We start from the raw sequence: 70,825 nt of genomic DNA, 5'->3' as shown, positions 1-70,825 counted from the left end.
ATCCTTTTCTTTCCCCGCCATGGGAGCTCAGGTCCAGTAAACTGCAAAAAGTCATATTGAAAGGAGAGGCAGCGGCATCAGATGTGCTGCAGGGCTCTGGGGATGGGCTCCCTCAGCTCTGCAGGGACATGTTAGAAAGCAAAAGTCTCTCTTGGTGTGTGAGTCACGGCTTGGTCTGGCTGCACAGGGACTCCTCCTGCCCTTCCTCCTCCTCCTCCTCCTCCTCCTGGCTGCCCAGATTGCAGGCTGAGGGGTGGTGGTGGAGTGGCTGAAGAAGAGGTGGGTTTTCTGTTAATTAACCTCTCTCATCTGGAGCAGTTTGGACATTAGAAGGCTAATGAGGACATGTCCTCACCCAGCTGCCTCTCCAGGCTGGAAGGACAGATTGATGTGGTTACTTTTCAGATGTCTCTGACACGTCCCTGGCTCCAGGGTGGGACTGGAGGGATCACAGCATCCCTTGGGACATGTCAGGGCTTCTGTGCTGGTGGCCACTGCCTCTTCATTGGCCTTGCCTGGAGCCCTGGGGGTTCAGCAGAGCAAAACCACAGGGTGGATCCCATGGCAGTTTTGAGTTGGTTTGTGTCCCCTGGATGGGGCTTGGCCCAAGGTCAGGGGTTCTTGCAGCATCCCTGGTTTTGGGTGATAAGCACAATTTCTGGGGTCTGGCCCCCATGGCTGCTTGGGGTGGCTGTCAGGCCACTGTCCTTCCCTGTGCCATTGCTTGCACTGACTCAGAGTCTGGATAAAATGCATTTCAGCTTCAGATCCCTTCACCTATTTGACACTTTCCATTCTTAAAATGCCACTGTCTGGTCCTTTCCAAGGCAGCCCTTTCCCCCTCGTGGTTTTGGCTCAGCTGGGTTAAGCACCCTTTTAATACTCAATCTTCACGTTGAAAAATCTCTTTTGGTCACACTCCTTGATTTCCTTGTCTCACACAAGCCAGCTACTGTAGGCAAACCTCTGAGCCTTAATTATATATCCCAGTAATACATAGCCAGGCCTGGCTAATGTCAAGAAACCCAGTCACTAGCATCAGAGGTTTCCAAGAGCTCTGGCTGCAGGACCAGGCTCCCTGCAGGGAAGTGAGTGGCACGTGCCCAGCACTCTGAGGCACTGGCATAGGTTTCCCAGAAAATTTGTGGCTGCCCCATCCCTGGAAGTGTTCAAGGCCAGGTGGGATGGGGCTCTGAACAGCTGGATTGGTGGGTGGCATCTCTGCCCATGGCAGGGGGGTGAAACGAGGTGACCTTTAAGGTCCCTTCCAACCCAAACCATTCTGGGATTCTGTGATCTCAGATGCCACCATCCTCCTCACTGCCTTCCTCCTCATGTGGGATGAGTGTGGAGCTCCTCTCCATAGTTAAGTCACAGCAGAGAGGGCAGGATCCAAGCCCAGGACTCTCCTGTACCCCACGTATCAGGGGCTGGCTGGCCCAAGAGGGGCTGATGCTTTTGGCAGCCCATGAGAAAAGGCGAAAATTAATAATTCCTGATTTTTTTAATAAGTCCATGACTTGTCCATTGTATTTCCCCCGGTTTCTTTCTCCCCAAAGGAGGGGAGAGATTTTCTTTTTTTGCTACAGCAAATTAGACACACCAAAAAACAAACAAACAAACAAACAAACAAAAAACCCACAAAACAACCAAAAACAAAACCCCACACCTCTAAAACATAGGTCATGCCTTATTCTTGGTCTGTGTGCATTTTTCTCTCCAGCACACCATCTCCTGCTTAGTTTTCTCCTGATGACTCTGGAGGTTTATTTTTCAGCAAGGAGCTTATGTGGGCAATGAATGCTCAGCCAGCATTTCTGCCTGTAATTAATTGGCTGGGTAGCCCACCAGAAGTGGGATGTTTATTGGCACAGGGCTCTTATAACGTTCACTTCTGAGCCTTCATTCCTCTAGTTTGGATCGTAAACTTCACTTATCACCAGGCTTTTATATGTTAATTATTCTGTGTCGCTGGGAGAAGGGAGGACACGTAGGAGTGCATGAAATAATGAGTGATTTAGGCACGGGGGATCAGATGCTCCAGTTTGGGCTGACTGATTGTAAGAGAGAAAAGTGGTGCATGGCAAAGTTGGGGAGATTTAAATCCAGGTAAGTGTGTGTTTGTTGGTTTGAGCCTCACGCCACGCACTCACTGCCAGGAGATGCCTCGTCCGGGGACCACGAGGAGGAAAACCTGTAGGATCAGATTTGGCACCACTGCCCCCTGAGACACTTAAAACGTTGAGGTGCTTTGAAAAAAAAATCCCAGTCAGCACAAATCTGCGAGTTTAAGAGCCTAAATGCCTTTGAAAACCTGGGCCATGCAGCACCAGGTTTTGATGGAAGTCGGGGGGACTTAACACCTGAGGGACTGGGACCACTGGGAAACTGCAGCCTGGCTTTGGGTGAGAGTGCCTGGAAAGGCATTGCTAGGGGGGAAAACGCCAAAGAGAAAAATTCTTCAGGGTCCCACAATCCCTTCCCATTCCAGGGATGCTGGAAATATCCTGCAAAGCCCCACCAGCTCCAAGGGCATTTGGTACTTGGCTTTGTGTCCTGACCTGAAGGGATGACAAGTGCCCTGAGCCACTTGGCATCCCCAGAGACAACACCTCTCTGCCTAAAATTTGTTTAAAATGTGATAGAACCATCTAAATGCATTTTGCTGATGGTGTGGGAGGCTGTTTATGCCTCTGTGTGTATTGTTATTTAGTAATTTAAGCCTAAATTAGCCCTCAACAGGTTAGCAGCATTTAATGCAGAGAGCTCAAACATGCAACGCATTCTTGGCACGTTTCCCTTTATTAATTAAAAACCTCTTTAAAACACTCTGCCTTCCACCTTGGAGCAATAAATTTCCACCTTGAGGAAATAATTTCCTTGTTGTATTCCATACAGAGACGTTCTGTTAGCTGCAATCCCCGTTTCAGTGTAGGCCCCATTCAGCCTTATTTCAGTTGCAAAATAAACTTTCAAAATGCAAAGTTTTTCTATTAAAAAAAAAAAAAACTAAAAAAAAAAATCAACTTGTCTGCTTTTTAAAAAATATATTTGGGATTAATTCTGATGTAGTTAACTGCTTGTGCAGACTGTGAGCCACAAAGCTCCTCAATAAGAGCTCACAGGACTCTGCAGTGGTTCCTGAAGCAGGAGAAGAAGCCTTGGTGATCCAAAACGAGCTGAGGGTCCTGCATGGGAGGCACTGGCCTGCCTGAAGTTGCTGGGAGTGTTTTACAGCCCCCCTGCCACCCCCAGCTCTGGGTGGCTGGTTTTCTTTATGGCCACGTGCCCCAGCCCAAACCTGCCCGACCCCATGACATAACTTGGCAAAAATGTCACCTGATTTGGGGGGTTGAATGGCTTTTGTTCCTCTGCTGGTCCCAGGCTGTGCCTGCCAGAGAGACCTTCATGTGCAGGGAGGCAGGAAAACCCTCTGCTGTTTCCTCCAGGAATTGAGACCAAACTCATTGGGTTTGGAGATGAAGGATGGTTGTGGTCTCTTGTCACAAAAGCAGATACCCTTTTGAGATACTGAATTATTTTCTTGGGATGAATGGATGTTTTGTGGCTGTTTTCCCTGGGGGAAGAGCTCTCATCATGAGCCGTGCTGAGAGTCCAGGAAGGCACCATCCTATGGTGCATCCTAGAAATGGACTGGATTCATCCCCATCAGGAGGACTAATACTGTTTCCCAGGAGCATGTAGTGTCGGTGTGGGATCAGGATCACAAATGGGATCAATAACCTGCTGGAAAATTCACTGTTGTTCATTGTGGCCAGCCCTGGCATGTCCTGGGGTTAGCAGGGTGCTGGGTCTCCTCTGGGTGCACAGCCCCAAGCTCCATCCTCATGGCCTGGCTCACATGTCCATCCCTCAGCACACCTGGGAGAGAGGAGAGGGCACATTCCATGTTTATAGGGACAGTGGGGTTGGAGAACATGTTTGCATTAAAGGTTGGGAATAAGAAGAACTTGCCTTCTTACAGCACCAGTACAGCCTGACCTGGGCTTTCCCTCAGCAAGGGTCTTCTCTGGATCTTATCTGGGGAACAACCAACCCCAGGCAGCAAGTCTAAACCATGTAACCAGCAAAACCTCCCACAAATCCCCCAAATGGAGACTGCTGAGTTTTACATATCTTGGGTTAACCTTAATGTGGTACAAGCCTGTGATCACAGCGTGATACCTATTGTTTAAAAACCCACAGTCTGGCCTGAAGTCCAGAAAAAAATCCCTGGATATCAAAAATTCCCTTTACCCTGCACTCCAGGTGACTGTGGTTACTGTCAGGAATCTCTGTGTTATCCCCTCCCTACCACTGATCAGGACTAGGGCTTCTGAAAATGGTTTTGTGTGCACATGGCACACGTTGGGAAGCCACTCCTGGGTTGCCCTTCTGCCATTGTCCTCTGATCTTTTGGGAGAAAATTATTTTCAAGGATATGAAAGAAAATTTGCAGAGTCAGGAGGCTCAATGTGATTCAAAATACTTGGGATCTCTCCACTGCTCCTTGCCCTGCTGGGTGGCTGGAGGGGTGCTTGCCAAGGGCACAGTTCTCCATGTGCCCTTGATATGGCCCTTCCCATTTTGCATGGCGTTTTGGGATCCTTTTGCCATGCTTTTCTCTCACTGCAGGTTGCAGCATCACTGCTGGGAACACACTGGCACACTGGGAGAGATTGTGGAAGTCACGAAAACAGAATCTTCGCCAGATCACGAGGAGATGAAAAGTTAAAAACTCTTTAGGCAGAACAGGACCCTTGGTGTCTGTCAGAGCCCTGCCTGCGACCTGTGCTTCCAGCTTTCATTAAAATAAGGCAGAAACCTTTGTGGCTGAAGATAATTGGGGAAGTGTCTGCTGTCCCTTCCGTGCTCGGAGCGGGTGGAGGTGCAGCCGCCGCTCTGGCCCCGCGCGGAGGCAGCTGCTGATGGAGGAACGCTGAGCACTGGAACGACTGCGGGCTGGGAACACATCACAGCCTGGGTCCTTTTCCTGGAAACCTTGTGGCAAGGCTGGGACCAGAGCCCAGGCCTGCAGTGCTCTCCCTGCCAGCTCCCTCTTTCTAAGATCGAGCGGCTTTGGCGCAGCGAGAGGGCTGCTCGGAGCCGTGGGGAACCAACCGGCACTCAGGCTGCGATGCCTCGGAACAGAGCAGCTCCTTCCTGTGCCCTGGTGCTCATCAGCACCATGGAACAACCTGCCTGGCTTGGTCTGGCAGTGTGAGTGTGAACACACCCACACAGCCCTGGGTGATCGAGGGCAGAGCTGCGAGCAGCACGAGCTGCACCGGCACAGAGCGCACCCCAAGGGCTGGGTGATGGCGATGGCACAGCCTGCTGTGCTAGGGGTGGTGAGCACTGAGGCACCCTGACCCAGATTAGCAGAGCAGGGCTGGCTGCACAGCCTTGCTTTGCCCCCGACACCCATTCCCTGTTCTTGTTCCTGCTGTGGCAGGAACCCAGAAACGAGTGTTGGTGGTGACAAAAGTGCCTGGAGGGGACCTGGCATCTCTCCTGGCTGGTTGATGGGGGTTAGATGAGCTCCTGTGCTCATGCCTTCGATGACCTGGACATGGGGCAGCCACAAGCTGTGCCTTTGATGGCACTGCTGGTGTATCATCAGGTGACATTTTTTTGGTCTTGACAATTTTGTATTCCTTGTGATCCTGCACAGTCAGTTGGAGTTCAGTGTTGCCAGAGGAACACAGGATCCCTGAATCTTTGGGTTAGGAAAGGACCTTGAAGAACAACCGTGGCAGGGACACCTTCCACCAGACCAGGTTGCTCCAAGATGGTGGGCATGGCTGGGGGAAGGTCAGATCCCCCCCATTCCCCACTGATTTTCCATCTCACTGGACTATATGCCATGGAGCTAGTGGAGAAAAGCAGGTTTTCATCTCATCTCTCCCCCAGATTTGTCACATCATGTATTAGAGCACCACATGTGTTTCCATCATGTTGGCAAAGTTTTAGGAAGTATCCCTCATAAAACACAAAATGATTACAAATGAGAACACGAAGAACAAATCCAGCAGGAGCTGAATTGTCCCTGGTTCCTCCTCCACCCTTTTACGAGGAGCTCCTGTGAGCAGCTCTCAGCCAGCTTGGGTGAAGGCCTTGGAGCACAAACACCCTGCAGATGGCAACACCAGGGCTGGCATTGGAAAGGCAGATTTAGGAGAGTGGTGGAGATTAACTCTCTGGGGTTGGTGAGAGGCAGGCAGGGCCTCAACAGTTGCAGGGAGAGCTCTACAAGATCAACCCACTCATCTCTGTAGGGATGCACCAATAATTTGGCTTAGATACTGCTTGTGCCAGGCTCTCATTTATTTCACTGCTGGAAGCCACAGAGTGGTGATGAAGAGGTGCCCAACACACAATGTGATGCTGACCCTCAACTTTGTCCTGGGGAGACTCACAGAGCAGCCAAATATCAAATGGGGTTCTCAGCAAAGATGCTCCTGCTTATTAATGAGGGATGTTAATGTACTTTGTGAGTTGGATTCTGCAAATTGGGCTGGTGTAAATCAGGACCAGGCCAAAAAATCAGGAGGGTTGCAATAGTGTGAACTGGGCTTCACAAAATAGAAAGGAGAGGCCCTTTTTGTCAGGCCATGGCTTTTCCTCAGAAGCTAAATGATACATAATGTTTATATAGTGTTTTGCCTCTCCTAAATGCAGGCTAGACATTAATTGATTCCAGGTTTGCTCTGTGAAGTAGGTCAGCTCTCTCCAAGTGGCAGATAAAGGAGAGGAGGGGATGGCTGGGAGGTGCACGGGGGGTCAGCGCCGGCGCCGGGGCACCCACACTGGTGCCTGCCCTCCCTGCTGGACCACGCTGCCACCCCAAGTATACACCACTCCTGATGGATGTGGAAATCAGCTGGGCCTCTGTAAACCCAGCTACATTAAGCCCAGTTCAAATGAAATCTGTTTATGTCTCCATCGCTCGCCACTGGTCAAAGCAGGACTTAACTAACCCAGCGCTGTTTGTGTTCAAAGCCTCTTAAACCCCTGCTCTGACCGTCCTGAAGTGAGATATAAAGTACTCTCTGGGCCCTGGCTGGAGGCCAGGGAACTGTTTCAGACCCCCCTCTCTCTCTTTTGCTCGTGGGGCCGTTTAGAAAAAGCATCACACATTTCAAACAGTGATGGAAAAAAATAATTTTAATTCACTTCTGTTTACATAGTGTTGGAAGATTGGGAGGGTTTGTGAGAGACAACTATTAATGGCTTGAACTGGCACGGTTCAAATGTCGCCTTGGCATGGGAACATGAGCTGCATCCCAAGCCCCTGGTGCTGGGTCAGCCAAGCACTGGCTGAGGGTTCTGGGGAGCGAGGACCCGATGGCTTGGTGGGTCCCACTGTTGTGTTCCCTTTTGCCATCTTGGAATCAGCCTCCTGCCCGTTCTGCTGGGGCTGAACTGCTGAAACCCAAAGCCTGGGTCTGTGCAAACACCCAGCTCTTCCTGGTTGCCTCCATTTCTGGCTGCCCAGCCTGGAGGTGCTGGGTGATCAGATGGTAGGGCAGTGGAGGTGTCTCCAACCTCTCAGCACTGGCTCCTCCACTGCTGTCTCAAAGCCCAACTTCATCAAGCTTTTTGGTCCAGCCTTTTGGGATCACAGCCCTTGAGTTTTGGTTCATACACTGCTTCAATCAGCTCCCAGGCAGGTGGAGCCATTCCTCAGTGTGCAGTGGGTGGACTGGATCCCATCTGAAGTGCCCCAAGCTCCCTCAGCCCACCAGGGAGGTGGGATGAGCAGGCACTGGCACACCTGCAGGCTGAGCCTGGCCTGTGTGGTACACACATCCCTCCACGTGTCCATCAGAAGACTCAGACACGGTTTTACTGGCACAGCGGGATCTTGCACCTATAAAACTGCTCTTAATTACTTCCCAAGTTACTCACCAGGGTGATGCTGATTTTGTCTTATAATCCAGTAGGACTTTGTTTAGTATAAACCTCTGCCCACCGTGACTTCCTAGTCTGTGTGTGATCATGCACTGCATGCACGTGTCTGTGGCTGGATTTTGGACACCCCTGGTCTGCTCAAGGAGGCTGCCCGTGACATTTTTGTTTTCCAGCCTGTGCCTTCCACACTGCAGCATTTCCACACAGAGCTGTGATGCTGCTGTGGGGCTCTGGCAGGTTGGTAGGTGCCTGCACGAGGGGTAACAGCCTGGGAAGTGCCTGTGAGCCTGGGTTGGAGGGTGACAAACTCCAGGTCCTCCCTCCCAGTGCATCCAGCTTCCACATGCACAAGGAGTTTTTGCTCTGCTTTGCCAGCTGAGTCTGAAACAAGCTCTGTAGTAGCAAAGAAAATAGTAGAGAAAATTATGGTTGGGAACTAAATCCACGCCAGCATCAGTTCCTGCAGCACCTAGACACCTGCTTTGAAGCTCTCCACTCCAAATATTAGCTCTGTGATCCCCGGGATTACCGTGTCCCATGGCATCAGAGTGCCAGTGTTGCAAAATGCATGAGCACACACTTTATCTGCCTGCTTTGCAAGTCAGCCTTGCCCAGCAGACGATGGGGATGCTTAAAGGCATGTTGGTGTTAGAGGCTGGATCACCTCCTGCTGCCACTCTGGCTCTGGCTGAAACCAGGGTGGGACTAACCTGACCTCATTACCCAAGTCTGATGTATTCTGCACCCAAATCTGCACAGTGTGAAACATGGTGTTTAAAAGAGAAAAATTAATGTATGAGGATAATGATTTATATGCAGAGCAGAGACTGATCTTTGCCTTGAGGTGTTGGGACGTATTTCTCCCAGGCTGCAGACACTGAGCAATGTGGTTGCATGACAGGGAGAAGTGGATAGGGAAGGGTTTTCCTGCTGCAATCACTGGGCTGCAGTACATTATTCTCCTGTGCTGGGAGAAAGTGTTGGATGGAAGATCTGTGAGTAAAACACAGGCTGAGGAATGCTTTGTGAGCTTAGTCATCACCTGGGTGAATCAGACAGGGAGAACAGCCTTTATTTCTGCAAGATATCCCCATCCTACAGGGATTCTCCTTTAAAAAAAGAGCTCAAAGTTCGTTCCAAAATTACGCTACTGGGTGGAGCTGAGCTTCACCCTGCACAAGAGGTGATCTTTAGGTGGATGCTGTGTTTGATGAGGCACTCAGAGGTAGCAGCATGCTCTGATACACAAAAGTCACGTCACCCAGAGCCATCCGCTCTGCCTGTGCCAGCAGCAGGGAACGTTGTAGGGGAGGGTTTGAACTCAGTGGGAACTTCCCTGAGTTCCAGGAGTGCAGAGTCCAGGTAGAAGGAGATTAAGAAAAGTCCTGAAAATGGGTTTTTTGTTATAATAGGGATCCTTACCTGGATCCTTGAGTTCATGCTCCTCTTGCACACCAGTGCACCAGGGAGAGTTCCAGGTGAGGAAGTTGTTCTGAAGTTGTTCTGGACTGAAGTTGTTCTGGACTGAAGTTGTTCTGGACTGAAGTTGTTCTGGGCTGATGCTGATGTGGGAATCGGTCCCAGAGCTTTCAGACCTGTCATTAATGCTCACAGGTGTGAGACACCACGAGGGGAAAATGCGACTGGGGGACAACTGTGAGAGGCAGCAGCACAACACCTCAAACCAGCACAGGAGCCATTTCAGTGAATGTTTCATTGCTTACCACCCTCAGCATGGGATGCACTCCAGGGCCTGCTTTTCTGTCCAATTTTCCACTTTGCACTGGAATTGGGCACTTCTGAATAGACTTGTGCGCAGCTTCCCTGTCTTGATGAGCTGCTGCTTCACATGGAATGCTCCCCTCCAGGATACTCCCCTGCCAGGCTGAGTCCACGCTGGGTGCCAGCCTTTGGGTGCAGGACAGAGACTTTCTGGAGTCAGGTCCTCAGCCCCTGGGCTTAGATGCTACAAAGAGAAAAAAAAAATGGTAAATCAAAACATTTGGAAATCTGTTTCTTATTTACTGTACTGCCAAGCTGCTGTAAGGCTTGCTGGAATCACAGTCCCAGAAAAACAGAGTGGAAAGGATTTTCCTACTGATTTTCCTACTGGTGGTGGGGGAGACCTCACTGCCTGCTGTGGGCTGAGACAGGTGGAGATAGGGACAGGGATGGACCTTCTGCTTGCTTGTGAAGAGGAGGTGAATGTTCCTTATTTCTCTTCTGCCCTTTTCAAGAGGGGAGTTTACCAAATATTGTGAAGAACTGAAGGCAGACTGGAATCCCTGGGGAAGGAATACCTGGAGAGATACTTCACAGGTGAGGTTTTGGTGGTGATGAAGGATAAACATGACGTGAGATCCCAGTGGCAGGTCAAAAAATGTCAGATGCTCAGGCCACAGCAGGTTTTGTTGGACGTTTCCAGGCTCGTGGCCTCGCCTGAAAGGATCTCCCAGCATGACATCACTGTGGGCACAGAGAGAGATGCCAAGGCAGCCTCTGCTCCAGGGGACTGTGAGCAGAAGATGGTTTATGGTACCAGGGAGCTCTTCCCAAGGCATCAAGGACTTGCATCTTCCATTTCCCACCCCAAGTGCTGTGCCTGCATCTCTGCTGGGAGCGTCACACATCATCACACACACTGCCAGTGGGGTAAGAGGAGCAGGGGAAGTTTCCCAGAGGCTTTTGGGCCGAGATGCCAGGAGTCATAATTGCCTTGGCAGAGGCAGCCACAGTTGTTCAAACCTGCCCTCTGCCCGTGAGTCAGAATGGAAGTGCTGGAGTCATGGGATGGCTCGGAGCAAAGATGCAAAGCTGGGAGTTGCTTTCAGAGATTTTTATTTCCTTGAGGGAAAACCTGAAAAATATCAGTGAGGCAGCAGAGAGACTCCAGCAGCCTCAGAGCCTGCCTGCAACCCATGAGGGCAGTGCTGGGCTCTTCTGGCCCTGGGATGGCAGGGAACAACCCCACTGCCCACAGAGGATGGGACCATCCCTGTAGCCCCCAGGAACAGCAGTGCCACGTCAGGGAAACCAGCTGTGCAGTTTGTGGTGCCCGTGGGTGAGCCCTGGCACCAGTGATGTGCCCCATGGGCTGTTTAGGGCATGCTTTGCAGGGGCAGCATTCACCTGGCAGCCACCATCCTGCTGGGGGCACAGAGCCAGCTCCAGCAGAGGGACAGAGCCCCAGCTCGTGTGGGAAGGTCTCGTGGAGAACCAACGCCCCATCTGTGGGGTTACAGATGGGAGTGTGTCCTGTTCAGGCCAGAAAGCACGAGGAGATGGCTCAGCAGGGCTTCCTGAGGACTACTGGATTTGGCCACCCTGGAGCATGGGGAGAGGCAGCAAAAGGACTGGGCATGGAGGAAGAGTGAGTGGGATGGGTGCTTGTGGAGCTGGAGCTCTGCAAAGCCTCTGTGGGGAGGACTTCACGTATGAACTGCTTCCAACACATGGAAACCGTGATGGGATAGAGTCACCCTGGCTCCACAGGATGGCTGAAGTGCTCAGAACCTGGGATGTCCCGAGGTGGGCGTTGGACCAGGCTGGAGGCAGATGGGAATGGAAACCCCAGTACCAAGCTCTGCCCAACCTTGGGGAGGTCCTGTCGCCTCCAGACTCCGAGTTCATGGCTCAGAGCCATCTCTCGTTTAGTCCCAGTGAATTACTGAGCCCCAGGAAGCCAACCTTACTGAGGCTTTTGTAGAAGTCAAGGGCTCAAATTGAGCGGGAGCTTGGGGAAACCATTTCCCTTGTTAAAATAAATGTATTAGTTTAATACGTACCAGGAGAGGATAGGGAGTTCTCCTTGTTAAATGTTTACCAGTCAGACCCTGCTGAGGACTTACTTGGAGCAATTCAGCTTTAGTGATTTCCTTCTATTGTGGTCTCAGTCTCCAGCAACGCTTGGGAAACCGCCCGGCAGGGCCAGGAGGGCTGGGGGCAGACCCGAGCCCTGGGCAGTGACATCGTGGCTGGGATGGTCACTCACCACTCTGGGGACACTGTGGGCCCTTGGTTGGTCCCCAAATCCTCCCTGGGACCTCCATGGAGATGCTGGTACCTGCCTGGAGCAACAGAACAAACAGCCTTGTTCCCAAAGGGAAGAAGGCACAGGAGGGATGCCCAACAATGAGGCAAAACTAAATAAATTCTAAACATTGCTCTCTGTGCCTCATCTGTCCTGGCAGACCTGGGAGCACCCCAGTAGTGTTTTCCTAGACTCACCACAGTGAATTTTAACAAGGAGCTTTATTTCTATGGGGCTGATCCCATTGGGAGTGGGAATCGTTGTAAAGAACCCAAACTGTGAATTACCTTCATTTCCCTACCTGATGATGGAGTTAAGCCATGTTCTGATAATCTCCAATAGCTCAAGATTTCCTGACATAGACATTCTATTTATAGGACCAATTTTTATTTATGTCATTTACATATATATATATATACCAACCTGACACACATCTACATAAACAATTTGTCATTTACAAGTTTATATTCCAGCACTCCCTGTGGTTCTTAAAAATGGAAACACTTTTTTTTTTTTTTTTGCAATCAAGCTGAATTCAGATTATTTGTGTGGTGGGTGACTCCCACATCGTTTTGTAACAGTGTTGCTTTCCCTCAAACTCCCCAGAGTGAAACGGGAGATCAGAGAGCAGGAGGGATCTCCGTGGAAATGCTCGTGGCTTGTTGGTCCCTCGCTCTCCTGAGCGCAGAAATCCCAGATTTCCAGGGATCGCCTCGAGTTGTGGTGTTTTTTTTGAAGAATGCCTCTATTAATAATGTTAAGAAAAAACAGATGGGTGAGGTTTGCAACCAGAACTGTGGATATTCCAGGAGACAATCAATTGTTGGAAGTAAACAACAGCCCCGACTCAACAAAGCTCTTAAGCAGACGCTTAACTTTGAGCACGCACTTAGCCCGGGCTTCAGCGAGGCGTTAACATATGTGCTGCTATATAAGGAGGGACTTAAGTACCTACTTACAGTTAAGCTTGTGCTTAAGTGCCTTGTTGAACTGGGGCCAACACTTGAGCTCTCCCTGACACTAACTGTGCCTGACATCCAGGAAATTCAAGCAGGGGCTGCTGCAGTCACCTCCCAGCACAGCTTTTCCCTCTGTTTCACAGCACGGCCAAAGTGCTCTGTGTGGCAAGGTCAGGGCACCCCGTGCACCTCCGTGCCCCCATCACTCCCCTTCCCTTGGCACCCCCATCACACCACCTGGGGAGAGACCAAGACAACATCCTATTTCAAAGAAGTCTCTATGAAGACCCCACCTAGAAGCCTATCGTGCCTTTATTTTTATTGGGTTTTTAATCAATATTTTTCCATCATTTTTGCATGTTCTTTAAAGATGTTTGTTTTCTTTGTGCTTGTTTTGAGGTGGTTGGATTTGTTTTTTGGTTTGTTTTGGTTTGGTTTTTTTTTTTTTTTCAGTCCTGAGCAGCAAGAATTGCACTGTGCAATGATTTAGCCTCCCTGGTCAACCTTAATGAATGAAAACTTGATTTTGTAGCTTTTTCTCCTGTTACATCCCCCCAATCTGCTGAGCTGGACATACCAGCAGGTGAATATGAATGGGAAAGGCTTCAGTGTCTTCACAAGTTACTGAGGACCTCCTGAACCAGCCTGGATGCTCTGAGAAGCCCTTCCAATTAGCCTTAGACCCTTCCCTTGTATGCAGGTCACCTTCATTTCAGACCCAAGTTATGAGGATAAAGGTCTTATCCAGTCACTGCAACGACCCTTTGAATCAACATCACCAAAAACCCCAAAACCCAGCTCTGAGCTGTGCCTTGCGATCAATTCATCATCACATGTTGGCTTTCGTTTGCAGTTCACCAGATTTCTCCAAAAACTAAACAGATCTTGTTTCTTGAGCCAAGGAGAGCTCAGTGAAAGCAGGAACCAAAGCTGATGCCTCCAGACCCAAATCACACAAGGCGGATCCTGAACCCAGCACCTCCAAAGGTTTCCTGATCTCCTGAAGTTCTGCCCTTCTTGTAATCAAAGGGGACTTTTGAACTTGCTTCAATGGTGCCAGAGCTGTTTTCTGCCCAGGATTTTATGTCTGGATGGTTTTTAAGCTGTGTTTATAGCAGCTGCCTTTCCAGTCCCAGCTTTCTGTCTATGCCAGCCCTACCCAAAAGTCACAGCTGGAGAGTTGTTCTCACTGCCAAAGAGAGGAGTTCAGTTTACCAGTCACAGCCAGGTGTGAGGGGCCTGTGGCCCTCAGTTAAAAGTGTCTCAGGGTGTGTCATCCAGGTACAACACTGAGTTTACTTGAATTAACAAAAAATAAATTAGTAAGGATCTCAAAGCAGCTCTTCACTGCTTATTTTCTTTGCAGATGGCAGCATCCAAGTTCCAGTTATTTCTGCCTTGGAAAATAAAAAAGCCGACCAGAGGAAAAGGAATGTGAGTTTGCAGCTCAGTTTGGTACCTGGAAGACTCCAGGCTGGAGTGCACACTCCTGATTTATGGTGTACTTGTTAAAACCACTTGTTCTTGTCATAACAAAACAGAGCGAAGCGAAGCTGGGTAGAAGGTCCCCTTCTAGTTGGCACTTCATCATGGCTTCTTACTCTGTCTTAGGTTCTGGGGGTTTACAGTTATATAAAACTTAATGAATCAGTATACTTTAGATTTCCTTCCTAATGCATATGGGTTCAATTAACTGCCCTGTTTGCTTATTTAAGCGTTTTCATTAAATTGCTTTACTATATTTTCCCGCAATTGAAGGGGAACATGGTGGGGCTGATGCCATCTGCCACCATCAGTTTAGCAGAACCCTTCTCTTTGTTCAGGCCCATTCTTTTTTATTAGAAGAGACCCTCCCACCCCAGTTCCCTGTGTGCCACGCACTTATTGCATTCTCCTCTTCCTTGTGCAGACTGATAAATAAAAGGCTTGTGCGAGGGCCTTCGTGTTCGGTATTTTTTAAGGGTCTCTTTTACAAGATCAGTTGTGTGTTGCCCCCTCCACCCTCTCTCCCCCTGCTTGCAGATTCCTTCTTGCTCCAGCCTGTGAATAAAGATCTGTTGCAGTTACAACAGCTCAGCTCTCTGCCTGCTCTGGGGGTGGGGGATTGCTTTTGGCTCAGCCCAGGACTGCAAGAACAGGGCAGGAGAGGCTCTTCCCTTGATTTTAAGGAATAGTTGATCCTAGGCATCTCACCATGCCTTCCTAAAGATCTTCTCATGGCAGGGTGTGGTCTCTGGTCTCCCTGCCTTCACCCATAGCTTCTTTTTTTTTTTTTTGGATCTGATGCTTTTGGGGCTTGTCCCACTGCTCTCCCCCCAGCACAGAGGGAGTGTTTTGTTACATTCCTCCTGGTTGTTTTACTCCATCCTTTCGAGCTGCCTCTTGCAGGGTAAGGGCTCACTGTGAGGAGCCCTTTGAGAAGCACAGGGTGGTGGCCCCAGGAGGGCTCCTGCCCGTGTCCCTCCAAACCCTCACACTACCACAGGGATGCCCATCAGGGGCTGATGGTGCCTTTCCCCATTTACAAACTAGAGTGAATAAACTCACCCCTTCAATCTGGGATGCAATCTGCACCCTGTCACACAAAACAAGTGCTTTATAGACATCACTAATGGCAAAAGCACCTCCTGGAGAATATAACAGAAGAAAGGGAAACATTCATCCTTGAGGACTCTCATCCAGAGGTTGGTTTTTTGGTTTGGAAATGCAGTGTTTGATATTGCAGTGGTTACCTGCCATCCCTGGGGCAGGGAGCAGAGAGGGCATTTATGCTCCTGGAGCAAGGGATGTTTTGCAGCACCATCTGAGGTGGAAAACCCCCCAGCATTTTCTGTTCCCTGCTACAGGCATTTTGTGTAAGAGGAGATGCAAAGACAATAAATAACATGTCCTAAAGGTACACAACGAATGTGTGGCGAGGCCAGCAAGGGAAAGGTTTTTAACCAGTTGTGGTTGTGGAGGGAAAGAGGATGATGCTGTGGGACTCTCACTGAACCTGTGCCTCCCTTTTGTAGAAGGGTTTCAGCTTGTGAAGCAGTGTGGCAGACCAAACCCCTCCCAGAATGAAAGGGAGAAAGAGAGAGAAAGAAAAGAAAGAAAAGAAAGAAAAGAAAGAAAGAAAGAAAGAAAGAAAGAAAGAAAGAAAGAAAGAAAGAAAGAAAGAAAGAAAGAAAGAAAGAAAGAAAGAAAGAAAGAAAAGAAAGAAAGAAAGAAAGAAAGAAAGAAAGAAAGAAAGAAAGAAAGAAAGAAAAAGAAAATTCTTCAAGTCCTTTTGTTTGCAATAAAGTGAAATTAAGAAAAGATCAAAATGTGGAAAAATATATTTAAATTGGAAGGAAAAGCATCCCCCCCATCCCCCCCTTACCATGGGACAAGACTTTTTCTTTCCTTTCTTATTTTCAAAAAGGTTTTCTGATTTCTGGGGTTTTTTTCAGTGAAAAATGCAACCAAGGCACCAAAGGTTTCGCAAAAAATTCTGAGTTTCCAAATGAACCTTGGGGAGGGAGTGGAGGGTTTGGGGATCAGTTGGAAAAACAGCTTGTACCCTCGACTGCACCCCAGTACCCCCCACTCCCTGCTCCATTCCCACTGGGCACAAGGACCCCAACCTCTGCTAACAGCCCCACAGGCTGCAGGACCCACATGCAACAGCCTGGATTTGCCAAAATCATAAGGAATCACCAAAAAAACCCCAAACTGATGCAGAGTCTGGGCTCTGGGAGACTTTCTGAGAGAGTGGCTTGACAGCCCTGCCAGCTCCAACCTCTCTCTGGTGCCCTTTCTTCTAGAAGTGAGGCATAAAATAAATTTAAGCTGCTGGCTGTGGCAAACATTCCCTCCAAACATGCCTGTTCTTGATACCCCTGAAATGCAGATATTCAGTTGTGGAAGAAAATGGAGAAAGGGGAAAAAAAAAAAAAAGAAGAAATGAAAATAAAAGAAAAGAAAAGGAGAGAGAGAAAAAGCCCGACGCTTCCAAGACACTAAAAATAGACTCTGATCACTTACCAAATGGTAAAATGAAAATGATTTGCTTTGAATAGTCTCCAGAAAGGCTCAGATACAATGTCTTGTGGAGCAAAATTGAATCAGTTGAAAGTGCAGACGCCAGCTCAGCCTAATCCCTCCCAGCTGCTTTGCTTTCCTTTTTTTCCAACAAGCAGCCCCTAAAAGTCATCTCCCTAATCCTGCAAACTGAAATTCAATCTTGTATTTTTTTTTTTAAATCAAGTTTCAAGCCTGGGGCTTGCAGGGTGGGGGAAGAGGAGGAGGGAGGGCTTTGGGGTTGCCTCCTTCCCCTCGCCCTGACTGCAGTAAACACAGCCTTGAATTCAAGGAAAAGCTTTAGACTACAATTCACTTGGCTTGAGCCAAACACACAAATCTGATGCCTTTAAAGCCCCTCCAGCAGACGGTAGATAGCTTTGAGATGCTCACTAAATGGCTGTCTGGTTGCTGCCTTTTTTGTTGTTGATTGGGGGCCCAAGGAGACCTTGTCTCTGGGTTGTTTTTTCTTTCTTTTTTTTTTTTTTCTCCCCCCCCCCCTTTTTTTCTTCGGTGTCTGCTTTTATCAGTGAATTTGGGTTGGGCATTTACCTAATGCAAAGACCAAGACAAACAGCTTCTCAGCGAGGCTGGTGATTGCAACCAGCAGTGCATGTTCGGGCTCTGCTATCTCAGGGAATACCGAGAGGTATTTATGACACTTTCCCAAGAGTTTCCCGACTCCTGCCCTCCACTCCCCCAGCTCCTGCCACGTGTGCGGCTTGCAAGGACTCAGAAAAGGCATCCCAGTCCTCAGCTCCCTCCATGGCACCTGGGAGTGTAACTCCACACACTTCCAAACTTGCTTTGTCAGTCCTTGCCACCTGATGGTTGACTGATTCCGAATTTTCTTTGGCATCAAGCGATACTGGTTTGGTTTCGGAGAGTACTTGGGAATAGATAAAATAACAGCAAAGCATTCAAACCCAAATCCCAGGGCTCAGCATCCTGATAATCCAAATTCCAGGGTCGAAACTCTCCCAAACTCAGGGCTTCAGAGGGGTTTTCCTCACTCAGCCATTCAGGTGGGCTCTTGTTTGAACCCCGGGCAGGGTCCAGAATCTGAGCAGGACAAAAAAAAGATGTCTAAGAGTAAAAAGAGATTTTACTCCATGAAAGCTCCCCCAGAACAACTGCAGGCAGGTGTGGATTCACCTGGTCAGGGGAAGATTCTGAGAACCAGAGGAAAACAGGAAACAAAACTTCTAAGGAGATGGAAAAGTGAGGTGAGAACCTTTGACACCCCTTCTCTTACCCTGATGGACATGATGACAAAAGTGGTGCTGCCGTAACACCACTGCAGCTGCTGCAGCCAAGGGGATTTTGGAGCTGGAAATCTGTCCCACACTATGAAAATCACACTTTTCACCAATGCAGGGATGATTGTTTTGTCTGTTCCCAACATCCACTTTTCTTCCTTTTGTTGGCATAATGGTCTTGAGCCCCTCACCACTTCTACTTGTCTGCAGCTGGTTGTTATTTCTGCTTTGGGACGTGGAGTTACATGACATTTACTCAGACAATACCTATTCTTGCTCTCTGTACCCTGTACCCATCAGTCTGATACAAGGCTGGGTCACTGAGAACGATGAAATCATCACTGCTGAAGTTATGTGGATCTGAATTACAGCTTTTCTAATGAGGGAGAGCACGTTGGGCACCCAGATCAAATGGCCCCATGTGCTGGTGACTGCATTTCGTGGTGTAAACTGATGGACAGTTTAGATAAACATACATAAATAAATGGGTAGAGATCCACAGGGAGATGGGAGATGGATTAGAATAATCAGGGGGCTGTGCAGAGGGTGGATAATTTGATATTGATGCAGAAAACGTGATGATGGAGGGAAAGCACGTGAATTTGGCAGGAACTAGGTGGCCTAGCCAGGGGTTTGGTGTGGTGAGGGTGGTGTTGATGCATGTCAGGAGAAGTAGAAGAGAACTGGGATGTGCTGTGTTACAGCAAGTCCTGCCTGGGTGAGCAGAAAGTTTGTATTGCAGTGGCTGGACAGCTGAGCAGTGGAGGAGGGAGGAGGTGGCTGATGGGCTGCATGGTGAACCCACGGGATAAATAAGGGACAGAAGAGGGGCTGGCACAAAAGAGAAATATTTTAAAATGTACAACTAGGTATGGGAGAACTAAGGAAGGAGGGAAGGAAAGAAGGAAATAAGGAAGGAAGGAAAGAAAACTTAGTGAAATGTAGGGAGTAAGTGGAGACATGAACTGATACCTGTATCAATTAACATGTCCAGGTATGCAGAGATGTGTTTGGCTACATAAATTAGAGTGACACAAGCAGCAGTGGCACCACCAGATCAATAACAGGAAAATGGGTGTAAGGAAGTAGAGATGATCCACTGGAAATACTGTGAATATTCTGGAGTTAGATCAGCTGGGTAGAGACTGGATGAAGAGATGGATACATATACTGGCTGAAGAGATTATCAGCTGAGCTCATATTAGCCAGAATGATTGACTGGATAAACCTGTAGAGAACAGATTAATAAATTAAAGACCAAAAGAGAAAGAGATTAGATTGAGATGGACAAGTTCACAGCAGAGAGAACGTGTGTTGTCTGGGTAAAGGGATGGAAAGATAACTGGAAGAATGGAATAAATATATGGCAGAAAATATGGGTTGATAGGGTGAATTGATTGTCCCCACTGATTATGGGGCCTGTGGATAGAGGGAGGAACAGATAAAAGAACAATAGCAGAGTTAATAGATGAGTAGTGAATAGAATAGCAGATGAGTAGCAGCCACAGAGAGGGTATCTGGTCATTGAGACCCCCTGCAAACACACAGAGAGCTGTGAAAAAGGTGATGTACAAGACCAGGATGAGTGCAGGGAGCACTGGGCCAATCCACACCAAAAAATGAAAGTGCACAGACATGAGAGGAGAACAGATATGGGAAAAAGTAAAAAAAAAAAACCACTTAAGGAGGAGTGAGGTAAAAAAAATAGAGAAGTAAATATATTGCATACAAAATTCATGCAGAACAAAGAGATTATGCTGAAAAAACAAGCTTGGAACAATTAGCAAGCTAACAGGTTGGACTAGATATTGGGTAGATAAGGAGACAGAGGAGTATTCATGAGCTGGGAGTGTTGAGAAATTAGCCTGATGGTACGAATTAGAGGGATGTTTAATGGCAGAGTAAAGCCTGGACAGGATGATTGATGAAGAAGGATGTGGGTGCACATACTGATGAGTGGGTACCAGGAAGTTCATCAGAGTGGGTACGAGTGAGCAGAGAGATGAATATGGATGGAACAAGCAGGGAGATGAAAATGTGGAGTTTAGGATGTACTATGGAAATCTAGGGAGATTAATTGACATTTGCATTGGATTAATTAAATAGGTAAGTAGTCACAGGCTCTAGCTTAATGAGTATGTATAAAAGAAACTGTGAAAAGGTATCGTTAATCGTGGCACTGGTTGCATTGATGTCTTGGGCATGACAGGCAAAAGCAGAAGGGGTGAATACATTAGTGCTGTAAGAAGGGGTGAGAGTGATCAGTGAGATAGATTAGATGTGTGAGACAGGAATACATGCAAAGTAGGCAAAGAGGTCAGGTAAATGAGAAAATGTGGGGAAAATGGATTATTAAGTGTTATGAAACTCACGTACAAACACCTGCAGGGGTGTGTGGGAGAGAAAGGAGGTATCTTCAGGCATCAGATGGACAGAAAGGGAACAGATCTGTTTACACAAGAAGTAAGCATAGAGAGGTTACGTGATCAGGGCTAACGTGACTCCCAGATCAATCCTAAAACTAACACTAATTCTAAATTCTGACACAAACCCAACTCTTAGCTTAAAGCTTATCCTAACTCAATACTAAGGCAAACCTATCCCTTACCCAAAAATATCTGAACACAGCACTAACCCCTGACCCTGACCTCACCTAAAACTGCACCACTACGTAACCCTAACATAAGCTGAGACCTCCCACTGACCCTGATACCACCATAATCCTCTCCTAAACCTAACCCATGCCTCTCCTGAACCCAGCCACACACCAAACATAATCCTAAGTGCTGAACCAACCATATCTCTAACTCTAAACCGATCTCCACCCAACCCTAACCAAATCTTGACCCTAACTCTAAGCAGTAAGCCTTAACCCTGTCTCTAACTCAAGATTAACCTTGTATCTTAGAGGAATGGGGAGAAATATGTGAAACCTTTGTATTTAGCTGATCCTAAACTGTGTTAAACATAAGGAGGAAGATTAGGTAAAGATGTCAGAGATGGAGTTGTCAGGTTTATATATTATAAAGGTCTATGGTTTTTGTTGGCAACAGGGAGGATTGGCTGAATGAGTGGGCATGAGGTAGAGATGGACAAATGAAATATGTGCCTCTAGGAAAGTTATAGCAGAGAGCTCAGAGTGTGCATGGACATAAGAAATTCACAGTTATGATTTCAGGTCAGGGACCAGACAGATGAAGATACATGAAACAGAGTGATGTATGTAAGCAGTGGTTAAATCACATACCCAGGTAGACTTGAGGAAGGCAGGTATGGATATGGGATAGACAGGTGAGGAATGAGAGGGGTGGGAATCTGAGACAGGGGAATATGCACAGTAGGGGGGAGCCCTGGAATGTGTGATGTCACAGCTTGTTGGTGTGTAGGGGTGGGACAAATAACGGGCTGGGGTCCGGTCAGAGAGCAGACAGGACCGTGGATTGGCACTTTCTGACTTTTTCAAATTCTAGCCCTTGCAGATGTGCCCAGTGGAAGTCCCAGGCCCTGCCTGGTGAGCTTTAGCCCCTGGGCTGCAGGAGATGTGGGGAGACCTGTGCAGGACATTCCAGCCCCGGTCTCCACTTCTGAACCCACCTTGGTGGGGATGCTCCCCAAGCTGCTGCCTTCTACGGGGCAGGAGGGGAGGCTGCTGTCTCTGTTCTCTGGTCCCTGGGAGAGGGTGGCCCTCAAACTTCTCACCTGCCTTCCCAGGTTTTCTGTCAAAGGTCCAAAACCTACCCCTGTAAATGTTTAAATAGTGGGGTCTTGCTTTGTGAGACCGTAAGATTAAATTTGGAATCTGACTTGAAACAGGGACTGTGAGAGCACAAATGCTCTCTCTCCAAAATGCTTCCAGCACCTTGCTTAACTTTATGCTCCAGTTTAAGCCAGTGTAGTTTGCTGACTTTAGCAGCAGGGTGGAGGAGTGGGGTGTGAGCAGTGCTGTGGTTTATCCATGGACCACAGCCCCCTGCCCCACAGCCAGAGGCAGATCTCCAGCTGGCCTCCCTGGGCCCAGGGCTTCACCTCTGCCCAGAAGCATTTCTCTGAGTGGTTTCCTTCTGTGCTTAAGTGCTTTCCTGAATTAGCTCTTAAAAGAGTGAACCCTCCTTTCAGACTTTCTGGGAAAAAAAAAAAAAAAGAAAGAAAGGGAGTGGAGGGGGAATGGGAATTTTTGAGGGTGCCCAAATGCCGAGAGCCAGCCTTTGGAAGGGATTTGGGTTCTCACAGTTTCACCCAGGCTGTTGGAGGAGCCTCAGAAGGAGCCCCAGCAGATACCTCTGGTAGACACTGGTACTGGGTGCTTTCAAAGATCCCACTGTGTGCTTAGCTGTATCTTCAGACATCTAAATCCCTCTAAAAGTCTCACTCTTAGTGTCTAAATCCCAGGTGCCTAACTCACTTCTAGGAAAATCTCACACCACGACTGATTCTCTGAGTCTTTTTTATTATTATTATTTATTTATTTATTTATTTATTTATTTATTTAAATATCTGGTCCTCACTCACACGTAGGGATTTGAAAATCCCACTGCTAATCTCCTGTACCCAGGCACGTATCACTTTGAAGACTTAATATAAATTGCTTTGTGCTTCTGGGGGGCAGCCACTACTTTGTCCCTGCTCGTACTGGGTCAGATTTTTGTTTCTTGCATATTAACACGTGGGTTTTGTCTTTTTTTTTTTTTTTTTTTGGGAGAGGGGAGGTCTGAAGCTGCTCTGCCAGGCTTGAATTAGCAATTCGGAGCTGTTTTACATGTAATTCTGGGGAGGCATCGCGGGCTGCCATGGGTTGTAGGGTTTCATCGGCAGAGGTGTCGGGAGGAGCTGGTTCTGGGCTCCTCATTTACATCGCTGGGGTTCGCCCGTGGGCACAAGCCTTCCCTCAGCTCCACTGATCTCCTGGGAAGATTTGTGAGCAAATTTGCTCATCCCTACCAGAGACTGAACGTTGTTACCTGGCTTTTTGCAAGAAATTACTTGAGTGAAGAAGGGGAGGGGGGAAAAAAATCAAATACATATGTTCTTTCATTTTCCTTTTTTTTTTTTTTTTTTTTTTACTTTTTATTTCCTGTGGGAATTTTTATTTGTTGGGAAGTCGTTTGGTAAATAAAATTTTTGTGCATATGCTTTCTTCATTAGAGAAATTGGAGGTGGGGATAAACAAATTATTTTTTCCTGTTTAAAAAAAAAGAAAAGAAAAAGAAAAAATCATTTCTGCAAAAGAACAGGCTGGCTGCCATTGAAACATTTTTGATAGAAAATCTGCCTGCAGCCCTCCTGCTTAATCAGTTTGGAGCAGAGTGTAGCCTGTAGCTTGTTAATAAGAGCAGCTTGCCCGAGCAGTTTGCACAATGGTGAGCTGCAGAGAGAGGCTTGTTGCATAGCTGTGGATTTTATTTTGCAAGCTCTGTTAATTAAAACATATTTTACTTTGAAGGAGGTTTTTACTGTTTTCTATGAGCTTGAGCAGAAAACTGTTCTCTCAGATAGATTAAAGGAGGGATATGAAGTATTTTTTTAGAAGGAACAACTTGGCTTTGTTTGATGGGCAAAATCAAAAATGGGCGAAAAACAATGTGTAGTTTCGTATTTTTATTTGTTCTCAGTCCTTATACACGGGCTGGTTTATAAGTTGGAATATTTTGGCTGTTTTGATAATAGCAGACTAAATATCTCACATACAAGTTGCCAGACTGAAAAGTCACAAATTCTCGTTTAATTGATAAAGTAATTTTTTACTTATACAAGGGTGTACTAAAATAATAAGGCCTGAAACTGTGCCACCAAAGTTAATGACAAACCCTTCATAGGTTTCTTATAAAACCTGTATTTTTATTATCCCAGTTCCAATGACTTTTGTTGCAAGATTGCAGCAAAATGTTAGGGCATTTCTAAGTGTTATTTTTATTATACAAAACCCCATTAAAATCAGTACTGAAGCATCCCATTAATTTAAATGGGACTTTGCATGGTTTGCTGAGTTCCAGGCCACAGATAAAGAGAAGTATGCAATTTGGAGTTAAACTGACCACAGCTTTTTATTGCAAGACATTTAATCTGGAGTGAACGGCGCAGTCTGAGGCACAAAGTCTTTGTGAACTTCATCTGGGCTGGTGCAATCGGAGCCTCCACGGTGTAGCAGCTCCTGGGTTGGTCGTCTGGGACCTCTCAGGACCATGCAGCATTCCCAAGCAAACCCAAGCAAAGCTCTCCCCAGGCAGCTTTGCCTTGGAAATGCTAATAGGTAAGCCAGCACACCCAGAACAAATGGAAAACTTGATGCGGGTATTTCTCTGGCTCCGAGGATCTGCTTGCCTGGACAAAGGGGACTGGGGAGTCTGGGGGCTCCCTGCAGCACCCGCGGGAAGGCAGGGTCCCAGCGGGATGGGGCAATGCCGGATCGAAGCGATGCAGCTTCGGAAATCCCAGTTTGGGCTTCGCGAACTGGGAGGAACGCGCAGGGCGAGGGATGGAAAACCATCGCCTCCGGTGCGTGGAAACACCCACCAGCCAGACACCGGCGAGGGGAGCTCAAAAAACAAAGGCAGAAGGGTGATGGGGAGCGGCATTTTAAGCGGGGGACACCCCTCTGGGGACTTTGGGGGCTGAGGAACCATAAATGACAGCCACCCTCTGCTGCCCCAGCGTGGCACACTCCTGGGCACCCCCAAGGGCATATCCCCAGGGAAGATGTGCTTGGGCAAGGCGGTCCCAAGCCATGCCTCCAACACAACAAAGCCCCAAAGAATTCAAACTCTAACCATCCTGGGGAAGACCTAAAGGCTGCTGGAAGCAGGGCATCCGTAAAAGTGCACAGGGAAGGTGTAGGAGCTCTTTTCTGCTCAGTGCCTCCTTGGAATTTTCCTTTCCCTGAGCCATAAATGTGTCAAGATGCCCAAATTTCGCCCAGCAGCAGCAGATCAGCTTTCCCATGTCTATTCACAGGGCAGGGGACACGAGTGAGGGACACCAGCACAGAAGCCCAAGCAGGCTGTGTCCCAGGTCTCCAACTCTTCCCTAAGTTTCGGGAGGGGGTGGGTGGTTCAGGACTCCGACAACAACTGAATCTTGGGGCAGGGTTTGGCTAAACCTGAACGCCGCTGCTCTGACTTAGGACTAACAGTGCTACCCCCAGGAACGGGAGAAAACGAACAACGAAAATCCCGGCTAAAATCCCAGCGAAGGGCTGGCAGGTCCCCTCCCGCCTGGAAAGACTGGGGGAAAATCGGTCCTCGTGCTGCTCTGGGGACACTCCCGTGGCTCTGGGAGTAGCCGGGGAGACTCCGATCCGCTCTGCCGAGGCCCCGAGTTGGGAGTAAAGCTCCGGGAAGAGACGCGGAGCCCCCCGAGGGGCAGAGAACTGCGATCCCCGGGGAATGGGCCATCCGCGGCCGCGCAAACAGCGCCTTTGGGTCGGGGGGGAGCCCCGGCCGTGGCTATTCCTGCCGCCGGGTCCGGCTAATTCACGAATTCGTTATATTAATTACGGCATTTGGGGCAAAATATTAATAGGAATCGTAATAGTCATTAAAGAGTAAAGAAATAGTAATTAAACAGTGATGAAATCGGAGGGCTTTGTGCTTGCAAAAGCTTGGCGGGGAGAAAAATAAATCGAAAAACCTTTGATATTCAGGATGCCAGAGAATTTGGAGGAACAAGAGAAAAACGCACCTTAGGAAGCCGGGACGAACGGCTGCGGGGGGGAAGGAGCCGTGCCAGGGCTGCGACCCACCGGGGGTGCTCCGGGATAAGGGGATTAACTCTTTGGGGAGGAAAAAAAACCGAGCCACTGCTCGAAGCGTTGGGATTTGTTGGGAGCAGCGATGCAGCGGGAAGGAGAGCTGGATGCCCAGCCCCGGCACACAGCGGGAACAGTCTGCCATAAAATCGGAGGCGGGGAGGGTTTCTACTGCCGGGGTTGCCCCTGGGGGGCAGGGAATGGGGGTGCCTCCCTGCCTGGGCGCTGAGGGGACACGGGGAGACGGCGCAATTACCGGGGAAAGTGTGTGTGGGGGGGCCCTTCCCAAAATACCACCACGGGGAGAGGGGCAGAAAGCTGCTTTTCTCCTTGTTTAGTCGCTCTCTTGAACACAGCCAAAAAGAACATTAAAGGCATTTCTAGATTTCGTTTTGGTTTAGTTTTTTTTTTTTTAAGTTTTCTTTTTTATTCCCATGCTCTTAATTTTGAAAAAAAAAAAATCACAAAACATAACTTATAAAACAATATATATACTGCATCCTTATCCACAACAGCATAATTGAAACATCCAGCGTAACGTTTACCACAGGTGTGAAATACACTGGGAAAGAAGTACCGTGTGCATTTTATGTTTCTTTGTCACCTACAGGTAATAAGTATCGACAAAAATAAGCAACAAATATGCCTGCAATTAAACTTCATATGCGTTTTGTATGCGTATTAATAAAAATCATATTTATAATTTCCATGGTTTGTATTTTTTTGGTTTTTTTTTTTTGCCAACAAGCACTTGTAAAAGTATCTACATTTACATAATAACACCTTAAGATAATAACACCTTAAGATTTTTTTTTTTTTGGTTCCTCGTTTTTCTTTCACGTTTAGAAAAGCAAGGAACACTTTCAGCTTTGCTAAGAACTTTTCCGGACGCCGAGGCTCGCTGTTTCTCTAGCAGAGATGCAGTATCTGAAATCACTTCATAATAGACCATTTTTCGTCTTTTTTTCTTTCTTTCTTTTTTTTTTTTTTTCCTAGACTCTCTGAAAGGGGGTTGGTTTTCGGTTTTACTTTTTAAAGAGAAAAAACCGACCCCCTGCATTTAAATGAAGATGAATGATAATTTCATTATCAGGATAAGACTTTGGATGGGGAAACAGATGAACAGTTTTCGCATCACTGAAGGGTTTCTGTGCTCTCTCACAGCCGGGGATACTGCAGTCTTTTGGAAAGGATGAAGAGGTAGGAACCTTGAGTTGCTTAGTATCAGGAATGACTGGATTATAGCTTCCAACTAAAGAAAAAACATCAAGAATCATGCATTTTAAAAACAGTTTATTCAACGGCCAAGGACAATGATCCGGCACAATGCAACTGTAGATATAAATATAACCTTATATAAGTGGTTGACCCTTGTCATTATTATTTTTAATAGTTCCATACCTAATATTTTAACCATTTTTTCCCCGCAGATTGTACTCTGCGACTTATATTTTTTTCCTCCCCTCTCGCCCCCAACCTTTTTTTTTTTTTTTTTTTTTTTTTTTTTTTTTTTTTTCCGAGTGTGATTCTGTTTCTCAGTGGTAAACATTAACCAAACTCTTCCCGTGCGACAAGCGGCCAAGAACCGTCCCACCAGCTCTTACCACCGAGGCGTCCCCTCCTGCCGCCCTCCCCGCGGGGCAGCGGCCGCCTTACCGACTCCTGTGCAAGTTCAAGTAAACACATACAACCCGCATAATCCAGAGAAAAAAAATTGCAACTCATCCATGTACCAGATTTCGATGTCTCTTGCAAAAGTTTTCTGGTCCGTTTACGGTTTTCGATGGGGTGGCTATTATTATTATTATTATTTTTATTTTGTACATTTTTAAAGCGCTGTTTTGTTGGTTGCATCATTAGTTTGAAATAATTTTTTTTTTCCTAGACGATCGAAGTCCGCGGAGCTTTTAGGGCTTTTGTTTTTGGGTTATGGTTTGTTTTGGGGGTGGTGCTTTGTTTTATTTTTTTTTCCCTCTTTCACTTGCTTGGGGTTTGTTTTTAATCATCATCGTGTTTAATTTTTTTTTTTTTTTTGTCTTTTCCGTGAAACGTCGCTTTGCTTCTGCTTTGCTTTGTCGGCGGTGCTTTGTCGGAGGTGGTTTGTGTCAAGTCCGTCAACTGTTGTACTGACAGGCGTTTAGACTAGAGCCGGGGCTTTGCAAACTGCTGTAGCCGAAACTGGAGTGCTGCTTTGATTTCAGTCTGAGGCTGGCTAAGCTGGAGTTGCAAGTGTCCCGGTAGACGCTGTAGGGCGAGCCCGGTGGCCCGTAGGGACAGGCCGGCGAGGACATGGCCGAGTTGAGCGAGGAGCCGCTGATGTTGTTGATGTTGTTGAGGCCGGAGTTGGCCATGCCCGGCACGGCCGAGTGGCCCATACTGGAGGGCATGTTCATGGAGGGGATGCTGCTGGGCGCCGAGAACATGGACTGCGAGGACAGGGGGCTCATGGAGTTGAAGAAGGTGAAGCTCTTGGTGGAGAGCGGCGCCGGGGTGAGGCTCTTGGTGGCCCAGTTGTTGTAGGGGTAGCCGGCGTACATGTCGTCGTAGGGCTGCATCAGCCCGCTGAACTGCGGCACGTAGCCGTTCTTGCACAGGTCCATCTGCTGGTTCCGCTCCCGCTTTCTCCACTTGGCTCGGCGGTTCTTGAACCAGACCTGCGTGGGGAGGGGGGACCGACACGACTCGGTGAGTGCGGGGCCGCAGCAGCCCCCCCTCCCCGCCGGCGGTGCGGGCATGACACCCGCAGCCCAGCGCCGGCTCCCCCAGGCCCGCACAGCCCCACCGGGATGCCACAGGAGGCTCCGCGGCCCCGATCCGCCTCTCCCCGCAGCCTCCCGCCCCCGCGGGACGAGATCCCGCTCCGCAGGGTGCCTGCGCGCATCCCTGTGTCCAGCGGGATGCTCCAGCCGGGATGGGCGCAGCCGCCTCTCCGCGCTGGGTGCCTGCGGGGGTGTCCGAGTCCCCCCGGTCCCCTCGGTCCCCCCCGCCGCCCCTTTCCCGGAGCCAGGCGGGGGGTGAAGGCACGGCCCGCTCTGATTAGGACCGGCTCGCCCCGGCTCTGCCGCGTTTCCGAACGCTAATGCCGTGTAATAAAAGTCCCCTGTTACAGATCATAAAAAAGGGGATTGGATTAGTATGTTTAGGTTGGGGGAAAAAAAAAAAATCAATCCCCGCATCGCCCTCGGATAGATGCAGCTTCTTCCTTTATATCTAACGAGAATTTACAACCCTGACTAGGGAACAGAGGAGCGGGGCCGCTCCTGGTGTTTGATGCAAAAACATGATCCAGTTTCTCTCTCATTAATTTTTTTTTTTCCAGCTCTCGGAAAGCGTTTGAGCCCCTCGTGATGGAAGCCGGGTAGCCCCAAAATTCTCTTTCCAGGTTAAAAATCAGCATCCTTCTGCCTGCCGCCTGCGCCCGGCCTGCGAGCCTCCCTTGCAGCATCCTCCCCACTGCACCCCGGCTTTCTGCCACTGAGCTGGGGCCCAAGGGGCTCCCTGCGGACACCGGGCCCCGGCCCCGGAGGCTGCGCTCCCTCCGGAGCCGGGGAGGGGGCGGGGGGCCGCTCCTGGGGCCTCCCCTCCCCTGCGCAGAAATGGCGCAACTATCATTAAACACCGGTCCCAAGGATGGAAACTTCGTGGGGGAACGGATGGCAGAGTCTATTTTAAAAAATAACAATAATAAAAAGAATCCTGTATAAATAGGAAACGAAAGCCAACATGTTCAAAACCTGTAATATACTCCTCGGAAGGTGCTTCCAGACAGGAATTTCCTGAAAATGAGGGTAATAGTTTTAATTATGGCTCCTAGACATTTTAAAGGAAGGCCCTCATAGCAAATTAAGGTTAGATTTGCAATCTGCAATCTCAGAACATCAAACCCAAACATCTCCACAGAGAGGGAGAACGAAATCATGTTAATTGCAACTCATATTTTAGTTTTATTTGCTCCCTGAAATATTCCGCCAGTATTAATGCTCGGGCTTTGTTTTGTTTTAAACTCAATTAAGACAATGCTTTCAGACGCATTTCCCTTGTTTCAGATGAGTATTTACTCTTTAAAGGTTTAAAACAGAATCTCTGTAATCCGATTTGGTCACTCGAGGTTTAATTGCCAAGAAAAAAAAATTAAAAAAAAAATAGAGAAAAAAAAAAAAAAGAAAAGAAGAAGTGGATTTTTCGGGCGGCGGGGCTTCGCTCCGAGCTTGCCGTTTTCTCCCGTGCTCAGCCCACGGTCCTGGGCTATGTGACCACGGCCGAAACCGCGAGGGGAAATGTCCCGGCAGGGGGGGGAGGAAATACAGTGGGGAGGTGGAGAAACCCAGACACAGCGACAGATCGATAGAGCCCGGGCCGCTTCGGCCCGGTCGTTCTTTGACAGGATCGTTCACTCATAATTCTCTAAAAGTAACTGCCGAGGTTGTATATATGCATATGTGAATATATACACACAAATATATCTATCCGTCTATCTATCTATATATATATCTGTGTGGGTCAACATCACCGAGCCTCGAATCCAGCTAAGAGAGGAGCACATATATATATATATATATAATATATATATATATATTAAAAAATATATACCTTCCATATGTATATATTTACACTAAATATGTATATATATATATATCTCAAAACATCGGTTCCGAGACGTGCAAAATCCAAGCACCTTCGCGGTACAAGTTTGTGTCTTCAAGTGTATCGACTTTGCGACCCCTCCCCAGCCCTCGCCCTTCGCTTTCGACCCCCTCAAACATCCACTCCTCCCGCGGCTGCGGGAGATGCGCGGCCAGGAGCGACCGGCACCGACACCCGCACGGCGGGGACGCCGCAAGAGCATCGAGCAGCGGAGTAGTATTTTGCAATTATTGGGAATAACCAGACCAAGAAGAAATTGCATGGATGGGGGTTGCTCCCGCTCCACAGGGGGTTTCGTCCTGACTGGGGGGTTCTTCCCTGCACAGCCGGGCCCTTCCCCACCCCGGGCTCTCGCTGTCCCCTGCACCGCTCGCCGCCCACTCTTCGAGCCGGTCCCCGGTGCTGGGCCGGCGGTCGCGGCCCTCTCCGGGCGGCATCTCCCCGCGGCCGCGAGCTGAATTTCTCTTCTCCGGCCTGGGTCCCGATTTTGGTCACTAAAACCCAGCCCGGAGCGGTCGGGCGCTGCTGCAAAGGCCTCAGCGCTCCCAGCCGGGGCAGTTTCCCCGAGCCCCCCATTCGATCCCGACGGCACTGGCGCCCCTCTTACCCGCACTCGGGGCTCGGTGAGGTTGGTCCAGACGGCGATCTCCTCCCGCATGCTCATGTCGGGGTAGCGGTTCCGCTGGAAGGTGGCCTCCAGCTCCTGCAGCTGCTGGCTGGTGAAGTGGGTCCGTTGCCGCCGCTGCTTCTTCTTCTTCGCCGGGTCGTCGGCGGCCCCGTCCTCGTTTTTCTGCTCGCCGCTGCGCTCCTTTTCTGCCAGGGGGTCGGGATGGGGATGGTTGGTTGTTTTTTTTCTTTGTGTTTTTTTTTTCTTTTTTTTTTGTTTTTTTTTGTGTTGTTTTGCTTTGTTTGTTTTTTTCCCAGCGCAGGCACACAAAGGCAGGCACCCCCCGACCCGCACCCAGCCCTGCCCACCCCACCGGAGGGACGCGTGGGGGCACCCACTCGTGTTCTGCTGGGCCCTGAGCCCAGCGAGCGCCCTGCAGCCCATCCTGGCCTTTCCCGGGGCGGCTGGGGAAGGAGCACGGAGCCCTGCCGGGCCCAGGGCACCCAAGGAGGCAGCGGGAGGGACCCCCAGAGCGTTTCGAAGGGGGTCCGAGGGGTGAGCGCATTCGTGGGGAGCGGGGTCCCCACAGCACCGGCCGCTCCGCCTTTCCACGGCACCTTCTCGCTCCCTCCAACCCCAGGCGCGATCTTTGCTCCATTGTCTTTGTTGTGCTCGGCCGCGGCAGGAAACTCTGGAAGGGCAGGAGTGGAAAACCCAGGAGCAATTAATTGCAAAAGGCCCCTCTCCGCTCTCCCGCTTCATTCTCTTTTTATTATTATTATTTTATTCTGCTTCTTTTAGGATTTTGCTGTTTATTTGAACACGGGGCTGAGTGAAGTCCTCCGCAAAAATCATATCGAAAGAAGGAAAGAAAAAAAAACCGCAGGAGGGTTTTCTCGGCTGGGATTTGCGCGGACTGGAAATAGGAATCGAGCCCCGGCCCCACCGCAACGTGGGGACGAACCCCCGCTCCGCTTTCGTAACGGGCTCTCTGGCTCTCCCAGCCCCAATTTCGGCCTGGTTTGTCCCGGCTGGAGCGCTCGGAGACGAACTGAGGGCCCTGAACGAAATGTGCTCCCGGGCTGGGCCCCGGCGGCGCGGGGAAGGTGCGGCCGGGCGGTTCAGGGCCGGGGGCCGCGGCCAACCCCGGCCTGGGTCCTGCTGCTGCAGGAGGGAAACTCCGCCAGAGTTTTCCCTTTTAGAGGTTTTGGTGTTTTTTTCCCTCTTTTTAAGATTTTTTTTTTCCTAAACTTCTTTTCCAGGATTTTCTCCCGCCGCCGGCGGGCCCGGGGGCATTTCTGCAGCCCCGACCTCTGCGAGGTAAGAGGGAGTCTAAAAATAATCGCGGCTCTGAATCCAGAGCCCAGGAGGACTCGTCCTTGCAAAGTCACCCTTGAATCGCTCCTCACTGGGCTCCCTCCAAGGGGAAAGGGATGAGGGTGCGAGCGAACCCAAACGGTTCAGCGGACCCCCAAAAGGGGCCGATGGTTCTAAGAGGTTTGCAGCGCAACCAAGGCCTCTGCAGCACGGACCCCATCGCCCCCAGCCCCCCCGGTCCCCAGACCGGCCGAGCCTCACGGCCTGGCGGAGGCGGGGAAACAGAAACAAAAACAACCCCCGCCAAAACAAATCCTCCCGCTTTCGGCTGGGAATGGCTCGGGTAAACCGGGCCGAGAGGGAGAGGGGGCGATCGGGAAGCAGCGGTGGTCCCGATGGGCTCCGGCCGAGGGCCTTTGCCCAGCGCCGGCTTTAACCCCTCCAAATCTTCCCTAAAAATCCGACCTCCGCCCAGGGCTGTTGTACAATTTCAAATCGTAAGGCAAGGCATGTTTAATTGGCTTTTGTACCTTTTTTTCCATTAAAAAAAATTATTGAAATCTAAATGCATTTTGCAGCTTCTCGGAGAAGAAAAGCAGGCAAGTCCTCGGCCCTCCTGCAGCACCGAGGGGTCACACACAGGGGTAGGGCAAAATGGAGCAAATCTCCCTCTCTAATCTCCAATAATCCCCTCTAATCTCAGAGTCCCTTCCAGACGCCGGTCCCTAACTTTGTTTGCGAATCAGGCTGGGAGGCACAACCCAAACCCTCTTTATCACCGGGTGCCACTTCGGGCCCGACTCTTGCCACAGCCACTCTGTAGGTTATGGGACCTGCTAAAACCCCCAAAAGCAACAACAGCTGTTAAAAAATTAAAATTATATGAAACATAACCTCCCTCTGAAATAGTCTTGCTGCAGAAGGGGTATCACGCTCCTTCCTGAAGCTTTTGTTCCCTTCTTCTACCTTTCCCTTGTCATTCTAGAAATGTAGTTATTTTAATTAAATACAATCTGGGAGACCACAGCGTTCCCCGAAGCCCTCGCACACGGTGGTCAGGGCGCGGGGACCCTTCCCTTTCCCTGCGGGGCTTCTTTCCCGCGGGGAAAGGGTGCAGTCCCCGCGGGAAACCTCTCCGCGGCCGCGCACATCCCCTCCGCGGCGGCCCGCGCTGCCTGCCTTGGCCCCACGCTGCCTCTCCCGCTCTGCCGGCCTTTTCTTCCTTTTTTTTTTTTTTTTCCAAATTTTTTTCTCTGACAGAGAGATCTTTTTCCATCTCTGCACCACCCGAGCTGGAAAATAAACCCGGGCAAAAGCTGACATTATTTCAGAAACATCCGGCAAAACCGCACTCCCCAAAGAGCCCCCCCCCCCCTTCCTCCCGACCCCATCACTTAATAACTGTGTCTTTTATTAAAAAAAAAAAAAAAAAAAAAAAAGAAAGAAGAAAGAGAAAAGAGCAGCTCCTGGGATGGGGTTGGGGAGCTTGGGGAGCCATGTGTGCCCTCCCGGCGGGCTGTCAGCGCCGGGCACGGCGGGGGCTGCAGCTCCAGGAGGGCCCCTGCCCCCTTCTCCGGCTCCCGGGGCTCGCTCGGGACGGAGCCCTCGGGATCACCGGCAGCTCCTGCTCCCCCTTGTCCCCCATCGCCCCTGGTTGCGCGTGGGGTGCGGGAGCAGCACCCGCGGCCGCCCCGCGAAGGGAAGGTGCGGTGGGGAGGGGGAGGCAGCGCGGGGGGAGCGGGCCGGGGCCGCGGGGGGCACGGGGGGGGAAGGGTTTACCTGGCACCTCCGTGTCGGAGGATTCACTGGCTGAGTTGTCGATCGGGTCTCTGGGTTCCGAGGATCTTTGCAAATGGAAGCTGGAAGCCATGTCATGGGAGGGTTGGGGTCTCAAGCTCTCGGGCAGTCTCTCCAAATTCATTCCACCTTTAAAGGAATCCATGGCAGGGGCGCCGAGCTGCCTGGGGGAGTTTGCAGGTGTTTATTCCACACAGAAAGGAACAAGGAGCTTTTTTTTTTTTGCCTTTTTTTTTTTTTTTTTTTTTTTTAAAGGCAGAAAAAAATCAACAAAAACCAAAAGCAAATCCACTTATTACTAACAGTATTATTTTAAGGGTGTCGGAAGCAGTCTGAGTAGTGCCTGGAAGGCGGCTGTCTGCTGGGGAGAGGCACGGCGCTCCGGCCGCATAGGCAGGGAAGTGGTAAAGATCCCTTATAGAGAAACGCGAGTTGCGAGTTGGACAGTTTAAAGCTAAAGAGATTAAAGTGACCTGCCCTAGAACAAATGCCTGTAGTTAAACGGGGCTCCTCCCCCTGAAGGTTAAAACCTCCCCGTCTCGCTCATGCATCACTCCATCTAGCGCTGGCCCAGCCCGGCCGCGCGGGACCTGCCTCCGCGCTCCCCGCCATCCGCGCTCCTTGCGCGCCCGCGCCCAGACCCGCGGCCCCCCGCGCCCCTGCCCGGCCCCCGCCGCCCGGCCGCCGCTCCTCCGGGCGTGCCCTCCCTCCTTCTCCTTCCCCTCACCCGCCGCCTCCTTCAAACTCGGTGATGTATTAAAAATATTCCACAAACGAATGGAAAGGTGGAAAATCCTCCCGGGATTTTCCCCGCCCGCACAACCCCCACCGGTTCTCTCCCGTTCCGCTGTGCCCTGCCGGCCGGTAGAGCAGCACGGTGTCTCCGTGGTGTCCCCGCACCCTTCCCGGCTGGGCCTCACGACCCGCGCAATCCGCGCGCCCTGCGGTGGATGCGCACCCAGCGCCCTCCTCAGCATCTCTGCGGGGGGCTGAGCGACCCCACCGCGCGTTTCAGTCCCGCGGGGCAAACACGTTCCCGGAGGGGTGCTTTGGGTTGTGTCTGAGCTGGTTTTAACCCTTTTTAACATTTTGTTTCAGGCTGAGGGTGTTACAATAACGCGGCCCGGGCCCTGCCCGGCGGCCGGGGAAGCGCAGCCCGGGGAGCAGCGGCCGCGCCATCGCTCCCGTCACGGCATCTTTCAGCACACGATTAATAACAAATAATTTCCCTGCCGCAGCCGAACTCGCGGTGACCCTCGGGAAGGGTGTCTGAGGCTCTGCCAGTCTGGGGGCCGGGGCAGCCGGTGGGGAGGGGGTGGCAAACCCTTCCCCCGGAGCCCCCCTGTCCTGCAGTGGTCACCGCTGTGCCCTATCCCAGGGCAGGGGTGCGTGGAGAGGGGTTGGTCCTTGTGCTGCTCGCGCAGGCCGGGATACGGCCTTGAGCCCTCCTGGATAACACCTCGGTGTTCGGCGAAGTGGAAAAACCCACGGGGGCAAAAAAGGTGGGAACTGGGGGTACCCGCGGGGTGCTCGCTGCACCGGGGAAGGGGATGAGGGGAAAGGGGAGAAGGACCCTGGCTGTGACTGCCTGGGGAAAGGACCCTCTCTCTCTGTTTCCTCGACTCACTTTAGTTGATCTATGCTGACACTCTATTTTGCTTTCAAATCAAGTAAAGATGTGGGAAAGAACTTTTGAACTGGTTTATGGAAAAGTGGAGGGAAGTACCGTTCCAACCGCTCAGGCTTTTTCCAGCTCCTCTGGGGTGATGGAGCCGGGCCCGCCCCGCGCCCCGGGCAGTGCCCTGCAGGGCCGATGACCCCAGGCGGGGGGACCCCAAAACTCCCAACCCCTTCACCTCTGGTCTTCAGCGCCTTTTGCAGTTCAGGGGATGTACAGGTGGGTGCTGTCAGGGTCAGCTCTCCCCAAGCTCCCCCTTTTTTTTTTTTTTTTAGTGACATCTTGATGTCCTTCTGCCTGCCCGCCGCTCCCGGCTGAACTTTGCTCAGGAGTTTGCAAACGACTGGGAATGTCGAGCACCCGAGGTGAACCAGACAACCTCGGGGCTGCTAAAGATGGACGTGGTTTAAAATGCAAATATTTACCGGGGTCTCTGGGCCTCGAGGGACTCAGCTGCTGCAGGAGCCCACGGCACGGGAAGGATGGAGACCTCCTCCCGCGGGGGAAGCAAGAGGTGGGGACGGCCTTTCTCCCGAGAACAGGGAAGGTGAATAGTTTACAAAAGTGCACCATGCCTGAGACCCTCCACAGTCCCTTTTTTCCCTTTATTTCTGTGGGCGGCAGCCCCGGGGTCGGTCTGCGAGGGCTCCTCCGCTCTCCACAAGAGCGGGACGGAGCTCGACGGGCCGTGCTTAAGGGAGGCGGTGGGACTCGATGATCATAAGGGTCTTTTCCAACCTGGATGTCTCTATGATTCCATGAGGCTGCCAACAGCCCAGCTCCGCTCCGGTTATTTTAAACCCACTGCTCACAGCAGCCTCCGGACGGGGGGTGTCATTTTTCGGTTTTTAAATGTATTTATTTTTTAATGCACCCAATTTACAGTTTTTGCTCTGCTCTATAAGGTCTGCTTTTTAAAAAATCGTTTTGGGCTCAATTCCTACAGGCTGGGCGGGAGGAAAGGCTCAGTCCGGGCACCGACGTGATTCTGGTAATGCTGGGTCCGGGTGCCTCCCGGGGCGACAGCCCCCTCTGCTCCTCCTGGGGTGTCCCCGAGGCAAACATCCCTCAAAACCGGCGTTAAATAGAGAGTAACGGGCTGGCCCTGCCTCTCCTGGCCCCCGGGAGCGGGAGCAGCCCCGATTCCCCCCTGGCCCCCTGCCCGGGCCGTGGTGAGGGTCAGGCATTTACCGCGCGCGGGTCTGCAGCGGGGGGATACATCTATATCCTGGATATATATCTAATCTGTATCTTATATAGATCTAATCTATATCATATATGTCTTCGGTGTGGATTTAAGGGCATCCTCTCGCTCCCAGTCGCACAGAGCCAAATCCTCCCGGTTATTCCCGTCGCTGGTCGTGACACCTCTGGCGTGACAACAAGAGCGCTCCCGCAGGGCGGTCACCTCCAGATCGGCGCTTTCTCCTCTCTCCTCCCCTCCAAACCCGCTCTGCTTAGAACACCTTTCGGCTGGCAAACTCTTCCACCAGGCGTTACGTCACGGGTCCGTTCGTGTGACGTCATTCATTGCATCCCTGACGTCACGTCTCACCTTTTGGCCAACCCACGACTCAGGGCAAGCCTTGATGCCCCGCTCGGAGCCAGCTCTGCTTCCCTGGACTTGGAAGTGGCCTCATGGTCCCACGGGCTAGGCAGGACGGGGTCGTCGAGCTGGGGTCCCTCTTCTCTCCCCACGTCGCTGGGGGCCGGAGGGAGTTGCGGGAAGGGAGGAAGGTCGCAGTAGTCCTCCCGTGGGGACCCCGCCAGCCGCCCGATCCTGCCAGGACACCCCTGGGGAGCCGCGACCTGCGTGGGCGTGGGAAGGGCCGGGGAGAGGCGGAGGGAGGGTCGGGACCCGCGGGGAAGCGGGTGGCAGGAGGGCTTTGCGTGGGAACCCCTGCGTGGGACAGGCCAGGGAGCATCCCCGCTCCGCGCCCGCGCAGCCACCGCGCTCCCGGCTCCCCCCGGCTGAGGACTGCGTCAGGGATCTGCAAAAGGCTGGAAGCCCGCAAATAAACCGCTCCGCTTCCTCCTGCTATAAATAACCCCAGAACTAGGGATGGCTCTGAGAAATAAATCAGCGCTGGCCACGCCGGTGACAGCCCCATGGAGAAGAGGAGACGTGTTTGACCGAGAGCAGGACTCCCGCTGTCCCCGAGGGGACCGGGCCGTGTCGCCCCCCCAGGTGCCTGGAGAGAGTCCCTGTTTTCGGAGTGGGGCTCCCATTCCCTGCTGGCTGCGGTGGTTGCAGCCAATGCCAAACCACCTGGGCCGTATATCAGGTGGTGAAGTTCAGTCTCTGCCAGCTTTTCCTTTTCAGATTTATTAGCTTTGTATAGACTCAGATCCAGTCTATAAATTATTGGGAATTGTTACAAAAATGAAGGCATCTCCTCCCAAGCGCACCTCTGCCCGAGAGGAGAGGGAAGCCCTCTGAAAAATAGAACTGCAGGGAGACAAGAGAGGAGGGAGAAGCTCTCCAACACATACCCAACCAAATTCAGTCCAGCCAGACCCAACCATAGTCCAACAAAACCCAACTAAACCAAACTCAGTACAACTAAAGCCAATCCACCTCAAGGAAACTCGAGTTCATTCAGTCAAACCAAACCAAACCAAACCAAACCAAACCAAACCAAACCAAACCAAACCAAACCAAACCAAACCAAACCAAACCAAACCAAACCAAACCAAACCAAACCAAACCAAACCAAACCAAACCAAACCACAACGAATGCAACCAAACCAAATGAAACCGCAATGAATGCAACCGAACCAAGCCAATCCAAACCCAAACAGGGCAATCCCAGCCAAACCAAGACCAAGCCAAGCCAGCCAACCTCTCCCGCTGCCCTCAGACGGGAGCTGCTGCAGGAAAACAACTTTTAATAACGAAACCATCCAAAAAATGCCCACCGACCACGCCTTTGCTGGTGCGTGGCTCTGACCCACGGGATTCCCACGCGTGTGGGAAGAAGCAGAGGCCGGGGATGCGCGCAGGAGTGGGCGCAGGACAGCCCCGCGGAGCAGGGAGCGCTCTGGGGGGGCCGTGGTTGCTGTTGCGGTGTAACGGGGGGGTGGTGTCCGTCGGGGCAGTGTTCAGCCGGTGTCCTGCCCCAAAACAGCATCACCCCAAATGAAAAGCATGATCCTTACACACAACATGGAGACCCACGTTTACGCCCCCGCACAAGGCAAAGCTCCACACGCCCCGCGCGACCGCGGCCCCGTCCTGAAGGGGAAACGAAGCAAACCCCAAAACGGTGAAAGACGCCCCGGAACCCCCCAACCTCCGTCGGAGGCAGAGCCGGGTTCCCCCCAGGCCGGGTGGAGCGGGAAGCAGAGGGAGGGAAGAAACCCAGCCCGAAGCGCGTGTTAAATCGCTCAGGAGGGGAAGGTGGAAAATTACGCTGGCTCCTGGCCGGCCTGTCCTCCTCTGAGCAACCAGGACAGCAATTTTCCTAAGAAGTAGAGCAAAACGAAATTAGCCCCTTTTGGACCCGCAGCCTTCGTCCTTTCGAGTGTCGGCCAAGCCTCCCCCTTCCGCGGGAACGCGGGGCCCCTCCGCGCCGCGGATGCTCCGCGGGAGGGTTTCCACGGGCCGCTGTCGGTCCCTCGGCCTCCCACCGCCTCCCTGCCCCATCCCGCTTCCCTCGGCTCGGCGGACCCTGCCCCACCGCCTTGGCTCTCCCCGCCATCGAAAAGCGAAGGGGGAAACGGATTTTTCTTGAGGGGACACTTCCCGGGGCACCTGGGACACCCGGGGCTGCCCCCCCACCCTGCCATCCCCATCCCGCTGCGGGGCTCCCCCGCGCCAGCGGCAGCGCTTGCAAAAACGCGGGATGAAAAAGTTGAAGATTTAATGTTTTCTGACAGATACAAATGATACCCCAAGGCTTTCTTGAAATGCAGCGACTGACGGCTGGAGAAACGGTTTTCCTATTCGGGTTTCTGCAGCTGGAAGCGGTCGGGGGTGGGGTGGGTTGGTGCTGGTTCCCTTCGGCCGCCATTCTCCTGCCTGCACCCCGAAAATAAAATAATCTCCTGCTTGTCCGACCTGGAACAACTCTTTTTTCCCTCAAAATGCCTGGCAGCACAGTCTCGCCCTTGCCCAGAGCTGCCTCCCAGCCCTCCCCGCGTCCATCAGACCACAGGCAGCTGAGCTCTGCTCTAAAACAATATGAACTTGCTGCTGGAAGTAGCTTGGGTTTATCTCTGATAAACCTGATGTGAGCGGGAGAGTGTCAATGCCCTGCAACGACAACGCCGGAGGATGGACAGCTCAGGAATACGGGCGGTGTTTCCCTAAGTGGGGGAAAGAGAGGGGAAAAATCACAATATAGCCCCACAATTCCTTCTCTGGGCAGAGAGAACATGCTTTTCTGATTAATTGACGGAGGAAGGGGCACCGGAGTTTGCGAGGCAGCCTGCTCATGTTACTCTGTGCATCTTTAGATCCCCAAATGAGGCTCTTTTGTGGGCTCAAAAAGATGCCTCTGAAACAGGATAATCAGAGGCCCGTGCACTCCGTTGGCATTTGCTGAAGACTCTTCTTCAGCAGAAAAAAAGAGACTGAGTTTGGAATGAACGACATTATGTTTCCATGTGGCTTTCCCCCACCTTGTTTCGGCCGAGCAACCTCTTAATTACTCCAGCATTTGGATGGGGGAAACACATTTCCCTTCAACAGGACATTTCCTGAAAGGGTGAAATATTCTAATAATGCTCGGGGCTCTTTAATAGGCTTAGAACAGCAGAGAATCTCTGCAACACCCTCAATATTTCTTGCTTTAAAATGCAAAATCAGAGAAATAGCCAATCTCTATGTGCATTCATCTTCTTCTCTTCTATATTATTTATTTTTCCTCCTTTTATACTTTTTTCTTCTAATATTTTTCTCTTACTTTGTTCCCTCTCCCCCCAGTTTTTAATTATATTTTTTTATTTCCCCTCCGTCATTTTAATTTTTATTTCTGACTTTTTTTTTTGGTCTTATTTCCCCCCCAAACGGTTGATCTCGCCCCGCTGCCCGGTGCTGCTCCCGGCGCAGCTCCCGCTCCATCTCCACTGCCCCAGGAGCAAACACGGCCGAGATAAAGGCACGGGACACTTTTCTTTCCAGTTTCATTGTGGGAACGGCCGTATCTTAACTGGCGCATCTCGGGGAGAGATAGGAACACACCGCCTTCCAGAGGGCTGCGCTAATCAGCGCGCTGGGTTAGATATAAAAGTTCAGGGCAAATAAAACGAATTAGTTTTATTAGCACGTTTAGGAGGCGGTCTAACGAAGGAATTTGGCTTTACTAGAGAATGTTTTCTCCTCCCCTTTTGTTATTTAGAAGCAAGGTATATCCGAGCTGCTCATCGCGGGAGGGAAATAATGAATTGTTCCGTCTGCGATCATTTTTCTGGGAGATAGGCGCTCCCTCCCCTAAACGCGATAAGAACGATATACACATATATCTACATATATTTGTATCTGGAAATACACATTTTCACAACAAAACATGCGTGAACAATAAAACGCACTGTAAAGGAGAGGTGGTGGAGCCGCCAGGTTATTGTTTGGGTTTCAGTAGGAAAAGTCTGCCTCTAACTCGGCTAAAACTTTCTCAAGGAAATGTGACCACGGCTCCAGCGCGGGATTTCCAAGGACTTTGTTCATATTTCAGGCAAATGAAGGATTTTTGGGCAAGTTCTGCCAGTGAAGTAGACTTCAGGAAATATTTGGAAGTCAGATTTTACATAGGCGGCTGGAGCTGGCGCAGGGAATAACCTGGAGAAGAGGGACTTTGGTTTGTTAAGTGGAAAGTATATATTTTTTATTGTTATAAAAAAAAAAAAAGGAAACGGCTTCTAGGTCCTCGATTCAAGCACAACAGTATGGTTTTATGTTCAATTTGTGACTGGCACTTTGTGTTCATCCGCAGAAAGATTGGCAAAATTTGGGAAAAGGGGACGAAATAATAGAAAATAAAAGAAATAAGAGAAAACTCGCTTACTGGCAAAGTTTTTAGCACGAGGCTAAAAAAAATTTCCCTGAAATATACCACCGATAGGGAGTCCTCAGGTCCATTTAAGAGGGGTTAACTCGCCGAAAAAAAGCCTTTCCCCCCACTTTCAGGATTTTACTCCCACCTCAGGAGCTGCGCAGAACCCGCGACACATATACTTCCCAAAGATGGTGGCTATTTTTTAAATTAAAAAGAAAGGGAAAAAAAGGAAGAAAAAAAAGCAGAGGGGCTGTAGAATATTATTTTTCTGAAAAGGCAAATTCATCGACGGCCCAGGGTCTCCCCGCCTGCCCGCCCCGCGAATCACCGGGAGCAGCCTCCTCTCCACCGCAGCCGAGGACCCCTCGGCATCAACCACATCCCCCGCTCGTCCTGGGGACCCCTCGGCATCAGCCACATCCCCCGCTCGTCCTGGGGACCCCTCGGCATCAGCCACATCCCCCGCTCGTCCCGGGGACCCCCGTCCCGCCGGGGCCGCTCGAGCCTCCGCGCATCGCTGCAGCCCCCTGCGCTGCCTCCACCGGCCTGCCCTGCCCAGGGCACCGCGGACGAGCCGCGGAGTGTCCCGCGCAGCAGCGCCGGAGGCTGGAAACGCTGCGGTGCGTTCGGAAAAAAAAAAATTAAATATATATATACACACATACATAAAAAAAAATATTATAAAATGAGGTAACCCCTCTGGAATTGCCTTTCCCAGCGCATTTGTCAGAGCTGACGAAGCGCAGAGGCCCCGAAAGAATTTATACACGGTATAAAGATGTCAAGGGCTGCGCGGGGAGCGGAGCGCGGGGCCGCGGTGAGGGGCGCTCCCCGCGCCGGCTCCGCTTTGTTTCCCAGCCCCTCCGGCCGCGTCCCCGCAGCGCCGGGAAGGCCCGGCGGCGATGGAAGCAGGACGGCTCCGCGGGACGGCCGCGGGAGAGACGCGCGTGGGGCGGGACGGGGCGCGGGGCGCACGCGTGGGGGGCGGGACGGGCGGCCGGGAGGGACCGGCGGAGACACGCGTGGGGCGGGACGGGCGCAGGGGGACACACACACACGCGTGGGGAGGGGCGGGACGGGCGCAGGGGCACACACACACGCGTGGGGCGACTCACCGGGCGCTGCGCTCGGCGGCGGCGGGGTGCCGGGCCCGGCGGGCGCTGTGCGCGCCCCGGCCGCCGCTCCAGGGTTTTCTTGGGAGATTTCCCCGTCTCCTCCTGACGTCAGCCCCGTCCCAGGGTGCCGCAGACGGGGGAGGGCCGGGGGCAGGGCCGCCCCGCACCGGGAGCCCGGCGGCGCCGGCAGCCCCGCACCTCTGTCCGTCCTGCCGCCCAAGGCATCCCCGGGCCCGGCCCCCCTCCCGCCCGGCCGAGCCTCCCTCGAGGGGCGGCTTCGGGCTCCTGCTTACACGGCCCCTGCCCTTTTCATTTCCTCCCGGTTGGGGCTCTTGTCCGACGGGGCAGGGACAAGGAAAGGTCACTTTTCTCTCTCTCTCTCTCTTTTGTTTTTCCCCCTGAATTACTCTGCTGTTTCAGGACCTCAGCGCAGTGCCGAGCACCTCGGGGGAGGCAGCGAACAGCGCCCAGAGCCGCCCGGGCTGGAGGATGCAGGACTCAGGGAGATGCTTCCCTGGGTGACACAGGCACACTGAGTTCACTGCTCATCCCCAGGCCCTTGGTTCACTTTAATTTTCCAGGGATGCTTCTGGAGTTTCAGACACTTCCCTCCTCATACCTACCCCCTGGAAGTTTCCCTCCCAAGAGAAAACCACGGAAGTCATGCAGTGACCAAGTGAACACGGCAGCAGGACGTGCCTGTGCTTCCCTCAGTGGAGCAGGTCACACACTCACACACACACAGCCTCTAACTGTAGCTGAAAACCAAGGACAACGAATATGGAATGGATCAGAAAGATAAATAGCATAAAATCAGGAACAGTCCAGTCCCACACTTGCCATTTGTTATAGAGAGAAGAAGTAAATGGGATTCACATGTCGAGCATTAGCTGGTTGTTAGTCTGTAAGATAATATTAACTTCAGCGCTCGCTGGTTTACTCCAGTTTTCCAAAGGCAGTTCCAGAAGGCACCCAGCCTGTAATTTAGGATGGCACATACTGTGTGAAAGAGTCTTTGGCACCGGGGCCTACCAGCACATCAAGGTGATATTAACATAATAAAACTTTTGGAGAGGGAGTAGGAGCTCATAAATTAATGTATTCTACTGTTTTAATGCTGGGAGCTAACAATGTGTTTCCTGTTCAGCTGATCATCCCTGCTGCAGCCTAACAGCTGTTTTAAAGGTGCTGTGAAACTGAAGAGAGGGAAGATGATTGTCTTTAAATCAATGTTTAATGATGTGTTATTAGGAGAAAAGTCTTCCTCCAGCAGATGTTTACATGCTGAGGATGGAGGGAGCTTCCCAGCCTGCCTGTCTGGGATGACAGGGAGACCCCCTGTGTCCCACCAGTCTTGCAGATGGTCCTGATGTCCCCAGCACTGGGGCACAGCTCACTCAGTGCCAGGAGAGGCTTTGCCCAGGTCTTTGGGTGGGTGCTGAGGAAACTCCTTTCGGATGTTGAATTGCTGCAAGGAGGGAGGTTGGACTAGAGGATCTCCTGTGGTCCCATCCCACTGTATCCAGTCTGGGATTCTGATTCTGTGAAGGTTTGCAAATAATTTCAGTCATGACTAAGAGCAGGTGAATAGGGCAAACGCTGAGAACACCCTGCCCATGTTCAGCACAGGGCAGGGCTGGCAGGATCCTTCCTCCATAAGGATCGGCTGTGGATGCTGGAATATCTCCCAGCTCAGGTGTCTCTTTCTGGAGGACAAGCTCAGAGTGATCCCCCCTGTTAGAGGGGATCAAAAGAGATCTGGAGAGGCAAACAACTGGTCAGAGAGCCCCCAGCAGAGCAGTGGGGCTGGCCTGTGGCCTCTGGGCTGCAAGGCAGATTATCCACAGATTCCACCCCTCCTGGCCTAGGGCACAGTCCTTGCTGCATCTGTATTATGGGCTGGAAGCCTGACTGAGCTTCTCAGTCACACGGGTCAGTCAGATTGAGACACCTCTCAACAGGCACGAATTGCAAGCTCCAGGCACTAGAAAAACACATGTAGCTTTGGGGCAAATGTAGGAGTGAACTTTGAGATGTGGTGCCTAAAATAAGATGGAAGCAGAAGCTAAAAATAAGGTGGGAATAGAAGATGTGGATATAAATCTTTCTGTAGGTGCTTAAGTCATGTTATTTCCTTTGCACTTGATCCAGGGACGGATTAATTAGTCTCAGTGTCTATTTATTCAGCTTCTAGAATAAAATGTGCTCGTGGCAAAGCTTCTCCCCCAGAGATGGATTCATGTGACAACTTGTGCCCAAAAGATACTGAGGAGTGTGCAGTGCTGCTGGGGGTTGGGAGAGAAAGGGCACCTCATCACCAGGTGACCCTCCTGCTGCCAACCAAGCCAGCACCAAATCATCTCCAAGCCAAGACAGTTTCCAAGAGTATTGTTTGCACAGCCAAGCTCAGATTTTGCATGATGGTGGCACAGATTGTTCCTACACAAACAGAAGAACCCTTTGCAATTGCTTTTTTAAATCATCACAAACATTCATTAAAAGAATGTCTCTCTGTATTTCCAAATATAGTGAAGAAATGACTTTCCAAGCTCGCTCGTTCCTTTATTTTAAGTCTTCCCTGTTAGTCCATCCTTGGAATAGTGTCTGAAAGGCCACAGTGCTTCTTTGGGAGAAACTGGGATGTTTGGAACATGACTGGATTGTAACATTTCTAAACTTCCCAGAAGAGGCAAATTTTAAAGGAATAAGCTTATTTCTACGCACGCACATTTGTTTTGGAGCCAAATGGAAAGGAGAGCTCCGAAAAAGAAATGACAAATTGTTTGGAAAATATTGTCCTTCCCAAGACAGACCTAACCATATGGGGGGAAGGGAGTCAATAATGAAATTTTCCCTTTAAATCCGAGCCCAGCAGCCCTCCCATCCACTCCGCTGGGAGGTTTGTGTGAGTCAGGCCTGCAAGATCATCCACTCAGGGTAATATTTCCAGCACTTCACTCCCCTCCCTGCTTCACTCCTATTCCCCACTGAAAGAAGTCCACGTCTCAGATTTATGGGAAGAGCAGAGGGATGGGACCCCCGATCCACAGCCCGACACTGCTGATGGAAAAGTCATCCATTGAGAAGGAGAAGGCAGAACATGTCCTTAAAAAAACATATCCATGAGTTTATGCAAGGAAAATTAATTATGAGGACCGGGAGAAGTCCTTTCTCCAGCCCTGCCCAACCTCCTGGTGTGACTCCAGCGAGTCGTATGAGGTTTGTGTGCCTGTGGAGAACTACCCTGACCTCCCTCCAAGATGTGGGCAGGTTAAGGCAGGAAAAGGTGTTGGACAAATGGAAGAAGCTGCACAAGAGCAGAGTTTATTGGCATTTTGATCGTGCTTGTGAAAGCCTGCTGTAGTTGCACTGGATCGATAATGCTGGACCTGAATTCTCTGTGGACAAAGTGAGGGCTGCATCACCGCCTTGGTGGTTCGGTGGAAACACAGAAAACACTTGCTGTGGCAAGGAAATCCTTTCACTCCTCTTAAATCACTGAATTTCTCATCATTGCCATCTTTAAGTAATAAACAAACGCGATATTTACCCATCCCCAAATGGTGACAGTTATGCAACAACAGAAAGAGCTGCAGCAATTGTGTGCGTCAGCAATTAGCAGGGCCTCGAAAGATGTTGGGAAAGAGGTTTCTTTTGTGCGTGTGGTTGTGTTTATTCCCTGGTGACATGCCGCTAACAAGCTGCAAACCAAGGATCACCCACAACAAACGGAAACAAACAAACAAAGTTTGGTAGAGGGTGGTAATACTTAGCTTAAATCTCTTTAAAAATAATTATAGCCCTGTTTGTGACAACTGGGAAGGCCACATTTACTCCAATAAAACTGCTTGTTATTCTTCAGGACTTACATTTGGAGATGTTTCCTTACACTGTGTAGACGTTAATGGGAGTGGATCTCCATCAATGAAATATCGGTGCATTTCTCATCTTTGCAGGATTCTGAGGCTTGTGGTCAGCTGTTTATTTGCTAGTTAAAGCACAACACATTTAATGACTTTCTAGAGATCTGTCTGAGGAGTAAGTGCCAAAGCACAGAATCTTGGGGATTCGGGCATTAGTGGAAAGTTACTTAAGGTCTGGACATGGATCCAAGTATCTCCACTGCAGTTCATTCCATGCATTATAGATTTTGGGGAAAGTGATAAATGGCCCATCTGCCTTCAAACTAACACACGTGCTCTCACAGGGTAGTTGTTGCATCTGACTCCAAACACTCTGCTGTGCTTTGGCAGCAGAGCAGTGTGTCAGCACTGTGTGAATGTAACAGTGGATCTGAATGTGCCACGCATCACACCTTGGCATCTCCTCAAACCAGCTCCTTAGACCTCGGCAGGAAAAAGCCCCGTTCAGGTACAATACAGATATAGATACTCAAGCCTCCCTTCAGCTGAGAGGCATTTAGCTTTGCTCATTGCAGGGACTGAGCTCACACTTACAGGTAGATTTGTGCCCATTCCTGAAGAGGTGGCCGAGGGCAGAGATGTGCACTACGTGTACCTCTCACTGGGTATGTGCTTTATTCCTCCCTCTTCCCCAGGGATTGGCTTTGGGCCAAGGTGAGAGGTAAGAGAGGGGACTTTGGCCCAGCCAGTCTTCATTCCTGTCGTTAAATAGTTCTGTGGAACAAGATTTTCTTAGAGCCAGGACTCCCTCTCCTCCAACCCCATGGGACCTTTGCTGTCTTGTGTTATTACTGCTGTATCTATTAAGATTAATGACTTCCAAAACTGTTCTAAAACTATTTAAGTGCATGATGATCCATCTGAAACTCATCTCCATTCTGTGCACAGGTCCCAGACATTAATATTTAGAGGTGACCACGCTGGCTTGTGGTGGAAATGAGGTAAATACACGTTATTTGGCAGGAGCTCTGTATCGGACAGAGCTTTCTGGCAGCAGACACAAGGCCTCACACAAATGAAAACTGATGGCTTGATATTTTGTTACATTTTTTTTTCCCACCAGAGCTATTACCTTTCTAATTGCAGGGATGGATTAAACGGAAGAGTGGGCTCGTTCTGGGAGAGGCTGCCATGTGTTAGCCTTGAGCTGTTCCCAGGGGAGCAGGGGCCGGGGGGATCCCCTCCTGTTCCCAATCTCTGCCCTGGTTGTGCTGAGCACCAGCACATCCCACCACTGGTGGACGAAGTTGGGGTTAAACACAGGCTGGTGTTGCACTAGAGGTGGCATTTCCAAGGGAATCTGTGCTTTCTGTGTGGTTCCAGGGAGGATACAACCAACTCTGCACTAATTCCCCAATATGCATCTCATTTCTCATGGATCTACCACACGAAGCCGTATTTAGATGATCTTTTAATTGCCAAACCTATCCCCGAGGTCTGCTGAATTCAGTGAGCAGGAAGGAGAAGTGGCTTCCAGAGGGGGTCAAGAGTGGCCAGTGGAGCTGAACGTGACAAAACATCCTTTTCTATGTCTTCATGTATTTTGCAGCAGAGTGAGGCACTGGGGTGAGGATGCTCAAGGTGGATTTGGTGGTTGCACATGTAAAGAAAGACCTGTTGGATCCCTGAAGCTTTGCATCTCGAGACCTTCCTCAAAGAACTCTCCTGTGCATTCTCAGTGCTGCCCCTGCCATCCCACTCTGGCTGTCCTCACGTGCCAGGGGACGTCATCCTGCCAAAGATCACAGAATCATGGAATCACAGAACGATTTGGGTTGGCAGGGACCTTAAAGACCATCTATCTAGTTCCATCTAGTTTGAGTGCAGATATTTGGTGCTCAGAAAGCAGATGAATCATCCATGTGCGTAGGTTTACAAACACCTTTAGCATTTTTGCTCTCCCAGGGGGGAACATGTACAGAAGGAGACTAACCTGGAGCTCTCCCAGTGACTGGGCTGACCACAACATAATCAGCAAAACTAGTTATAAGGTTAAAATGAAACACCTGCATGGAAAGTGTTTGCAGAAGAGTAGAACTCTTTTGCCTGGGAGCAAGAGAATTAGAGGCATTCATCCAGCTCAGTGAAATACCGTGAGATCTATGGGTGGGAAGTGCTAAGCATTACAATTATTATTTACTATATATTAATATTTGTTATTCAGGAGGATTTGTGTGTGCAGGGAGCTTGGAGGATCTGGTCTGGCTCTGTGTGTGCTGGGGCTCTCGAGGGATTTTTTAGTGTCTACCACAATTATAGATGAGGACTGAGTGAAACCTTGTGGTTTTACTCTACAAAACATTAAATTCAGTGACTGCCCATGTTTTCAGGGAAAAAAAATAAATGAAAAAAACCCCTTTCAGAATGTATTTGAATGATATTTCAATGCTATGGCTGGAGTGAAGTATTTTAAAAAAGGGATCACACATGGCTGTTTGAGAGAACTATAGGCTAATGCTCCTGGTCATAAGACCAAGCACTATGCTGGAGGGTGTCAGGTATTTTAATCCTCCTCTGTTTCCCCCAGCTTGCAGAGAAAATCCACCTGCAAGTCCTGTTCACACAGGTGGTTTTACCTCTGTGCTGCTCACAGTGGTTGATATTTTGGGCAAAGATGTTCCTGGCTGCAGCTTTTCTTGCTTCACCTTTCTGTACCTGCAAAGGAGAAGAGCAGAACAACACTGCCCTGTGGACTCAGGGGAGCTGGATTTTGAAAGATGACACATCTTTCTGTGTGAACTGCAAAAATTGCCAAGAAACATTTAAGGTGTGTTTGTACAATCGTTTACTGTACATCTTCAGATTAGTGAGTGCATTTAGATGTTTAGTTTTAAAAACCAGAGTTTATTCTGCTTCATTCTTGAGTAAACACTGGAAGTTTAGATCCTCCAGGCCGGATAAGACCTCTGGTTCATCAGGTCTGGCATTCTGCCTCTGGCAGTGACTCACATCTGATAGCAGGAGAGGTGCAGTGGGATGTGTGTGCTGGGATGTGGGGACCAGCTGGGCACTGTGTGCTCCAGTCCTGCCCCTCCTGAGCAGCAAACCCTTTGGTTTCACACTGTTACATCTTCATTAGTGTTAAAACACCTAGAAGTGGTAGATATGCCTCTTCTCAAGGGCTTCATTTTCTTCATCACTAGTGCCTGCAGAATGTGGCTCTTCCATGCCATGGCCATTCCAGCTCTCTGCCAAGAAACCTCCAGTGGATTCTGCTCTTCCATCCCACCAGGTCCCTGCTTGGCTCCTCCCTGCTGTGCTGGGGTTCCTGGGCCATGGCTCAGACACGTAGAAATTGCTGGTATTAAAGCCTGCAGGTGGGAAAAGCACTCCCCAGGTTCACCTCAGTGTTTCTAAGCGCTCCTCCCACAGCTCTACGGTGAGTCTGAGCTGAACTGTGGTTTGTTTTCTTTAAACTTCAACCCTTATGTGACATATAATAACTCTAAACTGCACTACAAGCCAAGATTACAAGGTATAACATGAGGTGAAACAGTATATGGGAAATCAGGATGCATGAAAGATTTTGTACAAAGGAAGTAACCCACTGTACATAAACCTGGGAGTTGCTCAGGGCAAACCTTTAGGATTTGATGGATTATTATCCCTGAGATCCAGTGTTAAAGAGTGTTTATTTATTATAGCTCCCTACTCCTCCTCCTCTCACCATGTCCCAGCCTTGGGGCTCTGAAAGACTCAGAAATCCCACTCTTCCCTGACTGCCTCATCACCAAAGCTCAGCACCCGGGGATGTGCATTCAATGCTCCAGCTCAGACCTGTGCTGCTCTCCTGCTGTCCACTGGGAATTAACAGTGGTGCAACCCTGAAGGTTTAGCACTCCTGCCCTCAGGAAACACGTGCTTCCATCCTTTCATCCCCTGTGCCCTCACGTCCCAGCTCTGCCACCCCACCGAGGGATTGTACCTGCTGCTTTTCACAAGAGCTGTGAAAGGTGACACTGTTCTAGTTCTGTCACCCAATGCTGCTGCTGAGCATTCCCAGTCCCCTAATTACAGATGTAAATGCAGTGAGTCAGGTCTCAATGGATGGCTCTTCCCTGCCTTCCTCTTGTTTGGGTGACTGACTCTTCCTCGTTAAGGCTGAATGGAAACTCTCCCATGAAAATGACCAGAAATCCTGTTTTCTGCACAGGTGCAGAGTTTGTGGGGTACAAAAGCTTCCTAAATTTCACTGAAGGAGTAGTTTGATGCTGAACTGAGGCCACTCCAGATCTGCCTCAAGGCAAATGAGACAGTAAAAGAACAAGGGTATTTGCTGTGAGCTTGCAATGCTTCCATTCCCTATTTTCCAGTGCTTCTTTTGGGTCAATTTGTTTTAAATGTGTATATTTCATGCTATTTAACTGCAAACTTAAAACAAATGCAAAATAAACCAGCTCCACTTTTTTTTTTTTTTTTTTTTAAATCAAGTTCTTTTTGTTTTGGTTGGAATTTGGGAGAAGTGACTGTGCCCTAAAGGTAAGAGGTGTGACCAGCAGAGCAGGGAGCATCCCTAATCCACTGACTGCAGTCACTCTCATGGTAGGTCTGGAAACTGGGAGTGTCTTTTGTCTCTGACAAAAGGAGCATCATGTTCAAAGCATCTATTACTTGATAAGTTACTCCTCCTGTAGAGATGGAAAGGAAATAACCTTGGAGGCCAGAGACAGAAATTACATTGTCCATTATGTCTGGCAGCACATAGCCCAGGCTTTAGTCATGAGTAGTTGTAACCATCTGAACTGCTGTGCTCCTGTGGCTTCCCTGGAAGGATTATTCAGCAGCCTGACCCATTTCATTATTGGGAAATATTTCCTGAAGCCTAAACCCTTCCTTTCTTAATCTCATCCCATTACTCTTAGTTATGCCCCCTGTACAACTGTAGATAATTCTGCTCCCTCCTTGATGTTTATACCCTCCAGATACTTGTAGGTTGCTGTGTCCTCTTTGCTGTTCCCTAGCTGAGCAATATTTATTTGGCTCTTTTATCCTCTCCTTAGAACTCAACCCATGCTCTCCACCCCAGCTGCCTTCCTGTGCTGCTCTGCTTTCCTCCAAACATCTTTCCAGCTCCTTCCCTGCCAGTGTTCTGCCATCAGGGACTCTGTGGGGTGTCCCTCAGGACACACATGGGTCCACATGCCCTGGCCAGGCTGTCACTGGTGCTTCTCTCCCATCTCCTGCAGCTTCTTGGACCAAACTGTGTTTTCAGCCTGCTTTGCCTTTCTTCTTCCAGACCCTTCCTCAGCTCCTCTCCTTCATCCCAGAGAAAAGGGAGCCAGAAACCAACTCTTTCCCCCTTCCTTAGGCAGCAGAACTTGCCAAGCTGCTGCAGGGATAACATCTTGCCATGGCTTTGATTTTCTTGCATCCTTTTTTAACCCAGAGCAGAAGGTAAACCCCAATGGCTACTTGTAGGATTATCAGGGTCAAAGCTGATGGTGGGGGAAGAATCCCAGGGTATCTGCAGCTGGAGAAGCAGCTGTCCAGCAGTGCTGCCTCGGGAGCCCTCCCGCAGTTTGCCCACGGGCTCGGTGGCCGTGGGAAGATGCTGTGAGGTGCCGTGTCCCCTTTCACAGCTCCCATCATCCCTGGGCAGCCCTGAAACCCGAAACGCCTTCTCCCAGCCCAGGGCAGGCCGGCTGCTAATTCCTCCCGGTGTAAATTCCCACCCGGAGCTGTTTTCTGACAGCGGGCGGAGCGCGGGCGGGGAGCGCTGCCCCGGCCACTACAAATTAGAGCGCTGAGTGGCAGCTCTCGCAGGGATGCTGCTCCCTTCTCCTGACACGCTGGGCTGCCTCGGGCTGCAGGCTCTTGATCATCGTGGCATGTTGCCCTCGGTGTCCCGCCGTTAATTATTTCTGTGTTGGGTTGCGGTATCATCTTCCCCTGACCAGCAGCGCCTGCAGCAACGACAAGAGCAAAGCCAGCAGGTGACTGGGAGCCCTGGGCGGTGGCAGTGGGTCAGCTGGTTCCCTCCCAGATTGCTGTGCCAGTGCTGGACTGTAAAGTCTCAGCAGCAGGATATTTGCCTTCCTCCTTCTCCAGCATGTGAGGAGGATCCAGATGCACCTCACCGGTGACAGGAGAGATGTGCTGGGGCAGGCAGGTGCTCAAGGGCAAGGTCACATATTGAGTGCCTGTGGATGACGCTCCCTGCCCTCCAGAACGTCTCTGGAGGTGAGATTGTTGTGTCTTGCATGAACAAAGTGGGGAGTTGGGCTGGGAGGGGAGATTGAGGCCTGGTTCAGAGCAGCAGTGGCCACCTCACACTCAGAATCACCCTGGCCATGGCTGCAGGGCATTGCCCTTCCTCCTGGAGGCAGAAATCCAGCAGGATCAGGTCGTGTTGGAGTCCTCTGGTCCAACTAAGCCAGCCTGGAAGGACTCACTGCAAACCAGCACTTGCACATCGTTACGGGGCAGCCTGTGGCCAGTGTGTGGAGAGGAGCTCCCTCAGGAGAATCCACCCCTCCTGCCAGCACCTCCTCCTGAGCCAGGTGGTTACAAATACACAGCTCCTGTGAAATGGAGTGGCCAACCTCCCCTCCAGCAGCACAGCCAGCTGTCATTGGGTGCTGGTGACGCTGTTTGTTGCACTAAACACCCGTGTGAACCCCGGGCAAGGTGTGCCCTCGGCAAGCCCCGGCTCACAGCTCTCCTTCCCTAACCCCTCCAGCGAGGGCAGGAGCTCCCTGCAAGCCTGGTCGTGCTGAGACACCCACCAAGGGCTGTGCACAGCATCGCTGGCTGTCACTGTCACACGGGGGAGGGCAGTGCCAGGGGCACCAAGCGGGTACAGCTGCCTGGGCTCGGTCTTGTGGTGGTACAGGGGTGGAAGAGGAGGCTCCCAGCTGGACACGGTGCATTGCTCCTTCCTGTCACACAGCCAGGGCACCACGGGCACAGCTGGGCACAGCCTGGCCACTGACTCAGGCAGGACTGCTGTCAGGCCAGAAAGCATTTACCCTTCAAAATACACTTTGAATAGCATGAAACTGGCACCTCCTTATAATTATGAAGCTGGGGAGCTCTGTTGACAGTGTGAGTCAGGCTGCCCTGGGCTTTGTGAAGGTGGTTGCCCATGTTACGTACACATATGCTCAAGCTCATGCCAGGTGGGAAGGACGGCTGTCACGCTTTCCTTTCCCTGATTTTAGCAAATTAACATTATTAGGAATACACATATTAATTCACTGATTTGTGAAGCGTAACTTTGTATACTTCTGTCTACATTTGCTATAAACCCATGTATTTTAACAAGGATCACCTTTCTGTTTGCTTATTTCAGTTTATGGTTTGCAAAGCAGCAGCCATTGACAGCTATTGATCTTTTTGGTCTATCTGGGCCTGACTGAATTTGAGACTTAATTTGTTCTTTTCTCTTTTGCAGGAAAATATTTCACTTTGCTGTGGGCAGTGTTATTGACACCAGGCAGCATTTTAAAGAAAATGGTTCGGTGTTGCTTGTGTCCTGTTTTCCCAAAGGTTTTGCTTAGCTGCATGTTTGTACAGCAGAATACTTTCTGCTGTTCTTCCTTGTGCCTATTCTTTCCATGAATACCATTTCACTGTGATCTGACAAGCTCATACTGCTCCAGTGCAACAACTTGCCCATACATATTGTGGTGTTGTGTTAAAGAGCTCCCTCATTATTTCAGCACAGTGTGTATCTCCAGCCTTTGTCAAGGCTTGTTTGATTCAAACGTGTTTGTCTTATCAGAGGGGGGAAAAAAAAACAACCAACTCTTTAGAACTGTCAATGGGGACAATTAATAATGTTAAAAAAAACAAGTAGAAGAATAGTGCACCCCTAAGGAATGCCTGGCTGTTATGGCACCAATGAGGAAATAAAGTATTGGAGCCAATTTGGGAACGAGCTCTGTGTCCCAGGCTCACTGCAAGCCCCAAATGGGGAGTGTCACATATGAAGATGGGTGATGGCTGGAAGCATCAGGGATGGGAAAGCTCCTGGGTGTCCTCCCACAGGGACCAACACTGGTCCAGGCAGGACTAAGGTCACCCCCTGCCCCTCTGCTGAGAAGTGTGCACTTCTCCTGAGTGCCATTTCTGCATAATGGAATTGTTAAATGAACTTTTAAGTCATTAGTCAGGAAAACTTAAAATTCCAGTGAAAAATATGAAACAGTCTTAAAAATTCCTCACAGCCTCCAGCTCCATAACTATTTGGAAGAACCTACATTAATCATTTAATAGTTATAGTATTCCTTACTCTAAATTCACACTTTTAGCCAAAAGTAGCTAAGAAGCTGGATTTCATGCTTTTTGACCATTTTGTTTTTTCATGCTGACAGGTGGATCAGAGATAAGAATTTCAAGGCTTTTACCTACAAGGCTTGACTCACATCTCTAATACTAATTTATACTGACGTGGCCTCACTCCCATCGCTGATGCCACAGAACTTACACAGGTGTCAGTTCTGCTCCAGAAAACTTCCATGGAGCTTTGGTAAGGTGAGGAGGATGTGTCAATCTTCTGTGGTGGTTTTACACCTGCAAAGCCCCCCGATTCAGCTGCTCTCCAGGGTGAGTGTGTGGACTGTCACTTCTTGCCTTTCTTGCCTCGGGTGCCCATCAGTAAAATGGATGTCACCGTATCCTGTTTCAAAATGCTCTGGAGTAGCTGTTGTAGGAGTTGTTGGCAGCTGTCAAGAGTTGTTCCAGGCAGCTCTCATATCAAATTAATTTCATTTTCAGATGATAAAAGGAAGCAGCTTTTTATTTCTCAGGATATACTTTAACTTCTTATTGTTTTATTCAACCCCCTGCCATGACCCAAATCTGAGCTGCCCAGGTGAACAATATCAGCTCTCACATCAGAGGGTCCAAATGCATGTACAGTGCAATCTGAACAGCAGAAGGGAAGTGAGATGACTTCACTATTGCTGGAAAAAAGCAGGTCAGTGTCTTTTGTTTAACACTTGCTTTGCTTTTGCCATTCAGTGCAAAACCAGGAGCTCCCCTTCCATCTGAATTTGTGACCTAGAGTAACTCTTGGTGTTTTGGATCCACCCTGAGGAACAGAAAACCAAACTTTGCCTTTGCTTAAATCAGAAGACCGAAGAAAATTTGTAAAGCTTGGCCAGTATGATTTGATGAGTGTTTAGAAGTGCAGAGGGAGGTTGAACACGCTTGACTTGCAAACTCTTTTGGACTTTTTACCTGTGGACTTTCATGGAATTCCTCACTTGCTCTGCTCTGCGCTGTGTGGGAGCTCACAGGGTCCCTCTGAAGATAATGGGTCCCTTTGCAAGACAGAGAGAGAACAAGACCCCAAGGAGAAAACAATGATCAGCCTGGGAGTACTATGCTTCTTAATCAGGAAAGAGATTAAAATATCTTGAACCAGATATTGCCATAGCATGGGGTGGCAGCATGTGCACGGCTTCTTTTGAGTCTCTCCTTCTTTCCCTTCCTTAGCCAGCAGAGATTCCTGGCAGTGGGATGCAGGGCTGTTTGTACTACTGATGTGGTGCTCTTCTACTCCTACTTAAATGGAGCAGAGCAATTCCCACTGCTCCCAGCCTGGATTGTGTTGCCAGCACTCAGTTCACTTGGAAAGCTTTGGTCTTATTGCACACATTCAGCACACACTCTTTTAAGTGGTTTCCAGCACTCTCCATAGAAAGAAGGGGGAAAGATAATGATCCTGTGGAAATCTGGGAAAGGACTGAGCATAACCTTGGTGTGCAGGCTGACATTCAAGATCTTCAAGGCTGTATGTTTTGCTGCTCTTTTCAGCAGCCCCAAGACAAGAGACCAAGGCAAAGACAGTCTAAGGTAGTTAGATTCCAAGTACACCTGCACACCCAGGTCCATCTTTTCATTCCTATTTTTCTTATTGCCCTCAGCGTATGCAGAGACCTGTGTGAAAGCAACACCTGCTTTTATTCCTTTTCTACCATTGCATTCCATGAAGTGCATTCTTTCCTGAAATGCTCCACTACGGCATGATTCCAAACCCTGACACACTTGGGTTTCACTGGGTTCTTTGCACGTGTTCCTGGCAGTGATCCACAATCCCTAATTACGACTCTTAGCAGAGGTTCAGTACAACTGAACTCTCAGTTGAGCCCCAGAGCTGGTCTCCCTGCCTGGAACCATGATTTCATGGCATTTTCAAGTAGGCTTGGCTGCCAAGGCTTTGTGCTTCTCCGAGGTGAGGCTGGTCCCCATTTCCCCACCACCACCCCCTTGGGGGAGCCACCAGGTCCACAAGACCCAGCCTAGGTTAGACCAAATGAAGCATGAGAAAAAACAGGCAGTTCCTTCACATTTTTCCTCAGAGTCTGGGACATGACCTGGAAAAAAGGTGCCCCAGGGAGGCTGAGCATCCCTCCTGCAGGGAGGTGGCAGAGCCCGGGGCACGCAGGCTGGGATCAGCTCCCACGCTGGAGCGTGAGGCGCCAGTGCAGGATTACTCAACCCTCCTTTTTTATAACCAGCCTGAAAATTTTCCACTGTGCCCCATGTGTGCTGCAGTGCTGGTAGGGAGCACGGTGGCACTGACTATTGTATCAGAGCTTACTGAATCTTTCAGGAGTTCTGGCTGGTGTCCTGAGGAGCATTTCCATCCCTGTTGCCGCTTTTTGGTCCTGCAGCGGCGCTGCTGAATCCTTTTCCAGTTCAGGTCCCTGTTTCCAGGGAAATAACTTGCAATTGCCCCTTGCTTCCTCCTGAGTCACCCCGTGTGAGCTTTGAGTTTTATGGGAAACATGAGCAACTGCCATAAAATCTCAATCTCCTTTGTCCCCGAATGGCATCGTGGGTGCAGTAAATTGCACATCCCGTTGGATCTTTGGAGCTGTAAGATGATTTGTGTCCTATCTGCAGAGACATCTAGATCAGCTTCACCTTCCTGGGGAGGTTTGAATAGCTGAGGCTGTCAGGCTCTCGTGGAGGATGGCCCAGGTTTGGAAGGCACTGTTCTCAAGTTCAGCAGAGCCTCAGGCCAGGCTCTGCTTTGGAGGCTTAATTCCCTTTCCCACTAGACCATCTGATTACGAATAACCGTGACTGAATGTTGTATGTCGAAATCCATAATCCCCTGCAAATTGTTTAAAGTCTTGTCCATTGAACTGCAGACCTTTATCAGACAACAATTTATGGGATTCCGTGTCTGGCAAATGCAAATATAATACGTGCTGTGACATGTTTTGGTGTCAGATTCTCTGTATTATTGGATAATATTATATAGTTCCAGGCTCACGTGAATAATAACCCCAATTAAAACGTGATCTTTGCCAAAAAGTATAAATAAATCTATTTTAGGCAGCTTGAGTATTTCCTTGTCAGGCTCTTCTATTTTTTAAGCCCCCGTTTTTATTTTACAAGTTGCTCTTCTCAGCATTAATCCGTGAGCAGCACACTGTGAGCATCACAGGCTCTCCTTTCATTTTGCTCTCAGAGGTAAATGGGGAGTGGCACTTCCATGTCCAAAAAAGCTGGGTGATGAGAATCAAAAATTGTAAAGTTGCACCGTGCTGTAAAAGAGATTTTCTGACTTTTTTTCCTTTTTACTGAGCTTAACTTTGCTGCACTAGGGAAGATGTCTGGTCTCTGGGAAAGACATCTGTGCAGAGGGCTGTGGTGCAGATAGCCTCGAGCAAGACCTGCACAAGCAAACAGCAAGTCAAAGGCAGCGAAGAGGGACGGTGTGTTGAGCTATCCCAGGTTCAGGGCTGCACTAACAGAGCCACAGAGCTTTTGGTACCCAAAAAAGGGGCTCTGGGCAGTGAGACATATGTTACAGAGGCACCAGCTTGCTCAGTGCAACCTCACACATCTCAAACAAAGTAGGTAATTTTTTTTTTCCAGTGGAGATGTGCTGAGATGTTTAAAATAATGTTTGCAGCCACTGGGCTGTACTCAACAATGGTGCAGATCTGGGGGGTTTACTTGGAATGGGATTGTGCTAAGTATAAGGATTTACTGCTTTCCTCACAGTTGGATGCTATATTTTATTCTACCAGTAAATAATGAAGGCAGAAGAATTGAAATTTAAAATCTTAGAGAAATTCGTTTCTTAACCTCTTACTGGGCTGCTGGACTTGGAAAAAAACCCCTTATTCCTTGCTCAGGCAGCTAAAAGGTGTGCAAAAAATGAACATTTCTAGTCATTTCTGTTTGAAGAGATGGTTCACATAAGCATTTCCATGAACTTTATGCTCACCTGGAGAAAAACCCAACAACAAGGAGGTGAAAGCAAAAAAGAAGAACGGGGTCAAACGTGCTGCAAGTGTAAACCTGAATAGTGCTGACTGAGGGCATCTCTGGTTCAACGTGAGAGAAACTGGAGTTAAAACATGTGGTGTGGTGGGGAGGTTGTGTCTGTGGGGAAGATGTCCATCAGGATTGTATCTCTGCAGGGAAATCCCACCACTGCAGAGATGGCATCACTTTCCTCTCCTTGATCCCCAAGCCCATTCTGATCCCTCAGGACCTGACTGGGACTTTTTTTTTCCCTTGCTATGGACTCAGGTTATCCTTAGCTCTTCACTTGGGTTCCTGCAGGCTGGGGAGGGTATATTTTTAAATGGTGTAAGTGGGAATTTTGATTCAGGGCTTTCTGAAATCCCTGGAACTGAAAGCCTGAAGTTCAGGCTGCTGCACGGTTTCCCTGGACACGTCTTCTTTTTTTTTCTTTTTTTTTTTTTTTTTTTGCCTGGAAATTTTATACCAGTGGAATTAGGGGATTTTACATATTTATCCAGGATTTCCAGCATCTGGTGCGTGGCTGGAGCAGTAGCCCTGTCACTGCCATAGACCAGTGTGCTCCCACATGGCTGTGCAGCCCTGGGGCATCCTGACCCCATCCCTGGGTGGGCTGGGTGGGCCTGTCCACCACGGCAGCCACGTGGGTGACCCAAAGCTTGCCAGGAGCATGTGCTACCAAGCACACAGCTCGCTTTGGGCAGCCCCACACCGAGGAAACAAGCTGCTGTTGGATCAGAGCCTGAGCTCAGCTGTCCTGGTGGAAATCAGCAGGGATGCTGCTCTGAGGGATGGAGTTTATCCACGAGACAGACAGACAAGCATCAGCTGTGGGAGTGTGTCGTGCAGCAGAGTGGCTGAGAGCATTGCTGACATGGTAATGGCTGGTTCTTTTATTCTCTAACCCATCATTTGTTGTAACAGCCCACAAAGTGCTTTACCCTCAGGTAAATTCTCCAAGAGGAATGGTTTCCTCTTTTGCCTCTGGACAGTAGCTGGGTCTGAGGCAGCTAAACCCAACCAAGCAACGAGGGATAAGAAGAAAACCATTTTTAAGAGACCTGATGATAAATTTACACTGGACTTGGCAGAAGCCTGTGATGTTGGATGGATCCAACCAAAAATTGGCTCCAGGGGTGCCGAGACACAGAATCTCCTCAGTTCTTTGGTCCTGTCCTCATGAGCTGATTTCAGCTTCAGTCAGAGAAGGCAGAACGATTTCCAGTACTTCCCTCAGCAATGCCCATCCCTTGGTCCTGGCATCTCATGGCACGTGACAGAGGAGGTGTTGTGAGCATTGGTGGGATGGAAAACCCAAACCCTCTGTTTGTGTGTAAAGATTGATCTGAAATCTTCTATTTCTGAAGTATTTTATTCTTTTCCCCCTGTTTGCCAGATCTCTTTAATGACACATTTCCAGGTTGCATGAGAAAGCAAGGAAGCATGAGAAAAATGTCATTTAAATGCATCTAGGCATTTTTGTTCGTCAAAACTCTGTTTACTCTGTAAATTTGACAACCATTTCAATAAAATTTTTATAAAACTGGAATAGAGAAAAATGAAGCTTTTCATCCAATATGTCCAATACAACGAACAAACTGGAACAATTGAGTTTTACCCTTTCTTTTTCTCAAAGTAGTGTTGAAAATGTTTGGAAGGGACAGTGAAAAATTGTGCTTTAAGATTATTTATATCTCAGGCTAAGGAAAAGTAATAAGTGAGGTAGTTTTTATACAATTTCAACTTCCAGGAGAACCTTCTGTGCAAAAAAAAATTATCCCACTCCCACAGCTCCATGAAGGGCCATTCATTAACCTTTTGGGGGAGATGAACAAAATCCAGATAGCTTTGCTAAATATGGGAACTGACAACTAACACACTGTTTCAGAGACACAATAGAAATCTTTTGGATGAGGTAAATCTGACCAGAGATCAACTTTGCTCAGGATATTTTCTAATAGGAAAGAAGCAGTGGAGTCATCCAGAGCCCTTTGAAAATTTATTGCTGTGCTCAGGAATTCCTCGTGCATCCCAGGACTGGGAATCTGAGCAGCAGGCTGCTGTGGCAAGTAAAAAAATAAATGGTGTTATCTTGATAGCCAGATAACACAGGATCTGCTCACATAAAGTCATTTGGAGAATATTGTTTGTGAAAACCTCTTTGCTTTGGATCCATTCCTTCTCCTTTCCGTTTTCTGATAAAAAATCCTAAACACCAAGCAGTTAAAGGCTGCCATAAAACTGAGAAGAAACACTGACACTGGTGCTTTATCACGCTCCATCTGGGAGGCGAGCCAGCTCTTCCTACTTCAAGTTTATTTCTCCTACTCTGCTTTACCTCAGATAATGTCTCATAAACAGTTAAGAGGGTCATTTGTAAATGTCTTGGAATGGTTATTGCTCTCATCATAGGCTTTGGATCTTCGTGCTTTCAGTTAGTGAACATCAAGGTAAAAATCAAAACAAATTCCCCAGCCCAGGGTAATGACTATTTGGGAATTCCTCCTGTTCCTAGCACAGAAAAGTTGCTATTTTTCCCCACCTCATTTTTAAATTGAAAGATTCATCTCTCAGATTAGGTGAGACTTGCTTTCCAAGCTTGGTATATGACTGAACTTCTGCTAAACCAAGGACTAGAATACCTAAACCAAGAGCTCAGCTGGAGCATTTTGACAGAATATGGTCCCAAAAGAGTGGGTTACTGAGCAGCAAAGTCTCTGGAGGGAGGGGGGGCAAACTGCTTATTTCAACCAAACCTGGATACATTCTACCCAACCCTTTGTCCTGGCTTTGTTAAATGAGTTAAAACTCCTGGTAGCCAGGAGCAGCAGCAGCAGCATGAGTTGGGAGGGCACAGAGAGCTGCTCTCTCCTTCTCCTCATTTGTGCCTTGCTCATTGGTGCTCCTTTTTTTGGGGAAAAGAAAACCCAGCATCCCTGTGCCCTGCTTTGAGCAGCAGCAGCAATCAGGGCTCCATCCCCACACTGCAGTGTGTGTGTCAGGCCATGCTGTGAAAAATGGGAGTTTGGCTAATTTCTCGTGGCTGTGTTTGAAGAGGCAGCTGCGTCAAAAGACATTTACAATAATCTTTCATGTTCTCCAAAGGGAAAGAATCCACCTGTGTAATCTTTTAAGTTAAGCTTCCCTCAGGTCTTGTTTAACATTATGAAAATGGCAGCTCATATAATTTTATTATCTGAGCTAAATATGATTCCTTCTCTGTCTTCCAGCTATTTCTCCTAATCCTTATCAATAAAACTACTAGGGTATAATGATTTTATAGGCTGCTGCTTCTTCGTCTTCTTTCTTTTATTACTTCAAGTGTATTCTCTTCAAATAAACCAATTAATCTCACAATTAGAAACGCAAAGCAACATTATGCAACCCACACAGCTACATCAGTCAGGAATGCAGAAGCAGAGATGACCAGATATTTACTTGTGGTGTCCTAGTTGTCAAAGGATTCCTCGGGAAACAACAAAGAGAAGAATGTGTTGAACTGGGAGAGGAAATGGGGTTTCCTTGTGAGTTTGATTTGGATTATTTAAGGATGGGCTGTTTGGAGAAGTCCTGCTCTGAGCATCTCTGCTCTTCTTCGGCTGTAAGACAAGGAAAGATAAATTCCCTGGATTTACTGTGTACCAGGAGGGTGGTGGGCCGAAGCTTTGGAGGAGACTTCATCTGACCAGAGAAATCAAACTGCAGGAGGTGCAACAAATTAGAAATTGTTATTTACTGCCAATCCTAAGGAACTCATAACTGCTTTGATAATGAGATGCAAGGCTGGGGCTTGCAGACTCAAACCTCGTCTCTTTGCCCTGAGCAAAATGGGTATCTTCTGTGTCTTGACCCTCCATAAGACAGGAGTGATGAGAGATGCCTACTTCAAGCAACATCAGAGATTCCAGCTGATGTTTTTAGTATACCCTGCAGCAATCACTAAGTAATTATTATGCACTAATTTTTTTTTTTTTTTTTTTTTTCAGCCCAAGCCTGTAGTTTCTGCTCACTCAGGGGTAATTTTAGACTGCTGCAGTCAGTGTGGTATCACGGTTGAAGTTGGTGTGAGTGGATGTATCGTGGTCTGAGCTTTAGGGAGGCAAAATCTCTTCTTGTGCAGTACAATATATGTCATTGTAGGCAGGGTGTATTAGTTATCCTTTCATACACGGAAAATAAATGACCGTAAAGCTCCCCAAGTCACACTGTCTGTATCAATTGTCTGTGTCTGCAGAGATTCCAATACTGGATGTCAGTGATTTAAAAACAAAATTAAATGCTCCAACTAATTATAGTTCTGTGCACTCATAGTTACCTCTGAGTATTTGCAGCTGTCAGGTTCAAATATTTCTAATAACTGTGCCTGTGACATTTGTTCAACAGATGAGGTAAGAATAAAAGATAAAGGGGCAACAGGCTGGTTTGAGGAATGGCAAGGAGATCGGATACAGAACTTGATGCCATGAGCACTGTAACACAAGTTTGAAGGTGGACTTGAATGCACCAGATTTTGCAACTAAAATTACACAGCAGGTGGTAACACTGGAGAGCAACAGGGAGAAAACACCGTGTGGAGGAAATGTGGAGAAATAAGTGTTACTCCAAGCCCAGAACTGAGGAGGCTGAATGTCAAGGTTTCTCTCAGGATGGATTTAAGGTCCTGGAGCAGCTCATGCCATTTCTGTCCTGTTTTGCCATGGAAGGAGGGCAGCACTGTGCAGATGGTTGTCTTGCTCTAAAATGCAGAAGGACCAAATCCTCTGTGCAGAAGACTTCACCTCTGGGCTTCCCTGCAGCACAGCCTGGTGCTTGTGTCCACCTCACCCTGCACCAGTCCTGCATTTCCCTCCCCTTTTCTGCACAGGTCTTCACTCTTTCCAAGCTGCACTTGGAGATTTCAGGACTGGAACACCCTGTCTGTGTTTTGCATAGCTCACTTTTCTGTTTTTTTCCCCTTCCAAATAATTTTTTTACACATTTCTGTCCTCAACCCCTTCGACATGCTGTGTGTAAGACACGAGATAACGACAGCAATATAGTTTTTCAAAGACTTCCACTGAGAATTCCCATCATGACACTGCTGACAGGAGATACCTTAAAAAGAAAGCACCATAAGGAATAACACATGTTTGGTGTGGGGTTTTTTAGTTTTGGTTTTTTTTGGTTTTTTTTTTTTTTTTTGGTGGTGGGAGGAGTGGAGGGAAGAAAGATTAGTAGACTATTCTCAATGTATACGTCTCAGATCTGTGATCTTTGCTGCAGAATCCAACTGTGCAGATCTATCAAGTTCAGCCATGCTGGGGTATGCCACACAGGTGGATGGTTTAATCTTGACAGTTCAGCTTCCAGCTGAAAGGAGACAGAAAAAAATGAGATGAAAAAAAAAACATGCTAAAACCTGCTCAGCTCCCAGCCAGGCTTCGGAGCCGTGCTGCTGGAGAACACTGCTGCTCGTGGAACAAAGCCTATGGGTGGCTCTTTCAGTCCCTGGTACTACTCTGGTTTTCCTAGAGCAATTGTAAAATAGCAAGGACCCTCCCACCTCCCAAAGTAAAGGAGATGGGGTGCAGTTCTGCTTTGATGAGGAAGAAGCAGCAGCGTGGATATGTCCTTGCAGGACTTACACTGAAACGCAGCTGAGATCCCTGAGCGGAGCATGCATTTCCCAGGGGAAAATGATGGTACCCAAAATCTGTACATTTAGGACTGGGTCTTGAAAACTGCACATCCTGCATCCACAGGGCCCCCATTTCATTTAAATAGGACAAAACATCCAGTTCTCAGCAGGAATATTTCAGAACTGCCTTGCTCACCCGCTGGTTACCCCTGGAATGTGGGAGGTTTGGGTGCATGTTGCATTTCTGCTGCAAACTTCCAGATGCATGGGCAGCATGCAGTTAGCATGGCTTGGGTTAACATTAAAAAAGGGAAATGTTAATGAAATGCTTAAGCACATACCTATGACACAATCTGAAACAGGTGGATGTGGAGCCATTGAAGGGCTCATGCTTCACTCAAACCAGATGTGAAACTCCTGTTGCCATCCTAGGAGCAATGATCAAGGGCAGGAGATGGCTGTTAGTGAGCATGATTTAAAACTGACTTTGGAAAGAGTAATTTATGCTTTGGAGCCTCCTCAGATGTGTACCCAGTAGGAAATTCTGTAGCTACACCTGTTTACACATCTTTGGGCTCTCTGAGATGCTAATGAGAAACCCAGCCCTCACGGCACGGGGAGAGACTGTAACAATTACTGAGCTCCAGAAAGAAAACGGGTTCACTGACTGATTTATCAGCAGGCTTTCCTGGAGGACAGATAATTCATGCCAGGAGTTTTGAGGGGCCACCAGGCTGCACTCAGATTTTGCTGGACAAGGCTGGAGGCTGCATCCAACAGCACTGGTAACACAGAACTCTGGAGCCAGGGACTGTCCAAGACGAAGCTCCCTTCACCTCTCCTCCTTTTTGCTTGCAACTACATTTTTAAATACCCATCTGCCCTTCAGGTTTGTGAAGACTTTTAAACTCTCTGGGGTTTCAGATTGTGTCACTCCTGTTGGGAAGGAGTGACATTCTCCTTCTTGGCATTCTTCATTCTTGGCAACCCATGCACTTGAGGGCCTCACACTGCATCAAGGCTTGCTGGGGGCTCAGCATCTGGTTAACAACCCCGTGCCCTGATCCCTGGCCATTAGTGCTGATTGTTAATGCAAGTAGAGAGAAATCAGTGCCCCTGGACTGGGGATGCAGGCAAGAGTAAGAGACCAGCTCATCACACCCAGTCCCTGATGGTCCCCCTCCAGCTGCAGGAGAGGAGCATCCTGCAGGAGTGTGTTGGCTCTCTGGAGAGACCTTTCCTCACCAGATGTTGGGAGAGGGGCTTCCTTTGGCCATGGTCACCCTCTAGGAAATGACAGAGCTGTGGCAGCTCCTCCACAGGACAGAAATAAGGTGCAGAGTTAGACAACCTGTGTCCTCTTCCCAGGAACTTTCTGTTCCAAAACCTCACCATCTCCCCAACAAGCTTTTCCCCAGAAAGGTGAGGAACGGGGGAAAAGCAGAGGCACTCTTTGAAGAGCTGGTGAAAACCCACAGTTTTGCAGAGATCCTTCTGTTAGAGATGCCCCAAACTGGGGCTGGATCACGGGGTGGCACCAGCACTCCTCTGCACAGCCGTAGGTGTCTGCACCTCTTCACGCCTCGGGAGTTCGGGCTGGGAGTGGTGGGAGTGAGGAAAACGCTCGGGGAGCTTGCAGGATCAAATGGGTTGTTTAGGCACTAGCCATTATAATTTTGTTTGTGAAGCACCGCTTTACTTTGTTAAAGATAAATAAAACATGGTAAAAGATGAATAAGGCTCAGTGTAAATGGCCTTGCATGTTCAAGAAGCCGCTCCTGCAGATTTGGGATGTGATTCCGTGGTGCGGATGTGCTCCTACCAAAGCCACTTGGAGACTCCAACCCCAACCTCATCATTCCTCTTCCTAGAATCAGATTGCAAACCAGCAACAAGACTTCTGCTTAATTATAGCCCGAGGAGTGATGTTTGGGCTGTGAATCACATCAGATTTCACACCGATAGATGAGGAGTACATGTGCTGATACCATCTGCAGATGGGGCACAGCTCGGGGGTGCACACTGTGGTGAGGAGCCACCCTGCTCTGCTGTGTCCCTGGCAGGTCCCCTGGGCTCAGTGGGACCCACGCTGGGACCACTGAGCACATTTCTTTGCTGAGCCAAGTGCAGCTTTCCTGCCATGCAGCCTCTGTGCTCGCCCCTCCTCTCATCCCCGAAAGCCTTGGGAATTGGAAGACTCCTTTTTCTCTTTGCATAAGCAGGACATAAATTCAAAGGGTTCTGCTGAATATTTGTTAAGATACATATTTATGTGCAAAACCCTCCCTACCCCTCAGAAACCATTTAGTTAAAAGAGGATAAAGATGATTTACTTATGCCTTAGGGCTGTTGCTATTTAAACACTGTACATTTCTGTCTATTTACTCTGGTATTTACTAAAAAAGCATAGTTAAATTAGCAGTGGCTGCCTCTCCTAAACCATTTCTGAAGGCTCCTGCAGCACTTCTTTAAGGGAACAAACTCAGGGATGAACAAACCACGTCATTCTGGCTGTAGGACAGTGAAAGCAAGCCCCCTTTTCCAGTGGCCACAGGGAAAGACAACGTCTACAGATTCCTCAGTGTGACAAACTGCTTGTTTTGGTGAAAACCCCAGCTTTGCAAACTGTGTTGCCACCACACGCTCCATGCAGCATCCCTGGGATGGTTTGCTCTGTCACCCAGGTCCCCCACACAGCTTCCTGCCATCCCATGAGCTCTGTAAATGGTGCCCAAGGGGCAAAAATCCCCAGGATTCTCCCCTCTTTGAGCTTGCCAAGGTTCTTTTTTCTGCTCAGGGGTATTAGCAGTAATGACACTGGTGCAGTTGATAACTGGTTGGCTGTGCTTAATGACCCGAGGCACGACAGCTCCTCTCAGCTGGCTCCCAATCCCCAGGAAATGCACCCCGGCCTGATTACTGTCGCCTAAAGAGTCACACATGTACCTCAGGAACCTTCTCTTCATTAACTTCACCTGTGTGCAGAGAGCTGCTGCACAGGCATATTTTTTCAATCAGATAATGCATTTTCAATTAAATGACTTGGTTTCTCCCCGTTTTTCCCTTCCTTTCCTGCTGTACAGGAGCTATCTGTGTTTCATGCTGTAATGGGACCTTGCCATAAAGTCGGCTGTGTTCTTCTGAAGTGATGGCCACGATAATTAAGACGCGTTACGCTTTTCCACTGAGCCTGCGTGTGCCACATGGACATGCAGCACGACTGGGAGCAGAGGCTGCTCCTGAAAATTCAGGACAAGGTGTGACAGATGAGAATTCCTGGTGAGGAGTCACTGAAGAACCCTGGGCAAGCAGGAAGCTCCGTATTCCCGTCCCTGCCTGCCCGGAGTTCCCCTGCAGATGGCTTTGGCAGCGGCCTAAGAAAGGAGCACGCACGTTTTTTTGTGAGCATAATGAGTGATGTATGGCAAATGTTTGCAGAGCAGCTGAGAAGAAAAGCTGCTGGGGCAGGGCTTTGGGTTTTCACACCGCAATAGTGAGCTAAGGAGGGGGACCTGGAGATAATGTGGCTTTGGGGGAGTGCCGGCAGGGTTGAATTAAGCATGAATCAGAAAACTCTTTTGAATAGCGAGGTGATAAATAGGAAAGGGTTTCCACTCCAGAAACAACATTCTCCCTCTAAATGAATGTTTTCCAGAGTTGTTCAACCATGGGTGTTCCATGTTTGAGGCTTAGCCTTTGGTGGCAGGTGGGAAATTGCATGTGCTCCTTGCTCCAGAATGAGGAACAAGAACAAGAACAAATCTGCTCTTTCCCAGACACAAAGAAGCCAAGAGCACCCAAAACCAGACTAGGATGGCCCCAAGCACCAGGCTCCCTCCTGTGCAGCTCTGTTGGGAAGTGAGGGAGGGGTTGTTGCTCTGGGTTTCATTTCCTGGGTTGCTGGTGAGCACAGGAATGGCATTTTGCAGGTGAGGCAACAATCCTGTGGCAAAAAAGTTATCCCTCAGTCTTGGTACCCAACTGGGTTTGCTGAAACTGCTGGTGGTTTTCATCTCTCCAAGCCCTGTCCCAAACTTTGCAACTTGTCACACTTGGCATTGCAACGTGGGAATGACTCATGAAGACCAAAGACATCTGGAAGTGGCAGATTCAGGCTGTGCTTTGAAAAAAATGCCTTATTTATTAAGTTATTTATTTTTCTCCTGAGCAGGCACCAGCTCTCTGGGACTGCAGAGTGCTTTGGGTGGAAATTCTGGTTTTGTTTTGCTGTGGTTGAAGGGTAGAAAGGGGGGCAAATAAGTGAGATGCTCTTCCAGCCCTCAGGCAGGGTGGACTGGGTGCTGGGGCTCCCATACAACTTCTTTGCTCAGGAAAGAATATGGGTCAATGTATTCTGTTTTCTTTTTAGTATCACATAAGAGTTGGAAAAGATGCCTTATTTTTAAAGTGGTTTTTCCTTTGCTAATGTGGCTTCAACAGTCTTCTGAAGAAAGTGGTACAAAAGGAATGACATTTGGAGAAATTTCCCATGTATAAAATGTTAAATAGCTTTACAATGAAATATGAAGTAAATAACTTTGAAGCATACTTATTCCTTGTTCTTGGTGAATTCTTAGGGCTTGCATTGCATGGGGATCTTTTTTTCAGGAAAAAACCATAAAAAACCCAAACCCTTTGGCATGTTTAATGGAAATCAATCTGAACTGAAGTTTCAACTGTTAGTAAATCAATGCCATCCCCATGCTCTCTGTGAGTACTTCCCTGTTCCTTAAAAATCATGTTTGTATTTATTTAAAAAAAAGGCTGCTCAGTGTTTGGCACACAGTGAACTAGACACTGATGGTGCTTTAAAGCAATCACAAAGGAGTGTGAGCTCCTGCAGCCCATCTCTGGAGGACATCCACTCCAGCCTGCTCATCACCTCCCTCCGACAAGGTCAGGCTGTGGGATGCACCCATGTCCCTGCTGATGGCTCCGGGCAGGGACACACGTGAAGCTCTGCTGGAGTCTGCTGGAATCAGGCTGCCTGTGAGTGGTCCACACCGTGCACTGCAGCTCCAGCTCTTTCTCAGTGGAGCTTGGCAAACTGGGCAGTTTGCCATCAGCTCTCTGTCCTGGGAGGTTGTCACTCATCCCTCGCAGCAGCCTCTGCCCGCAGCCATCCATCACCGTGTCAGCAGCAAGCCCTCGCTTGCTCCTTTCCACGGATCACAGTCAAAAGAAAGAGACAATGAGGGAAGGGAGGAACAGGTCTATGAGTCTTGGTGTCATACCCTCAAAATGTGCTTTTTTCAGGCAGTGAGCACCAGCCCCACCCACGCTGTGTGGGGACAGGGGTGGCACAGCACCAGCGCACTGGGCACAGTGCACAGACAGGTCTCTCCAGCTGGTTGTACCTTCCCTGGTACCACTGAGTGCCACTGGCATGCCAAGGCCCTTGCCAGGTGGAGGAAAGGCCATACAATGAATCTGCCATCTAAAAGCTACCTGCTGGTTTGCATGCTTAGGTTGCCTGTCTCATTTACTGCTTTTGTACTAATTCTCCGCATCCCACAGCGCCACAGCTCTTGTCTTAGACGTGTGCAGGACAGATTTCCAAGCTCTATCAGACAAGCATCAAACCTAGGAATTAGGAATCTGAGCGCCCTTGAAGATTCCCACAGTTTTACCCAATCTCACATAATTGGGAGGACTGGTCAGACACTTCATAATGGTGCCATGGGAAGAGGAGTGCTGCGGGATCCAGTGCCAATGCCTTCCTTGTAGATTTTTCCTGCTGGAAACATGCAAGGAAAGGACACTTTCAGACTGTTTGTGCAGATATTCACGGGTCCTGAGTGTGTAATGTGGATCCCTCCACGTTTGCACTGTAGGCCTTTACTTTGTTAATTGCCATGGGCATTTTAACACCTGTGGCACCTCCCTGTCCCTGCAGAAAGCACCAACTGGGGGAGCTGCAGGAATAAAGGATTTTCCCCCCGTCTCCGCT

At 49.4% G+C, this 70,825-nt stretch overlaps 1 protein-coding gene across 1 annotated transcript; it reads right to left on the bottom strand.

Annotated features, from left to right (window-relative positions):
• Positions 1–28,016: 28,016 nt before the first annotated feature.
• Positions 28,017–34,716, bottom strand: PITX1 (paired like homeodomain 1). The gene is made up of 3 exons (XM_050312421.1): positions 34,295–34,716; positions 31,199–31,404; positions 28,017–28,601 (listed from the first exon to the last, which is right to left on the bottom strand). Exons 1-3 carry the CDS (start codon positions 34,455–34,457, stop codon positions 28,062–28,064), a joined length of 909 nt encoding a protein of 302 aa, XP_050168378.1. The 5' UTR covers positions 34,458–34,716; the 3' UTR covers positions 28,017–28,061.
• Positions 34,717–70,825: the final 36,109 nt, after the last annotated feature.

Source organism: Myiozetetes cayanensis, unplaced genomic scaffold (genome assembly GCF_022539395.1).
Source record: "Myiozetetes cayanensis isolate MyiCay16 unplaced genomic scaffold, myiCay2020 scf17, whole genome shotgun sequence".
Lineage (NCBI taxonomy): Eukaryota > Metazoa > Chordata > Aves > Passeriformes > Tyrannidae > Myiozetetes > Myiozetetes cayanensis.
This window is presented reverse-complemented; position numbering and strand designations above follow the sequence as displayed.

Excerpts from the sequence above, each read along its gene's own strand:
- PITX1 (XM_050312421.1), bottom strand. The coding sequence starts at position 34,457 with ATGGATTCCTTTAAAGGTGGAATGAATTTGGAGAGACTGCCCGAGAGC. Across the intron at positions 31,405-34,294 it reads CTCCGACACGGAGGTGCCAG|AAAAGGAGCGCAGCGGCGAG; the intron begins GTAAACCCTTCC and ends ACCCCCTGGCAG. Across the intron at positions 28,602-31,198 it reads TCACCGAGCCCCGAGTGCGG|GTCTGGTTCAAGAACCGCCG; the intron begins GTAAGAGGGGCG and ends CTCCCCACGCAG.